This window comes from Arachis hypogaea, chromosome 18 (assembly GCF_003086295.3).
Source record: "Arachis hypogaea cultivar Tifrunner chromosome 18, arahy.Tifrunner.gnm2.J5K5, whole genome shotgun sequence".
Lineage (NCBI taxonomy): Eukaryota > Viridiplantae > Streptophyta > Magnoliopsida > Fabales > Fabaceae > Arachis > Arachis hypogaea.
The window spans coordinates 48,891,347-48,963,435 of NC_092053.1; the positions used below are offsets into that span (position 1 = coordinate 48,891,347).

At 34.8% G+C, this 72,089-nt stretch overlaps 3 protein-coding genes and 1 long non-coding RNA gene across 7 annotated transcripts; 3 read left to right on the plus strand and 1 right to left on the minus strand.

Annotated features, from left to right (window-relative positions):
• Positions 1 to 24,957: 24,957 nt before the first annotated feature.
• Positions 24,958 to 29,561, minus strand: LOC112770798 (ruBisCO large subunit-binding protein subunit beta, chloroplastic). The gene is made up of 14 exons (XM_025815206.2): positions 29,137 to 29,561; positions 28,633 to 28,758; positions 28,142 to 28,279; positions 27,934 to 28,029; positions 27,541 to 27,783; positions 27,222 to 27,456; positions 26,911 to 27,080; positions 26,631 to 26,708; positions 26,465 to 26,536; positions 26,276 to 26,380; positions 26,040 to 26,132; positions 25,863 to 25,955; positions 25,423 to 25,546; positions 24,958 to 25,159 (listed from the first exon to the last, which is right to left on the minus strand). The coding sequence occupies exons 1-14, from the start codon at positions 29,356 to 29,358 to the stop codon at positions 25,146 to 25,148; spliced, it is 1,809 nt and encodes a 602-aa protein (XP_025670991.1). The 5' UTR covers positions 29,359 to 29,561; the 3' UTR covers positions 24,958 to 25,145.
• A 3,880-nt stretch (positions 29,562 to 33,441) lies between these two features.
• LOC114925782 (uncharacterized) lies at positions 33,442 to 34,215 on the plus strand. The gene has a single exon (XM_029294912.1). The coding sequence runs from the start codon at positions 33,442 to 33,444 to the stop codon at positions 34,213 to 34,215; it is 774 nt and encodes a 257-aa protein (XP_029150745.1).
• Positions 34,216 to 47,935: 13,720 nt separating this feature from the next.
• LOC112771381 (la-related protein 1A) lies at positions 47,936 to 49,540 on the plus strand. Of its 4 annotated transcripts, none has more exons than XR_003187048.2 (6): positions 47,936 to 48,048; positions 48,164 to 48,199; positions 48,321 to 48,461; positions 48,565 to 48,628; positions 49,180 to 49,298; positions 49,473 to 49,539. XR_003187048.2 is itself a non-coding variant. In XM_025816109.3 (6 exons), the coding sequence occupies exons 1-5, from the start codon at positions 48,041 to 48,043 to the stop codon at positions 49,262 to 49,264; spliced, it is 276 nt and encodes a 91-aa protein (XP_025671894.1). In that variant the 5' UTR covers positions 47,936 to 48,040; the 3' UTR covers positions 49,265 to 49,298; positions 49,473 to 49,539. The 4 variants fall into 4 exon arrangements, 1 of the variants encoding a protein (XP_025671894.1); XM_025816109.3 differs by having other exon boundaries at positions 49,238 to 49,298; XR_003187046.2 differs by having other exon boundaries at positions 47,937 to 48,048; positions 49,180 to 49,315; positions 49,473 to 49,540.
• Positions 49,541 to 50,019: 479 nt separating this feature from the next.
• Positions 50,020 to 50,597, plus strand: LOC112771837 (uncharacterized). The gene is made up of 2 exons (XR_003187240.3): positions 50,020 to 50,185; positions 50,323 to 50,597. It is a non-coding gene; the product is annotated as an uncharacterized lncRNA (long non-coding RNA).
• Positions 50,598 to 72,089: the final 21,492 nt, after the last annotated feature.

The following is a 72,089-nucleotide window of genomic DNA, read 5'->3' on the forward strand; positions in this document are numbered from 1 at the left end:
TGACACTTTACACGTTTCATATTGTATCTTCTATGGCATGAGTCTCTAAACCCCATTGTTGGGGGTGAGGAGCTCTGCTGTGTTTCGATAAATTAATGCAATTACTACTGTTTTCCATTCTATCATGCTTGCTTCTATTCTAAGATATTCATTCGCACTTCAACCTGATGAATGTGATGATCCGTGACACTCATCATCATTCTCACCTATGAACGCGTGCCTGACAACCACTTTCATTCTACATGCAATCAAGCTTGAATGTTTATCTCTTGGGTTTCTAATCTAAGATTGAAACCTTCGTGGTATAGGATAGAATTATTGGCGGTCATTCTTGAGATCCGAAAAGTCTAAACCTTGTCTGTGGTATTCCGAGTAGGATCTGGGAAGGGATGACTGTGATGAGCTTCAAACTCGTAATTGTTGGGCGTGTGACAGACGCAAAAGGATCAATGGATCCTATTCCAACATGATCGAGAACCGACAGATGATTAGCCGTGTGGTGACAGCGCATTTGGAACATTTTCACTGAGAGGATGGGATGTAGCCATTGACAACGGTGATGCCCAACATAAAGCTTGCCATGGAAGGAGCCTTGCATGTGTGAAGAAGAAGATAGTAGGAAAGCAGAGATTCAGGGGACGGAGCATCTCCAAAACCTCAACCTGTTCTCCATTACGGCAAAACAAGTATTTATTTCATGTTCTTTTATTTTTTACAATTAAATCTGAGAATTATTGATATCCTGACTAAGAGTTACAAGATAACCATAGCTTGCTTCAAGCCGACAATCTCCGTGGGATCGATCCTTACTCACGTAAGGTATTACTTGGACGACCCAATGCACTTGCTGGTTAGTTGTGCGGAATTGCAAAAGTGTGATTGTGATTTCGTACACCAGAGTCCACATATCGCCATCGGCGCACGCGCACAGTGCGCTTGCACGTCGATGGGCGAATTGCAAAGGTGCGCGCAGGCGGCAAGTACGCGGACGCATGAGTGCTTGGTGCGAGATGGGCATGAAGTGGGCATGACTCTCGGGTGTTTGGCCCAAGAGTTGGAAGTGCACCACCGGCGCGCGCACGCACAGTGCGCTGGCGCGTCGGTGCCCATTTTTCCTTTTTCTCTTCTTCTCTTTTTTTTTTTTATAACAAGATCTATTCTAACACATTCTTGGTAAGTGTCTAAGCTAGTAGTCAAAGAGAACAATTCACAATTTCATGCATTATCCAAAACATGGCATTCTCCCTACTTCAACAATTCATCCATACCAAAATGATGAAAACTATATGAACATCTTATCTATTCAATAAGAAGAATAAAACTAGCATTCCCATGCAATTAATCAATCATCAAGAAATCACAAAATTCACAAGAATTTAAGGTTACAAACAAGATGGTATATACAAGAAAGATCTTACCACGGTGGGGTGCCTCCCACCAAGCACTTTTTTTTAACGTCCTTAAGTTGGATGGTCCTTTTCTTAAGCTTCCTCTCTCCTTGGTGCATCCTCCAATAGGAACACCTCTAGCTCTTTTGGGGGCTTGTAGCCATGATACTTCTTCACTCTATGCCCATTCACTTTGAAAGTTGCTTCACTTTTAGGATCAAATAGCTCCACCACTCCATAAGGCTTTATCTCCTTCACCTTGAAAGGTCCTTCCCATCTAGAACGGAGCTTGCCAGGCATGAATCGAAGCCTCGAGTTGTAGAGGAGAACCTCATCACCTTCTTGAAAGTCCTTCTTCCGGATGTGATGGTCATGAAATTCTTTAGTCTTTTCTTTGTAGATCCGGGCATTCTCATATGATTCGTTCCTCAAACACTCAAGCTCCTCTAGTTGTAACTTCCTGGCTTCACCCGCCTTGACTAAATTCATGTTGCACTGCTTTACCACCCAATAGGGTCGATGCTCAATCTCCACCAGAAGGTGGCATGCCTTACCATAGACGATCCAGAAGGGACTCATCCCTATCGGAGTCTTGTAGGCCGTTCTATACGCCCATAGTGCATCTCCTAACCGGAGGCTCCAATCCTTTCTTTGTGGATTGACCACTTTCTCCAAAATCCTCTTAATTTCCTGGTTGGACACTTCTGCTTATCTATTTGTTTGCGGATGATAAATAGTAGCAACCTTATGCAACACTCCATAGCACTTAAGCAATGCCTCTACCTTCCTGTTACAAAAGTGAGATCCTTGGTCACTCACGATTGCTCGTGGCAACCCATAACGGCATACAATATTATTCCTAATAAAAGAAACAACGGTATTGGCATCGTCAAGGCGGGTAGGTATGGCCTCTACCCACTTTGACACGTAGTCAACCACTAACAGAATATACAGATATCCACTAGAGTTGGGAAATGGTCCCATAAAGTCAATGCCCCATACATCAAATATTCACAGAACAATATAGGTTGCTGAGGCATTTCATCCCTTTGGGATGTGTTTCCCGACTTCTGACACTGATGCCAAGACACACATAACTGGTTAGCATCCTTGAACAAGGTTGGCCACCAGAATCCACAATCCAACACTTTTTTAGCGGTCCTTTGTGGGCCAAAGTGGCCACCACATTCGAACAAATGGCAAACTTCAAGAATGGGTTGGATTTCAGACTCTGGGACACATCTTCGAATTATTTGGTCTACTCCTCTCTTCCATAAGTGAGGGTCATCCCAAATGTAGTATTTGGAATCACTCCTCAACTTATACCTTTGGTTTTTCAAAAAGTTAGGAGGGAAGATTTTCGCAACTAAGTAATTCGCCATTGGGGAAAACCAAGGAAAGCTATCCGTCACAGCTTGCAAACTATCCAATGAGAATGAGTCATTGATCAGAAATGGATCAAATTTTAAATTCTCAATGCGGCTTAAATGATCCGCAACCAGGTTTTGAGATCCACTCCGGTCCCTAATCTCAATGTCGAATTCTTGCAAAAGCAAGATCCAACGTATGAGTCTAGGCTTTGACTCATTCTTTGTCAATAAGTACTTTAAAGCTGCATGATCCGTGTATACCACTATCTTTGATCCTAGCAAATAAGATCTGAATTCATCTAAAGCATGAACAATAGCTAGGAGTTCTTTTTTAGTAGTGGTATAGTTAGATTGTGCTGCATCCAGTGTTTTAGAAGAGTAAGCAATGACATAAGGGAGTTTACCATCGCGTTGTGCAAGCGTGGCGCCTACAGCATGGTTTGACGCATCGCACATTATCTCAAACGGAAACGTCCAGTTGGGGCCTCGCACAATCGATGCCATGGTAAGAACTCTCCTTAGCTCTTCAAAAGCTTTCACACATTCACTGTCAAACTCAAAATCCATATATTTTTGGAGTAGGCGCGACAATGGCAAAGCAATCTTGCTGAAATATTTGATAAAGCGCCAATAAAATCCTGCATGTCCCAAAAACGAGCGGACCTCCCTCACAGATGAGGGGTGAGGTAAAGTTGTGATAACATCGACCTTGGTCGGGTCTACAGAAATGCCTTCATGAGAGATTACATGTCCTAACACTATACCTTGTCTTACCATAAAGTGACATTTTTCAAAATTTAAGACAAGATTAGTATCAACACATCTAGCTAAGACCTTGGCCAAGTTCCCTAGGCAACAATCAAATGAGGTACCATAAACGCTGAAGTCATCCATAAAGACTTCCAGACAATTCTCCATTAGATCGGAAAAGACACTCGTCATGCACCGCTGAAAAGTGGCAGGTGCATTACATAGTCCAAATGGCATCCTTTTATAGGCAAAGGTGCCAAACGGACAAGTAAATGTAGTCTTTTCCTGATCTTCAGGAGCAATATGAATCTGGAAGTAGCCAGTAAATCCATCAAGAAAGCAGTAGTGAGATTTACCCGCCAAACGGTCCAACATCTAATACATGAAGGGCAAGGGGTAGTGGTCCTTCCGTGTAGCGGTGTTCAATCTTCTGTAATCAATACACACTCGCCACGCATTTTGTACTTTTTTAGTGACCATTTCACCGTCGTTCTTTTTTACCGTCGTGATGTCCGATTTCTTGGGAACAACCTGGACCGGACTCACCCACTCACTGTCAGAGATTGGGTATATGATACCCGCATCCAGTAATCTGATGACCTCTTTCTTTACCACATCTAGGATGGTTGGGTTGAGCCTCATTTGCAGTTGTCTAACCGGCCTAGCTCCCTCTTGGAGAAATATCCTATGCATGCACTTGCGGGGTCAATTCCCACAATATCCACTAGGCTCCATCCTATTGCTTTCTTGTACTTTCTTAGAACATCTAGGAGCTTTTCTTCTTCTTCACTTGAAAGCTCACTAGCAATAATGACCGAAAACCTTTGGTTGTCCTCTAAGAAAGCATACTTCAAATGAGATGGAAGGGGCTTCAGTTCACTCTTTGCCTCAAACTGAGGTAACGTTTCATCAAGCTCATGGAGTTCATTCTTGATAACTTTCTCATGTTCATCCTCTTGGTCATCCGTCTCCTCAACAATAGGGTAGCACAACTTGTTATGGTCTTCTTCTTGCACTTCTGCTACCACTTCATCAATTACATCACATCAAAGCACGGAATATTCTTTTGGAGGATGTTTCATGGCTTCTTCTAAATTAAACTTGATAGTCTTGTCTCCAACCTCAAAGGAATATGTGCCGGTAAAGGCATCTAACTTGAATTTAGAGGTCTTGAGGAAGGGTCTACCAAGTAGAACGGAAGATGAGCTTCTATTTTCTATTGGAGGCATTTCAAGGATGTAAAAGTCAACCGGAAAAACCAAATCCTTGATCTCCACAAGTACATCTTCCGCTATTCCCATCACTGTGATCACACTTTTATCGGCTAAGGCAAACCTCGCCGCCGACTTCTTTAATGGAGCTAAATTCAACCGCACATAGATAGAAAGTGGCATGATGCTTACACGAGCTCCCAAGTCAATCATACAATCATGAAACGTGCGTCTGCCAATATAACAAGACACCAAACAAGGTCCAGGGTCACCACATTTCTTTGGAATAGGTTCCATCAAGGAAGAAATTGAACTACCCAAGGATAATGTCTCCAATTATCCTATCCTATCTTTCTGTGTATACAAATCTTTCAAAAATTTTGCATACTTTGGAATTTGTTGAATAGCATCAAGAAGTGGTATGGTTACCTCAACCTTCTTGAACACTTGAAGTATGTTCAAATCAAATTCCGGTGTTTTCTTTGCCTTCTTCACCATGGAAGGGAATGGAATAGGAATGGACTCATCCACTATAGCTTTCCTCTTGGGTTCCTTGAGGTTTATTCCTTCTTCCTCATGCCTTTTGTCTACCACCTCTTCTTCATGTGGAGCTTCAACAACCACTTCTTCCTCATGAATGTCTCCTATGACCCTTGGAGGTATCTCATCCAATGTAGTCTCCAACGGTAGAGTGATGGCGTTGAGACCGCCCTTTGGGTTTGGTTGGGGTTGGGATGGAAGGTTAGAAGAGCTTGAGGGTTAGTTGGTATTGTTGTTGGGAGTTGATGGTTGGTTTGACATGGCCATCTTTGAAATCATGTTGGTGAGGTTAGCCAATTGAGCGCCCAAGGCATCGAATTGAGCCTTGTTGCTCTCGTCCCGTTTCTTCATGGCGGCTCTAAGCTCATCAACTTGATTGTTGGAAGATGGAGGAGTTTGGTTAGATTGTTGTCTATGGTGTGGTGCTTGGTACTTGGTGTAGTTGTTTTGGTTTTAGTTGGAGTGGCCTTGGTTGGCTTGGTAGTTGGTGTTGTTATGGTGGTATTGGGATGAAGATTGGTTATTGTTGTGATGAGAAGAAGAGTTGTTCCATCTTTGGTTTTGATTGCTTCCTTGTACATTATCCCTCCACCCTTGATGTTGATTACCACCTTGAGGGTAATTATTTTGGCCTTGAAAAGGATAGGGTGGACGGTTGTTGTAATTCATATTGGCTACTACAAGAGCATGTTCCTCTTGAATTTGATGGCATTGATTAGTGTAATGTGTGGTGCTAGAGCACAAACCACAAATCCTAGGAGGGCCTTCAAGTTGAGCAATCGCAGGTGGGGCTTGGACGGCTTGGATGGAGTAGTATTCCTTTTGATCCTTTTGTATTTGTGTAAGGATGGTGGTCATATCCCCAAGTGCTTTGGTTAGGCTTGATTCGGAAGGGGATGGTTCTACCACACCCTTGAGAGGATTACTTCTCACCCTTGTATGTTGTGTAGCTTCGGCAACATCCTTTATCAAATTCCAAGCTTTTCCCTCCGTCTTGTTTTTCGAAAGGGAACCACCACTAGAAGCGGTGAGCAATCTTCTATCTTCCACACAAAGACCTCTGGTGAAGTAGCTAATGAGCAAGTGAGTGTTCATTCTATGGTGTGGACAATATTCCAATAGCCTCTTGAACCGAGACCAATACTAATACAAACTCTCTTGGTCTCTTTGCATTATGCCCGAAATCTCCTTCCGGATGTAGTCGGTCTTTTCCGGTGGGAAAAACTTATCTAGAAACTCTCTTCTCAAGAAATCCCAATTAGTCACAATCTCATCCGGTAGCGAATAAAACCATGTCTTTGCTTGCCCTTCAAGAGAGAAAGGGAAGGAAAAAATCATGATAGCCACCTCATCGGCTCCATGCCTTCGAGCCGTAGAACAAGCAACTTGAAAATCTCTTAGATGTCAGATGGGGTCTTGACCCGGCAACCCATGATATTTAGGAAGTAGATGTATCAAGCTACTCTTCAATTCAAAGTATGGATCAAGGTTAGGATACCTTGCTTGTAACGGTTGAAGTATGATATCCGGAGCTCCTTGCTCATGCAAAGTGATCCGTCATGGCTCCGCCATGTGTGGCTTACCTGTAAGATGCAAAGATGTATTATTAGTACCAACAGAAGAATAGGAAGTAGTGAACTCCAAGTCACTCTCGGTACCGCCTAGTGATTCGGTATGTTCCTCAAGAGAGGACGAAGTACTAGCCGTATAATCCAACCGCCGTCTAGCTTGCCGAGTATGTAACAAAGTTCTTTCAATCTCGGGATCAAAATCGGCTAAGCTAGAATTTGGTTGAGACCGAGTCATCAAACTTGAGAGTCATAGCACAAGTGTAAAAGAAATCTAAACTATAGCTAAGTATTAAAAGCAATTAAACTATCTACAATATTCACATAACCAATATCGAGGCATATGTTGCAACCATTCCCCGGCAACAGCGCCAAAAATTTGATGTTGACTCGGGGTTACGTTGGAGTAGAATTTCTCAATGAAATCCGCGTTGGTAGTATAGCTTCTACCCAACAACAATCTCCGAGTATCAAATTTAGAAGGGATTTGATTGTCACAAGTTCAACCCCAACAGAAATAACCGAAGTATTCAAACCTCGGGTCGTCTCACAAGGAATGGGCAAACATGTGCTTCAACATTGGTTAGAAATCCGGGGTTGTGAGTCATGAGCAAGAATTTAAACTAGGAATCTTAACAAGCAAGAAATCTTAAATTGCAAGAAACTAATCCAAATAACTAAGCAAGATATGAGCAATTCCAAATTAACAAGGTAACATCTAATATAATTCTATTCTGAACTAAACAAGTAACTATAACTAAGACAAGTAATTAAAAATTTTGGGTTTTAAAATATGAATGATAAAAGCAACTCTTGGCTAGGCATAGGAATTGGGGTCACCATCCTTGTCTAATAACTATATCTTGACAATTATGAGGAACCAAACTCATTAAGTCTACTTCTATACTTAAAGTATGTCAAATGGTTTGGTCAACATCAACCCATAAGTTCTAACCTCACTACTAATTGGCTTAATAGAAGGTTAGCGCCAATGGCTATCAAATTGACCACTAAGGGCTCCCAAATCATCAAATCTATTAGACCCAATGACTCAAGTTTACCCAATTTCCTTAGTCTAGGCCAAGAGTAAAGAGAACTACTCCATAATCAAAGTAAACAATTCATCGAACACATGGTAAGCATTAATAAAAGACATGTTCAAATTACAATTAAATTGAAATTAACAAGTACCTACTAACAATTATCAACATACAATCATTCAAACAACACAATTAATCATAGAAATCATCAATGTAACATCAACAAGTTAAGATTCACAACGTTCATGAAATGGGTATAAAATGACAATTGACAAGAATTCATGAAACTAACACAAGATCTAAGCAAAATCATACTAAAGAATTCAAATTAAACTATCAAAACTAGTAATTAACAAGATCCAATTCAGAATTCAACAAGGGGAGATCAAATTAAAACTAGATCTAGAGAGGAACAAGGATTTCTCTCTCTATAAGAACAAAGAACCAAAAACTAGCTAAATTTTGTGTCTAAGTGTAAAATGATTGATCCCCCTTTTCCTCCTAGCATCCTTGGGTATTTTCCATGCAGAAACAGCTTGAATTTGGGCCTGATGAGCCTCAGAAATCGCCAGGCACGATTTCATTTAATGAGGTTACGTGCAGCTTCCCGCGCGTGCGCGCCATGCGTGCGTGCGTGCCGATTGCTTTTGCGATCCACGCGTGCGCGCCAGGTGTGCGCACGCGTTGATAGGAATCCTCTGATCTGTGCGGATGCGTCCATCCTTGCGCGCCGCTTCCAGCCATCCTCATCCACGCGTGCGCGTGGAGTGCGCGTGCGCGCCAACGCTGATTTTCCCAAAATTCAAATCTTCATGTTCCTTCTTTTTGTGCATGCTTTCTTTATCTCTTCTAGGCCATTCTTGCCCTATTAATTCTGAAATCACTCAACAAATACATCACGGCATCGAATGGCAATAAAAGAGGATCAAAATATGGCAATTTTAAGGCAAAATACGCATGTTTTTCATCATGGAGTAATATTAGGAAGTGAACACAAAACCATGCATTTCTTGTGAATAAGTGTGAGAAATATTGACAAAACTCCCCAAATTCTACACAATATAAACCACAAAATTGGGGTTTATCACTGACACATTAAGGAATCTCTATACTGTGACATAGAGGATTCCATACTTTCTTTGTCTTCTTCTCTATCATATAAGCAGGAACAAAAATAAGGGCATTCTTGTTGAAGCTGATCCTTAACCTGAAAGGACTCTGAAGAGGAAGCTAAGAGCAGCTAAAGCACAAAACTCTGAAGAGGACCTGATAGAAATTTTCGAAAAGAAAGCAGACAAAAGAAACATGGCCGAACCTAATAACAATGGTGGAGATGTAAGGAAGATGCTTGGTGACTTCATTGCACCCTCTTCTGACTTCTGTGGAAGGAGCATCTCAATTCCTGCAATTGGAGCAAACAACTTTGAGCTTAAGCCTCAATTAGTTTCTCTAATGCAGCAGAATTGCAAGTATCATGGACTTCCACTAGAAGATCCTCATCAGTTTTTAGCTGAATTCTTGCAAATCTGTGACCCTGTTAAGACCCAGGGGGTTGACCCTGAGGTCTACAGACTTATGCTCTTCCCTTTTGCTGTAAGAGACAGAGCTAGGACATGGTTGGACTCACAACCTAAAGAAAGCCTGAACTCTTGGGAAAAGCTGGTCAATGCCTTCTTGGCAAAGTTCTTTTCACCTCAAAAATTGAGTAAGCTTAGAGTGGAAGTCCAAATCTTCAGACAGAAAGAAGGCAAATCCCTCTATGAAGCTTGGGAAAGATACAAGCAGTTGATCAGAAGGTGTCCTTCTGGCATGCTTTCAGAATGGAGCATCATATGCATATTCTATGATGGTCTGTCTGAACTGTCCAAGATGTCATTGGACAACTCTACTGGTGGATCTCTTCATCTGAAGAAGACGCCTGAAGAAGCCCAGGAACTCATTGAAATGGTTGCAAATAACTAGTTCATGTACACTTCTGAAAGGAATCTTGTGAATAATGGGATAACTCAGAAGAAAGGAGATCTTGAGATTGATACTCTGAATGCCATATTGGCTCAGAACAAAATATTGACTCAGCAAGTCAATATGATTTCTCAGAGTCTGTTTAGAATGCAAGCTGCAACAGGCAGTACTAAGGAAGCCTCTTCTGAAGAAGAAGCTTATGATCCTGAGAACCCTGCAATGGAAGAGGTGAATTACATGGGAGAACCCTATGGAAATACCTATAACCCTTCATGGAGAAATCATCCTAATCTCTCATGGAAGGACCAAAAGAAGCCTCAACAAGGCTTCAACAACAATAATGGTGGAAGAAATTGGTTTAGCAATAGCAAACCTTTTCCATCATCTTCTCAGCAACAAACAGAGAACTCTGAGCAGAGTCGTTCTGACTTAGCAAACATAGTCTCTAATCTATCTAAGGCCACTCTCAGTTTCATGACTGAAACAAGGTTCTCCATTAGAAATTTGGAGGCACAAGTGGGTTAGCTGAGTAAGAGAATTACTGAAACTCCTCCTAGCACTCTCCCAAGCAATACAGAAGAAAATCCCAAGAGAGAGTGCAAGGCCATAACCATGACCAACATGGCCGAACCTAGAGAGAGTAAGGATGACGTGAGTCCCAGTGAGAAAACCCTCATGGGACGTCCTCTGGGCACAAGGGAATTCCCCTTTGAGGAACCAAAGGAAGTTGAGGCTCATACAGAGACCATAGAGATCCCATTAAACTTCCTTCTGCCATTCATGAGCTCTGATGAATATTCTTCCTCTGAAGAGGATGAAGATATTGCTGAAGAGCAAGTTGCTAAGTACCTTGGAGCAATCATGAAGCTAAATGCCAAGTTATTTGGTAATGAGACTTGGGAGGATGAACCTCCATTGCTCATCAATGAACTGAATGATCCAGTTCGACTGAAATTACCTCAGAAGAGACAGGATCCTGGAAAGTTCTCAATACCTTGTACCATAGGCACCATGACCTTTGACAAGGCTCTGTGTGACCTAGGGTCAAGTATAAACCTCATGCCCCTCTCTGTAATGGAGAAACTAGGGATCCTTGAGGTGCAAGCTGCAAGAATCTTACTAGATATGGCAGACAATTCAAGGAAACAGACTTATGGATTTGTAGAGGATGTCTTGGTGAAGGTTGAAGGCCAGTACATCCCTGCTGATTTCATAATCCTGGAAACTAGGAAGAATATGGATGAATCCATCATCCTTGGCAGACCCTTCCTAGCCACAGCAAAAGCTGTGATTGATGTTGACAGGGGAGAGTTGGTTCTTCAAGTGAATGAGGACTACCTTGTGTTTAAGGCTCAAGGATCTCCCTCTGTAACCATGGAGAGGAAGCATGAAAAGCTTCTCTCAATACAGAGTCAAATAGAGCCCCCACATTCAAACTCTAAGTTTGGTGTTGGGAGGCCATCATCATGCTCTGAGTATCTGTGAGGCTCCATGAGAGCCCACTGTCAAGCTATTGACATTAAAGAAGCGCTTGTTAGGAGGCAACCCAATTTTTACTTACCTATGTTAAATTTCTATTGTTATTTTATGTTTTCCTTAGGTTGATGATCATGTGGAGTCACAAAAATAATTGCAAAAATCAAAGCAAAATCAAAAACAGCATTAAAAATAGCACACCCTGGAGGAGGAGCTTACTGGCATTTAAACGCTAGTAAGGGTTGCAGAATCGGTGTTAAACGCCCAATCTGGCACCATTCTGGGCGTTTAATACCAGAAAATGGCACCAGGCTGGCGTTTAACGCCAGAAAAGGGCATCAAGCTAGCGTTAAACGCCAGAAAGGGAAGAAAAGCTGGCGTTAAACGCCAGAAATAGGCAGCAACCTGATGTTTAACGCCACGATTGGCACTCCAAGGGGCGTTTACACGCCAACATGGTGTAAGGATGAGAAAACCTTGACACCTCAGGATCTGTGGACCCCACAAGATCCCCACCTACCTCAACTCTCTCTCTCTCTCTCTCTTCTTCACACCTTCCCATAACACCCTTCCACAAATATCCCTCACCAATCACCTCCTCACAATTCAAATTCAAAAACCTTTCCCTCCCACACCCTACCCCTCTCTCCACTCCTATATAAACCCCTCATCCCTCCTTCATTTTCACACATCATAAACAATTCCCCCCTCCCCTCTTGGCCGAAACACTCACAACTCTCCATCTCCTCTATTTTCTTCTTCTTCTACTCCCTTCTTTCTTCTTTTGCTCGAGGACGAGCAAACCTTCTAAGTTTGGTGTGGTAAAAGCGTTGCTTTTTGTTTTTCCATAACCATTTATGGCACCTAAGGCTGGAGAAACCTCTAGAAAGAGGAAAGGAAAGGCAAAATATTTCACCTCCGAGTCATGGGAGATGGAGAGATTCATCTCAAAGGTCCATCAAGACCACTTCTATGAAGTTGTGGCCAAGAAGAAGGTGATCCCTGAGGTCCCTTTCATGCTCAAAAGGAATGAGTATCCAAAGATCCGACATGAGATTTGAAAAAGAGGTTGGGAAGTTCTCACCAACCCTATTCAACAAGTCGGAATCTTAATGGTTCAAGAATTCTATGCTAATGCATGGGTCACAAAAAACCATGATCAAAGTGTGAACCCGAACCCAAAGAATTGGCTTACAATGGTTCGGGGAAAATACTTAGATTTTAGTCCGAAAAATGTAAGGTTGGCATTCAACTTGCCAATGATGCAAGGAGATGCACGCCCCTACACTAGAAGGGTCAACTTTGATCAAAGGTTGGACCAAGTCCTCATGGACATATGTGTGGAAGGAGCTCAGTGGAAAAGAGACTCCAAAGGCAAGCCGGTTCAACTAAGAAGGCTTGACCTCAAACCCGTGGCTAGAGGATGGTTGGAATTCATCCAACGCTCTATCATTCCTACTAGCAACCGGTCTGAAGTTACAATAGACCGGGCTATCATGATCCACAGCATCATGATTGGAGAGGAAGTAGAAGTTCATGAGGTCATATCTCTAGAACTCTACAAAGTGGCTGACAAAACCTCCACTTTGGTAAGGTTAGCCTTCCCTCATCTCATTTATCACCTCTGCAATTCAGCTGGAATTGTCATAGAGGAAGACACCCTCATTGAAGAGGAAAAGCCCATCACTAAAAAAAGGATGGAGCAAATAAGAGAGCCCACTCATGGACCTCAACAAGAGCATGAGGAGACTCCTCATCATGAAATCCCTGAGATGCCTCAAGGGATGCACTTTCCTCCACACAAATATTGGGAGCAAATCAACACCTCCTTAAGAGATTTGAGTTCCAATATGGAGCAACTAAAAATGGAGCACCAAGAGCACTCCATTACTCTCCATGAAATTAGAGAGGATCAAATAGCCATGAGGGAAGAGCAACAAAGTCAAGGAAGATACATTGAGGAGCTCAAGCACTCCATAAGATCTTCAAGAGGAAGAACTAGCCGACATCACTAAGGTGGACCCATTCTTTAATTTCCTTGCTCTTTATTTTCTTTTTTTCGTTTACTATGCTTTATGTTTTATTTATGTTTGTGTCTTATTAGATGATCATTAGTGTCTTAGTGTATATGCCTTAAAGCTATGAATGTCCTATGAATCCTTCAGCCCCCTTAAATGAAAAATGTTTTCTGAAAAAGAATAAGAAGTACATGAATTTCGAATTTTAAAATAGTTTAATTATTTTGATGTGGTGGCAATACTTTTTGTTTTCTGAATGAATGATTGAACAGTGCATATTTTTTAATTTGTTGTTTATGAATGTTAAAATTGTTGGCTCTTGAAAAAATGATGGAAAAGGAGAAATGTTATTGATAATCTGAAAAATCATAAAATTGATTCTTGAAGCAAGAAAAAGCAGTGAAAAGCTTGCAAAAAAAAAGAGAGAAAAAGAAAGAAAAAGAAAAAGCAAGCAGAAAAAGCCAATAGCCCTTTAAACCAAAAGGCAAGGGTAAAATAAAAAGGATCCAAGGCTTTGAGCATCAGTTGATAGGAGGGCCCACAGGAATAAAATCCTGGCCTAAGTGGCTAAACCAAGCTGTCCCTAACCATGTGCTTGTGGCGTGAAGGTGTCAAGTGAAAAGCTTGAAACTGAGCGGTTAAAGTCGTGGTCCAAAGCAAAAAGAGTGTGCTTAAGAGCTCTGGACACCTCAAATTGGGGACTCTAGCAAAGCTGAGTCACAATCTGAAAAGGTTCACCCAGTTATGTGTCTGTGGCATTTCTGTATCCGGTGGTAATACTGGAAAACAAAATGCTTAGGGTCACGGCCAAGACTCATAAAGTAGTTGTGTTCAAGAATCAACATACTGAAATAGGAGAATCAATAACACTATCTGAATTTTGAGTTCCTATAGATGCCAATCATTCTGAACTTCAAAGGATAAAGTGAGATGTCAAAACTGTTCAGAAGCGAAAAGCTACTAGCCCCGCTCATCTAATTAAAACTGATCTTCATAGATGTTTTTGGAATTTATTGTATATTCTCTTCTTTTTATCCTATTTTGTTTTTAGTTGCTTGGGGACAAGCAACAATTTAAGTTTGGTGTTGTGATGAGCGGATAATTTATATGCTTTTTGGCATTGTTTTTAGGAAGTTTTTAGTATGTTTTAGTTACTTTTTATTATATTTTTATTAGTTTTTAAATAAAAATCACATTTCTGGACTTTACTATGAGTTTGTGGGTTTTTCTGTGATTTCAGGTATTTTCTGGCTGAAATTGAGGGACCTGAGCAAAAATCTGATTCAGAGGCTGAAAAAGGACTGCAGATGCTGTTGGATTCTGACCTCCCTGCACTCAAAGTGAATTTTCTGGAGCTACAGAAGCCCAATTGGCGCGCTCTCAATTGCGTTGGAAAGTAGACATCCAGTTTTCATTTTTTGAAGCTGAGACCATTGTACATGTTTGGAGGCTGGCCTCACGGCCATGCCTAGACCTCTTTCACTTATGTATTTTCTACGGTGGAGTTTCTACACCCATAGATTAAGGTGTGGAGCTCTGTTGTTCTTCATGAATTAATGAAATTACTACTGTTTTTCTATTCAATTCACGCCTACTTCTTCTCCAAAATATACTCTCGTACTTAATTTAGTTAAGTCAGAATGAAGGGGTGATCCGTGACAATCACCCAATCTTCGTTACTCGCTTAGCCAAGGTCGGGTGCCTGACAACCACAAAGCGATCTACATGATGTTCAACGTAGTCATTGGACGACAGGTGGAGTATATTCTCTTGGGTTTCTAATCTAAGATTAGAACCTTCATGGTATAGGCTAGAATTATTGGCAGCCATTCCTGGGATCCGGAAAGTCTAAACCTTGTCTGTGGTATTCTGAGTATGATCTGGGAAGGGATGACTGTGACGAGCTTCAAACCTGCGAATGTGGGGCATAAGTGACAGTGTGCAAAAGGACAATGGTCCTATTCCAACGCTAGCGGGAACCAACAGATGATTAGCCGTGCGGTGACAGCGCATATGGATTTTTTTTCATCCGAGAGGATCATACAGCTTCCCATGGAAGGAGGTAACGCATGGTTGGAAGAAGGCAGTAGGAAAGTAGAAGTTCAGAAGCAACAAAGCATCTCCAGACACTTATCTGAAATTCCCACCAATGAATTACATAAGTATCTCTATCTTATTTTATATTTATTTATATTTTAATTATCAAAACCTCATAACCATTTAAATCTTCCTGATTGAGATTTACAAGGATGACCATAGCTTGCTTCAAGCCGACAATCTCCGTGGGATCGACCCTTACTCACGTAAGGTTTATTACTTAGACGACCCAGTGCACTTGCTGGTTAGTTGTGCGGAGTTGTGAAAAAGAGTTGAGATTACAATTGTGCGTACTAAGTTGTTGGCGCCATTGAGATCACAATTTTGTGCACCAATAGCCTGTATTTCTCACAAGGTTAGTATCATGTCATATCATCGTATAACCATTTACGATTTCACCATCACTTTTATTATCTTGCAGGGAGAATAACTTGTATCTTTCGCAGGGTGAGTGCCCTATACACCTCGCTGGCATAAAATATGTGTCTCTTTTTTATAACCACAATAACTAAGGGGGAATCTTCAACCCCAACTCGTCCATCAACCTCAAATCATCGTCAGTCATCACCATTTTTTCATCTCAATCCATTCTCACTCTCAAGTCTCAACATTCTTGGGATATAGTGCCCGACACACTATCGTTCCATGGATATAGTGCCTGTCACACTTTCTTTCAATAACCATTAAGATCATCATCATTCTCATTATCGATTTCATAATCATCATCATTCTCATGATCAATCTCATAATCATCATTCTCCTTGTTCATATCTCTCAATTTTACTAACTCAATTCATTTGGCCTTATCCCTAACTCTTCCATCCTCAATTCCACCGGCTCTAGCCTCGTATTGAAGTTTATATTGGTTTAGAAGACCAAAAGAATGGTTGAAAGTCATAAAAACATATTTTTCCAAATTCTGGGAGGTGTGCGTACGCATACATGTGGTGTGCGTACGCACAGGTTGAAACTTGGGTGTCTGCATATGCATGCAAAGGCCCGCATACAAATACACCCAATTTTCGACTATACCACGTACGCATGTCAAAGACCGCGTATGCATCCATATCAAAAAACAAAAAATCTGATATGTTGCAGAAGTCAGTTTTTCAGTCCAATTTTCAAAACCTCATAACTTTCTTCACAAAATTCTTTTTTCAACCATTCTTAAACCGTTGGAAAGATCAATAAATGCATTTTTATAAAAATCCAATTTTGAAAGTTTTCCAACTCCAATGACCAAGTTATGACCTGCCAAAGTTGGCCAAAAATCTGTTTTTACCAAAAAGTAGAATTTATAAATTTTCCAAAGATTCACAAGCCAAATCACATACTCACACTCAATCAAATTCAAATCTACATCATTTACTTATTTCAACCCAACTTTGATCCATTTCACATCTCGAACCTCAATTCCCAATATCCTATCAAATCATGCCAACTTTGCACACAATCATTATCAAATTTCATTCAATTTCAAACATCATTCAAACAATACATTCATCCACTTACCGTCTTTACCTTTTTCGGCCTCTAGCCAAAAATACATGGCCTCTGACCTAATATTCATCAATTCATTACATATATAACTCATAATTACATAATTCACTACTCAACACCAATTCCAGCAACATATCAACTATGCATCATCATATTATTCTCATCCAAATCATCAATGATCACAACATATCATCTACACATATTAAATCCATCCAAAAACACAATTTAAACTTCATTCAATTTCAAACATCATTCAAACAATACATTCATCCACTTACCGTTCTTACCTTTTTCGGCCTCCAGCCCAAAATACACGCCCTCCGGCCCAATATTCATCAATTCATTACATATATAACTCATAATTACATAATTCACTACTCAACACCAATTCCAACAACATATTAACTATGCAACATCATACTATTCTCATCCAAATCATCAATTATCATAACATATCATCTACACATATCAAATCCATCCAAAAACATAATTCAAACTAAATCCTAGGGGCATCTTGTAACACCCTACCACACAGAGCTTTACGCTTAAGTCGTAAAACAGAGGTGGTGTGGTATTACGACCTTATATATATATATATATATATATACAGAAAACAAGAGTAGAAGGTCAAGATACAAAATATCAAGCTCCAAACTCAGCCTGCAAAGCTAAGGCTGGCCAGAGAATAGTCATATATACATATAAGGAACCATAACTCAAAATACATAAAAGTAACCCTAGTTCTCCATAAACTTCTATGAGGTTCAATAGTAAAGCATATATACATAGGGAGAGTCTATACATATAGACATAACAAAATAGAACAAAATTAGAATCCCAAATAGCCCACTTCACTGCGGAGAACTCCAGATGCCTAGCGAGGTGCATCTCGACCTGCATCTGAAAAAAAACAATATCGTATGGGATGAGAACCGGGGGTTCTCAGCATGGTAAAGGTGCCACGTACATAAGATATAAGGCCCTGAAAATTCCAGAGGCAATCTTATAACACTAACACTTAGATTATAAAACATAAAGCGCTAAAAAAAACTATAAATAGGTGGTCCTCTACGGTTCTAACTTAACCAAATCCAAACTAAAACCCTCAATCTCTCTGCCTTTCCTCCGTTCCTCCAACTCCAATGAAATTGCACAGACAAACAAGCAGACAATGGTAAACACAGGTAGAATACAAGTAATACAGATAGCAAATATAACAAATACGTATTATAATCACTTAGGCAATCCCAATTAATGCATAAGCAATCAATTCAAATAATGTGCATATGATGCATGCTTATCCTATGGCTGATGAGTCTTATCTATCAGTTATCATGCCAACCCGACAAGTCCGGCTGCTAAACCCTGGACTGTCCCCCGACGCATATCCCCAAGAGTCTATACATAGTTTTTTCTCATACATATAAAATTTCTCAATGGGGGTTAACCTTCTCGAGAATTTATAAGTGCCCGATCACCTCTTACATCGTAGGGTCAACAGAGTATCGAGTCTCAACCTGGAACACGTGGTGGCAAGTCACGGTAGTTTACCCAAGGAAACTCGTATCTCAGATAAAATAAGTGCATAAGCCATTTAAGCATTCATATTCATTCATAAACATTTCATTATCATTCATTATAGCCATAACATCACTTATACATCATGACTTTGCACTTTTCATACATCATTTATCATAACCCGGAGCAAGTGGGGTGAATCACACCATTGCATCTACCCGGAAAGCCTCTATACTAACCAACCTAGAGCAAAGGAGGGAATCCAAACCTCCCACCATCTCGTTGGGGGCGATTTTACAATACCAAAAGGAACAAAGAAGGGGATCCTCACCTTCCACCATCTCCTGGGGGTCGCACTTTCAAGAAAGAGTGCTCAGATGAAATATTCATTCTTTTCTCTAATCAGTTTTATAATTTAAGAAATATATATACATCTATTTATGCCTCCTATCCTCCTATACCTAATTCATCACTTTTCCAACCTTACTTCATCCCCAAGGTACCTTCTTTTTGCTAGCTTCATCTCACTACTAGGCCTATTACTAAGATCTAAGGTTAAAAGAGTGAAAATAGAGGTTTAGAGTTTTAAAATCATGTTTAAAACACTGAAATCCCATTTGCTAAAAACAGGGGTCACGCGTACGCATGGGCCACGCGTATGCATGGGCGTGCAATTTCTCCATCACACGTACACATTACCTTGTCCGCGTACGCATGCATGCCAAACAGAAATTCCCATCTGCGTACGCATACATTGCAGATTATTCAAAAAATGGCTAAGTTTGCAGAAATTCAATTTTACATACCGAACTTTTGACGCACATAACTTTCTCGTTTTAAAACATTTTTCATCCATTCTTCGAATGGCGTAAACTTCACGGATCCAATTTTTATATGAAATAAGTTTGAAACAATTTGGGGGTCCGGAAGCCGAGTTATGGCTCACCGAAATTTGGCCAAAAATAAGATTTTTACAAAATCTTCCAAACCTTTATTTTTATCAAAACACAACTCAAAGCCAACTCTCTATGCCCATAATCAGTTCCAAAACATGCCATATCACAAAACCACATCCCCACATCCTACCACAACCAAATCATACCTCAATTTTAAACCAATCTCTTACGTAAATTACTTACCGAAACCAACAAAATCATCAATAATTCATCATATATACATACCCATTCTCATCACCTTATCAACTATCATTAAGTCATCATTTAACTTTCCATTTCATCTCCAACATCAACCATCAAAACAATTACCCAATCTATAACAACAATTATCATCAGAGGTACTAAGCATTCAACATACTCATGCATTCACACCTGTCCTAAGGTCATCTAGCCTAAGTTTTAACAAGACATTATATGTTAAATACGAGAAACCTAAACCATACCTTGTCCGATTTTCTCGTATAACCCAAAGGCACCACCAAAAGGTTCAAAACTCAGCCCCAAGGATCCAAATCAATGACATCCAAAGTTCCACCAAGACTCCAATGTTCACAATCAAGCTCAAATTTACATATATACACACCTAATACACATTTCCACATATGTATACCCAAAACTTAATACCCAAAATACAAAATCAATGAGTTAACTAGAGTTTAGGATTTTCACCTTACTCAAGAACCAATGAAGTAAGATTAAACATTTTCCTCAAGCTAATTCGAGCCTAAACACCGGAATTAAACAATTTTCAACATAATTGTTCATAAATTTCAAAATTAGAAAGAAAAAAATTGGAACATAGAAGTGATTTTCTTACCTAATTATTGACTAGGCTTTGTAGAGCTCGATGCTGCGGTCGCGTGGCCGCAAACGGTGCGACGATCGAAACTCGGAGCGAGAAGTTGTGTGGAATCAAAGATTGAGTGAGGGTTTTGAAATGGAAGAGTGTTCTTCCTCCCCTTGCTGAAATGTTTCGGCATTCCTTGCATGTCTAGGGAAAGAGAATGGGCTGTGCTCACTTAATTAAGTGGAGTTGAGTTGGGCTTGGGCGGAATACGGGCCCAGTTCGTCCGGTTTAGCCTGTTTAGCACAATCTTGAGCCAAATTATTTAAAATTAGTGTCAAAATTCTTGTTTTAAGTAGCTCTACCTCATTAAACTATAAAATTTATATTTCTGATTAATTTTATTAAAAATTAATTTATTGATTAATTATTCGTCAATTTTATGGGGTTTACACATCTAGCCTCAGAATTCTCATCACACCACACGGTACTTAATTGAAACTTAAACCGTCCCTTTAGTGACAGCGGTTCACACACAATGCTTGATCTCTTTACTCCAAGGCTCACCCCAAAAGTTTAACAAGCCAATTCAAGTCCTCAAAGTGTGCCAAATTCACCCAACAACACTAACATAACCAATTTTACATATACATTACTCTAGGGTTTATAAAATCTCATAAATCACAAGAGTTGGAGGATTCTTATCTTAACCCATAAAAATAGTTGATGAAATTCATCAAAAGCTCATACTAGAGCACCCATAAACAACCAAAATCACAAGATTTTCTCAAAACCAAAGCCAAACTCAAAATTAAGAGGAAAAACGAAAATTTCATAGAGAAGAATGAAATACTCATCACAATACCTATATATATTTGAAGAGGATGAGAAGAGCGACGCATGGCTGCAAACAGCTCATCAATCAGAGCTCCAGATTAAAAGTTATGGTGATTTGAAGTTTTGGAAGTTAGGGTTTCTCTCTTCTCACCTCTCTTCTCCCATTTCAGCAACTCTCTCTCATTTGTCTAGGTTAATGAGCTAAAATGCTCATAACTAATGTTTATATATGTTGGGTCTTGGGCCCAACTTGTTCCGGTTCACATATATGGTCCGTTTGACCCAACTTTGGGCCAAAACTTTTTAGATTAGCGTTTTAACTCACATTTTACATACTTTTATCTTCTCAATTCATAAATTCTAATTTATTAACTTTTTTACTCATAATTAATTTTCTCAGTTGCAGTACCAAATAGATCTCAGTCGGCACTACCGGTCAAATTTCCAATGTGCATTTTTACGCAGAAATCTATGTTTTCTGACTCAGAAAAATCCACTGAGTCTAAATATCATATTTAAATTGTCAAATTTTGATTACTAAATTTTCTAACCATTTTTATCCATATTTAATTAATTACTTAATTAATTATGGTTTGGCTGGGTTTTATAGAATGCATCATCGTTAATGCATCTAAACCCACGATCAAGACAATATGAACTAGAAGTTTAAAATATTATGGTTAAAAAATTATGATTATCTTTATAGAATTTTGATAACAATGCATTATTTGATCAGTTTATCTGCATACCATAAATTACATATACATCTAATGTATGTGGTGACAGCTTATTTATACAGATCATTAGATCGTGATATTTATATAAAAATTTCTGAAGGACTAAAGATATCTAAACCATCCAATGAACATTATTAAGGGTCATAATCAAATTACAAAGATCTTGTATGGTCTAAAGCAATCTGGACGAAAGTGTTATAATCGTCTTACTAAGTATCTGGCCAAAAACGGATTCAAGAATGATGATATCTACCCATGTCTTTTCATAAAGAAATATACATTTCGATTCATTATAATTACTGTGTATGTTGATGATTTAAATATCATTGGAACCCCTGAAAAGATTCCAACAATTATAAAAGCTCTAAAAAAAGAGTTTGAAATTAAAGATCTTGAAAAGACTAAATTTTGTCTCAACCTGCAGATCGAGCATATGAATAATGGGATCTTTATTCATCAAATAACTTACACAGAAAAGATCTTGGAGAGTTTTTATATGGATAAGTACATCCATTAAGTATCTCAATGATCATAAAGTCTTTGGATGTGGAAAATTATCAATTCCGTCCTAAAAAAAATAAAGATATCCTTGATTCTGAAGTACCGTATCTTAGTGCCATTAGAGCACTAATGTATCTTGCTAATGATACACGACCTGACATATAATTTGTTGTAAATTTGCTAACAATGTGTCGTTCCTCTCCAACCAGAAGATAATAGAATGGAGTCAAACAAATTTTTCGATATCTTCATGGAACAGTTGATATGGGACTGTTTTATCCATATAAATCCAAGTCACAATTAGTTGGCTATGCAGATGCAGGATACTTGTCTGATCCACACAAAGGAAGATCAAAAACAGGATACCTATTCACATATAGCGATAGAGTTATATCATAGAGGTCCACGAAACAGACGATAGCAGCAACATCCTCTAATCATGCTGAAATACTAGTGATACATGAAGTAAGTCGCGAGTGTTTTTGACTCAGGAGTTTAATCCAATATATTCTGTCATCATGTGGATTGACTGATCATAAAATAGCTCCAACTATTTTGTTTGAAAATAATACAACATGCATTGTTCAACTTAAGGATGGATACATCAAAGATGATAGAATAAAGCATATTTCTCCCAAATTCTTCTTCACTCATGACCTTTGAAAGATTAATATATCAAATTGGGATACGCCGATTTTGAGATATTAAATAATGTCGACATAAGGGAGATGTTGTACTCTTTTTTTTCTTTGGTCAAGTTTTTATTCCTATTAAGTTTTTCTTGACAAGGTTTTTAATGGGACAGTTCTCATGCAAAGAATATTGTACTTTTTTTCTTTCACTAAAATTTTTTTATTGGATTTTTCTTTAATAAGATTTTAATGAGGCATAATCCTAAATGGATAATGAATATCCAAGAGGAAGTGTTGTGATATAAATGCCCATTAATATCTATGACTTTCTTTATCATATGGGCAGCTCAACTTTTCAATAGTAAAGGATTCAACTTCTCAAGTCAAACTGAAAATAAAATTTAAAAATTTAAATTTTATACGTATATAAATAAAAAAACATGGTTTAAGACAAAACACACACACAACAGTATATAAAATACTTTTCTCTATGTATGCTTATCATATGAAAGAGTTATATATATATATATATATATATATATATATATATATATCATCTCAGTTATATTAAGATAATAATATTAATAAATATTAATACTATTTATATTTTTTATTTTATACTTATTTTCTCTTTTTTATTTATTTATTTTACAACATATGCATATTATTTTTAATAAGCATGATGAAAATGATATATAGTGCAGTACACAAACTGAAGGAGAATTTCTTAAAGTGGAGATCTAGGTGTCTAACCAACCCAATGGATATGCACATTATATGGGGACAAAGGAATCTCCATTCAACATACTCCGTTATTAAATGCAATGAATATGTTGAAAGATTACACCCTTCTCACCTTGATTTCTTCATTCTACTCGTGCTAAATTATAATCAATCTCAAGTCACACATGTCTAGTCCAATAATGATAAGGCACACAATTAAATGTATCCTATTATCTTGTTGGACGTTTTCTACTCGTTAACTTTTTTATTAGTTTAAAAAAAAAAAATTGATTAGTATGGACTTAAATATATAATATAAATACAAAACAAAAAATATTAGTCACTTAATATTTATCTATTTTTTACAATTGATAACCCAAAATGGCTTTAATTTAGCGGTTAAAAAAAATGTCTTTGACATTTATAAGTGAAAGGTTTTGAATTTAACTCCTCCCAAACCATTTTAAAATTAGTTCTAAAGACATTCACATATGTGAACTGTTTGACCCAAATTTAACTAAACTTTTTTAAGTAAATTATTAGATCCACTCAATTTTAATATATATATATATATATATATATATATATATATATATATATATATATATATATATATATATATATATATATATATATATATTAATTTTTAAAAATTAAATTGATATTAAATAACTTTTAAAGACTAAACTAAAGATTTTACTCTTAAAATTATGATCTACTTCATGTTATTAGCATATCAATTCTAATTCGTGATTAATCTACGAATAATTATACGCTACCCATAATTTTTAGAGGAAAAAAAATTAATTACTCTGTTAATCTCTAAAAATTTTTATAATTTAAAAATTTATAATAAATTCTTAGATAAAAAATAGTAATTATATATTTATTACTTGTTATTTTTCAGAAAAAAATACAATAATCTTAAAATATTTCCGTTTAAAATATTTAATAGTATATCTTATATCAAATACAAAAACATATTTCAACACAAAAATAAACATTTTGCAAAGGTATGTATATTTAAAAAAAAATAGTTAAAAAGCCTAATTGAAAGTTTTAATTTAATATAAAAAATCTAACTAAATTTTTAAACTATAAACATCTAATTAAAAATTTGATCAAATTATAAAAACCAAACAGAATAATTAAGCCAACAAAATAATACTAAGGATTTTAAAAGGTAATATTAAAATACAAGGTAAGAATATTCTTTTTGAAAAGTAATAATAAAATACCAGGTATGAATAATCAAAAAGTAAAAACTGCACACAATCCAACTTGGGAGTTGCGAGTAGTAACGATCGTATTAGGACTGAAATACTCTATAACAATAATGGGGCTGGAAATGAACAGCAAAATTTTTATATTTTTATTAAACTTCAAAATAAAAGACATCGTTGGATCTAATTAACCACACTATCCGCACATATTTAGGACTTGTTGCTACAAACAAAATAACCTCCAGATTATGTATTTCATCTAAAAGGAGAAAAAAAATACTGCTCCATGATTAAAGTAGCCGCTCTCTAGTGCTCTACATACCATATCCTGAAAGAAAAAAAGGGTAAGCACAATCAACCAACCAGACTTAATTGGTATAACCTATCTTCTTTACACCAATATATGAATGAGATGCCTGATACATAGTTTTTTAGCAAAACACCATTGAATCTAAAGTATTTATTTCGTAAAATAATTACCAGATAAAAAAGAATGAGGAGGACAATTTTTTGTTCTCAATTGATAGGGAATATCTGACCTTCAAATTATCATACAATAGCAACCTTACATGTATTATGCGATCCACATACCTGAATTGTCCATAGGGTTACCGGCAGGTACAGGCTCGGGCTCCTTGATCTCAACAACCACACAGTCTGACATCAGGAAAGTTTTAGCAACAGAGGCTGCATGCTCCAGGCAACATCTCACCACCTACACAAAAAGAATAAGATTCTTAATAACAAGTTTCATATCAAGTAGATCAGGGAAAGAAGCATAATTGGAAACCTTTCATGGAAATCTCAGGTTCCCTACAGCCAGTTGTGAAACTTAATAATAATAGTAATCATGATGATGATGATGATGAACTCTCTTTATAATTAAAACGAATTCGGAGTGCCATTTGTCTAGTTAACCCAGTTATAGTGCACCATCGTAAAGAAACCAGCATACTAAAAATAAAAATTGCTAGAGGATCATATGCAAATAAAACAAAAACTAATGCAATAATAGTCAAACAGAAATTCACCTTTGTTGGATCAATGATTCCAGCAGCCATTAAATCTTCATATTTCCCAGTGGCAGCATTATATCCATATCTATGATTATCGCTGGAAAGAACCTAATCAAAAGATGCAAGAGTCGTAAGCACTCAAGTGAAATGATAGAGTAAGGAGGTATGCACAAGATATCAAAATCTGAGTACCTTCTCACTGACAACACTGCCATTTACACCAGCATTCTTGGCAATTAATTTCAGAGGGTAACTAAGAGCTCTTTTCACAATATCTGCTCCAACCTGCAACACAACGAAATACAATAATTTTGAAACTAGAGACAGTGAGAAAGCCAATAAGTAGTATTTGTCATTGCACAAAAGTGGGGATCGTTTCAAAGCACCCAAACAAATATATCATATGCCTAATCAAACAAATGACTCACTTTCTCTTCATCATTGTCAAGGCTATCCTTGATAGCATCCACCTTTGAAGCAAGTCTCAACAGAGTGCACCCACCACCAACTACAATACCTTCCTCAACAGCTGCCTGAAGAATCAACAAACAAATCAGACCACTAATAAAACAGAGTACAAAAATGCCTAGTGAATCTTACAGGAAAGAGAATCATACCTTTGTAGCATTAAGAGCATCTTCAACTCTCAACTTCTTTTCTTTGAGCTCTGTCTCAGTTTGTGCTCCAACCTGCACACGTTATAAAACAAACTTGGACGAGTCAATATTGCTCATACAAAGTTCATAGTTAGATTTTTATTAAATAATTCAACGTGTCAGTTACCTGTATAACAGCAACACCACCAGACAATTTCGCTATTCTTTCATTAAGCTTCTCCTTTTCATACTCTTGCTCTGCAGCCTGAAATAAACATAAAATTGTTAGAACCAGAAAGAATAATGAGCATATCTACCAGCACTACAAAACTACTGAATTCAGGAGTCTCAACAAATATTCATTCTTTACAATTTCCCAATGAACCCCAGACAGAGATATTTGCATCTGTAAAATGTCTGAAAAAGAGAGATATTAAGATGGAGTTAGGGACAGGCAAAAGACAGACCTCAATTTGGTTCTTAATTTGTGCAACTCTCTTGGTCACTGCTTCCTGGGTACTTCCATCACCAACAACTGTGGTTGTGTCCTTGGTGAGTACCACCTTGGAGGCCTGCCCCAAAACCTCTTTCCCCGCTTTGTCTAGAGTAAGGCCAACCTCCTCCCTGATTACAGTACCTATAATCCCATTGGTTAGATAAATAATATTATCAACAGTTACAAAATGGCTGCCAAAACTAAAATGGAGAAATATTTGTGGTTCCAACTTAAACCAAACAAATATTTACATGAAGACAAAAAAGCACTAAATTTACAAACCTCCAGTCAAGATGGCAATATCATCAAGGTACTGACTCTTGCGTTCTCCGAATCCTGGGGCCTTCAGTGCCGCAATCTTCAGTGATCCTCTAAGTTTGTTCACCACAAGAGTTGCTAGAGGTTCTTGTTCAATATCCTCTGCAATAATCAAAATAGGAAATCCACTTCTAATTGCATCCTCTAGAATGTTAATTAGATCCCTTGCATTGGTTATCTTCTTATCAACCAACAGCAACTGCACAAAATACATAGAACATAAGTTATGATGAAATGCAAGGAATGTGAAGAAATGACTTGCCGGACAAAACAAATGTCAAACCTTGCAATTCTCATATTCAACAGCCATTTTCTCACTATCAGTAACAAAGTATGGTGAGATGTAGCCACGATCAAATTGCATCCCCTCAACAACATAGAGGTTGTTATCTGCACTCTTTCCCTCCTCAAGTGTCACAACACCCTTTCTACCAACCTTGCTCATTGCTTCAGCTATCATATTTCCGACTTCATAGTTGTTTCCTGCACTGACAGCAGCAACATCTGCCAACTCACCATCTTCAACCTGCATTCCATGCAAACTCAACCTTATACACATGAAATAGATTTTGCAATAAATGCTTAGTGATGAAACGCCAGAATACATTAAGGACTTGAAAACCCAACATAATGAACATGCTCAAAAGTGAAGGAAAAAGAAATATGAATGCATCACCTCCTTTGACATCTTTTTAAGTTCAGATACAAGTGCTTTTGTTGTCTTCTCAATGCCACGGGTGATGAGCACAGGATTTGCACCAGCTGCAACAACCTGTCAAAATTTACAGCAATGAGACCTAAGCAACTGTGACAATAAGCAAAAGAACAAATCAAGTGAAATAAAGCAATTGTTAATATACAATTCTGCAAAAGGAATAACTTACCTTGACTCCTTCAGTAATGAGACCCTGAGCAAGAACAACAGATGTGGTTGTTCCATCACCAGCTAAATCGTTTGTCTTGGAAGCTGCCTGTCTCACCAATTTAGCTCCAATATTCTCAACTGGGTCCTCCAACTCAACCTTTTACAAGTCAAATAAAATTTAAAAATCAATTAGAATACATTTTGATTTAACAAATAATAATAATAAAGAAAAAAATTCTAGAAAAAGAAATTCTAATTTATTTTGTTTTTTGACACAAAAAGCATACAACACCATATCAATAAATTACTCAGTAACATATATAATCTTCAGAGCATCAAGTGTTCAATAAACATAAAACTATTCTAACATATACAAGCACCAAAGCTATAACAAAATTCAGAAGCAGCACCAGTTTTTTTTTTTTTTCAGAATTCATAAAACAATAACTCGGATTCAAACTAAAGATAGAGAGTGACAAATAAATAGGTAGAACACTGCACAGTGCACACCTCTTTGGCAACAGTGACACCATCATTGACAATCTTAGGCGAGCCATACTTGCTTTCCAAAACAACATTCCTTCCTTTAGGACCAAGCGTAACCCCCACCAAATCCGCCAGCTTGTTCACACCACTCTGCAATAGAAGTAAAGATAACCCACATAGGCATTAAAAAAATGAAATTTCTTATCAATGAACAACAAACCGGATAATATAGCATATCGGCATTCCTCACTAATACATTAACCTAGTCTCTAAAATTATGAGTACTGAAAAGAAAAATCACTAAATTTTGAAAATACTATTTTAACTCCTCATATTGCTCTCTAACCATATAATTATCAATGTACCAATACTAGTTCCACTCATCCAGAAATAATTATCAACACTGAGTTTTAAAATACTATAACTAGAAGCATAATGTATAAAAAACTAATCTCATTTCAAAAATATCGAAACTACTTGAATCAAAGCCTGCAATTTCGCTGGTTAATAATAAAACTAAAACTATACCTGGAGCTTCTTGATAGCTGAGCCATCCTTGTTGAAATGTAACTCCTTGGCCATAGCAGAGACCTTGGGACACCGATTCCTCCTACTGATAGCAACGCCGCTCCGTCGCGCTTTGCCGGCGGCAAAGGGAAGGGAAGAAATGGCGGCAGAGGAAGAGAATTTGTGCGGCGGTGCGACAAGGGAACCGGTAGAGGAGACTGCTGAGAATGTTGACGACGCCATTGCCTCCCCAAAAATTGGACAATAACTCAAATTAGGTTTAAGAAGGACTGAGTGGGGTATATGGATAACGCTGAGAGCTACACTGCTTTCTCTTTTTGGCGAAGTGGCTGAGCTGAAAGAGAATGAGCAACTGAGCGAGTGAGGGATTAGGTTTTTTATTTAGTTTTATTTATCTATCTATTTATTTATTTATTTATTTATTTTGTCGTTGTTTGCAATGGAACAGGAGATAAATTAGTGGTGAGAGATTACATCCTAAAGGTTCTGTGTAATTTTAGCCGTTGGATTCCACATCAGAATTATTGTTTTGTCTTGGATTTGGAATGGTCTAGAACTTGTGGTAATATTCTCTTCTTTTAATATTCGATGTTCTGACTTTGGACAACAAAAAGGGAAATTCCTATTTTCATTGGTTAATTCCGTTATTTGGCACTTTTTAATTTAGATATGCAAGCAAAAATAGTGTAGGATGCAATAATGGGAGTTTAGAATGCTTTACACATTTTTGGTATCAGGATTAAAGTAATCCGATGGTCCGATTTAAAGTACACAAATCGAACCATTCCATTGATGTTCTTCGAACTACTTGGTGTGCATACGTTATTTTTTTGCACAGTAATTTTATTATATAAAGTACCTTTTTTTTTCTCTCTCAACTTCATATTGTCATTCTGATTTTGTAAATTTGTATTTTAAATTTTTTTATTTAATAAAAATATTATAAATAATGTTAAAAATTAAGATTGATAATGATAGTTAGTGTAATAGTTAAAAATATATATTTAAATTTAGTTAGTGAACATTTTAATCAATAATAATATTTAAATTAGACTAATGTAATAAATTCATAAAAAATATATGTTTAGAATTTTTTGTAATAATTATAAAAATTATAATTAATTATTATTAGAGTTATGTTATTATTGTATAATTTTTGTAAAGTATATTTTATAGAATATGATATTTTTACTTCGGTAATAATTATTTATTTATTCTTAGATATTTATTTAATTAACATAAATATATTGTAGTTGAGGTTTTAAAGTTTTTAACATTGTTAGTTAAATTAGGTTTGTCATATGGTTTAGGGTTAATTAATTAGTTATTATTATTAGTAAGTTAGTATTTTTTTTTTGTGTGTGTCTAGTAAGTTAGTATTTATTATTAGTAAAACAAAAATGATTAGTTGGTAAATTATTTATGAATAAATAAATAATTATGTAAGGAATAATTTAACAAAAATTTAGGAAACAGTTTATTAAAATATTTAATATGAATAATAATATCATAATTTTTTAAAATTAAAAACTATTCGAAATAATTTTTAGTTTTATTAATTAAATTTTGAAGTTAAATTATTATAGTGGAGTTTAGTAAAATAGATTTGTAAAATCAATTTATTTTTTGTATTTTTAATAATTAATGATTATTGTTAGATATTTAATTAATATGTTTTGTGTAGTTAAATTTTCAAATTTTTTAATAATGATAGTTAAATAATTGGTAGGTTAGTTGTATTTATGCATATATGCTAGTTACAAAATTATCTAATTTTTTTTGTGACTTACTAAATTACCTAATTAATAGTAAATTTAGTATTAGTTTAATAAATTAGTTACTATTATTAGAAAATTATTAATTTTTAGTAGTAAATTAGTAATCTACTTAATATACTAAAACTGGATTTTTCCCCAACTAATGAAGGTGAGGTGTCGATCTCTCGTGACTCCGTTTTTCCTCTAAAATGAACTTTTCTATTCTCTATTCTAAATTATTTTATAAAAATATCTTTATTATAATTATATTATAATTAATATTTAATAAAAAATACATAATTATACTAATTTAGAAACATATCTTTATTATAATTATATCAAATCAATAGGGTAAAAAACGTAAACAAGCCAAAGGGAGAACAATTTGACACAAATAAGCCAAAGCAAAATCGGATTCATCAATCAACCAAAGCACATTTCTATGTAGTTCGAACCAATATGGTTCGAACTCACTTTCCAAGTAATTCGAACCAAATAGGTTCGAATTACACATATAACCCATAGCCACATAATTCGAACCAAATTGGTTCGAATTACACTCCTCAAGTAATTCGAACCAGCTTGGTTCGAATTACACAGACCATATTTCGTTCTAGGCTGGTTCGAATTAATGAGGACCAGAGCTGTATATATATGGTGCGAACGTGAGTTGCTATCATTAGAGGGGGGTAACATAGCTAGTGAGGAGAGTTTCGCAGTGTTGGTTTACCACAGAGGATCCATTAAGAGGAAAACCCGTTCCGGTGTGAAGTTAACTGATAAGGATCCTCTCTGTATTATCGTCAGGCCTACGACAAGGTATGAGGACCTTGTTAGCTCTGTACTGCTGAAACTTGGTCTAGAAAGTGTGAAACGGGTTAAGAAGTTTTTTTATCGATTTCCAATCACGGTGCTCTAGGAAACCATAAAGTACGATTGTTTCACGATCGGGAGTGATGAGGACTTGCAGGTCATGTTTCATTGTCGCCGGCAGTTTCCAGAGGTGAGGACACCAGAACTGTTGGCAAAGTTGGTTGACGCGGTGTCCAGCTCGGGGGGTTCGAACCGGAATACCACCACTTTAGCCACGGTAGCCGGTTCTAGCTCCAGACCTGCCGTTACATCTTCTTTCGTCCCTGCGTACGAGCCATCCGTCCAACCTGTCGCCTCCCCTTCGTTCGCTGTTGATCTCAACGGCAGTGTAGGCGATGAGGTCGGAAAAGGGGAATATCTGCGGACCTCTTTACAGTGTGCTGCACCGGCTGGGGTTGGAGATGGATTCTTGGATGATCTAGAGGACGATGATGTCGAGCCGGATATGATTGCTAATGACAGTGGCGATGATGTTGGAGCAAGTGAGCCTGTTGGGGCGGGCGATGGTTCTAGCTCTGGTACGCAGCAGTACCCTCCACATTTTTCCTCTTTGGACTTGGATGCCATGAGGCAGGAGGGGGTTCCTGGGCAGCCAGCTGGATTTGGCGCTAGAGATGCTGAAGGGTCTGCAGGTCTGACAGAGTTCCAGGTTGGTCAACAATTTCCGGATAAAGAAGAGGCCTTGTTAAGTGTCAAGACTTACAGCATCCGACGAGGGGTAAAGTACAAGGTCGTGGAGTCTGACTATCGCCGGTATGTGGGCAAGTGTTCTGAGTTCGGCAATGGGTGCACATGATTGATTCGGCTTAGTCTCCGACAGCGCAAGGGGATTTAGGAGGTCAAACGTTACAACGGACCGCATACTTGTCTCGCCACCTCCATTTCCAGCGACCACAGGAGTTTGGATTACCATGTGATATCGGCATTCATTATGCCAATGGTTAGGGATGATGCATCCGTCAGCATCAAGGTGCTCCTAAATGCCACTGCCGCACACTTTGGGTTTAGGCCGACTTATAGGAGGGTCTGATTGGCGAAGCAGAAGGCTGTTGCCCTCATCTATGGTGACTGGGATGAGTCGTACAACGAGCTCCCAAGGTGGGTGTTAGGAGTCCAGTTGACGATGCCTGGTACTGTTGCAGTGCTAAGGACGAGCCCTGTTCGTGTCGGTGGATAGTTGGACGAGTCTCGAGATTATTTTCACAGACTATTCTGGACGTTTCCACCATGTATCGAGGCATTCCGTCATTGCAAGCCCCTAGTCAGTATTGACGGCACCCATCTGTATGGCAAGTATGGGGGAACGTTGCTTGTCGCGATTGCACAGGACGGGAACTCCAACATACTCCCTGTTGCATTCGCATTAGTCGAGGGTGAGAATGCTGAGTCGTGATCCTTCTTTCTCTCCCACCTGCGTGAGCATGTGACACCGTAGCCGGGTCTGCTGGTTATCTCGGACAGGCATAACGGCATCAAAGCCGCGCTTGAGGCTCCTGACGGAGGCTGGTTACCTCCGTCTGCATACCGGACATTCTGCATTCGACATGTTGCGGAAAATTTTGCCCTCACCTTCAAGGGCAAAGATGCAAGGAGGCTACTTGTGAATGCGGCGTACGCTAAGACCGAGGTCGAGTTCTATTACTGGTTTGATATTCTTAGGTCCAAAGACCCGGCGATGTGTGATTGGGCGAACCGGATTGAGTATTCGTTGTGGACACAGTATTGTGATGAGGGGCGTAGATTCGGACACATGACGACGAATATATCTGAGTGTGTGAACTCGATCCTCAAGGGTGTCAGAAACCTTCCTGTGTGCTCGCTAGTGAAGGCAACATACGGAAGATTGGCCGAATTATTTGTTCGCAAAGGGAGAGAGGCTGAGGCGCAGATGGGAACCGGACAACAATTTAGTCAGCACTTGGTGAAGTGTATAGAGGCCAACTTGAAGACGGCTAGGTGCTTCACGGTTACTGTGTACGATAGGGATAACTCCGAGTTCACCATCGCAGAGACAACTCCGACTGGTTCTTTCTCACTGGGTAGCTACAGAGTCTCGCTTGCATCTCACACATGTGACTGCGGATACTTCCAGGCACTTCATTTCCCGTGTCCCCACGCACTGGCATGCTGTGCCTACTCACGACTTACATGGGAGCCTTACGTCTACCAGGTGTATCGTCTTAGTTCGATCTTCAGTGTGTATCAGATGGGTTTCACACCTCCCATTCTGGAGGGTTTCTGGCCACCATATGACGGGCCGACTGTCATCCCTGACCCCAATAAGATGCGTGCGAGAGAGGGTCGTCCCAGGTCCACTCGGATACGGACCAATATGGACGAGGCAGATCCGAACCGGCCAAAGAGATGTGGGCTTTATCAGCAGCCCGGCCACACACGTCGGAATTGCCCACAGCTCGGAGGAGCAGAGCACACACGGGGACATGATTAGGTGTATTGGTGGCTTTGGTACTTTTGTTATTTCAATTTCGCGTTTAGATTTCACTATTATCGGTTTTCTTACTTGTAGTTGGTGACTGATAGAATTTGTTAACGTTAGTGCGATGTACTTTGAATGGGATTTTAGTTAATGAATATGTTCTGTCTCCGCAGTTTTAAACAAAATGTATGTCTAATGCACACGGGAATAAATAACTGTACGAGTTTTATTAAGACATGATGCGGAAACTATGTTTGTAACTTAAATTGCTGTGTGGAACGAATTCTGAGTAATTCGAACCATGTTAGTTCGAATTACTTGGTGACTATTTTTTCAGTGTAATTCGAACCTATTTGGTTCGAATTATGAAGTTAGAGTTCGAACCAAATTGGTTCGAATTATGTGGCTATGGGTTATATGTGTAATTCGAACCTATTTGGTTCGAATTACTTGGAAAGTGAGTTCGAACCATATTGGTTCGAACTACATAGAAATGTGCTTTGGTTAATTGATGAATCAGATTTTGCTTTGGCTTATTCGTGTCAAATTGTTCTCCCTTTGGCTTGTTTACGTTTTTTACCCAAATCAATATTTAATGCATTATTAAACTACTTATCAATTATTAATTGAAAATACTTTTAATCATTTTAATAATAATAATAATATATAATAATGATATGATAATTGTATCGGTCGTAGTAATCATAATAAGAATATTTGAATCTAATCATAAAATGATCAAATTTTATGATATTAATAACGCACATTAATTTTAAATATTTTTAGTCATTTTAATTATATTAATTTTTAAAATATTAATATAATTCTAATTCTTATTTATTATCCAATAATAATAATAATAATAATAATAATAATAATAATAATAATAATAATAATAATAATAATAATAATAACTTGAAAAATTCGTATATAAACTATTTTAATTATCCGGGTATTATTATTAAAATTCTATATGTTCTTAAATATAAGTCTTGAAAAACACAACATGGCACGGGCTATTAGTGTAGAGTTGTTTAGGTTTGTTTAGGAAGATATAATAGAATTTATATTTCTAAATTTCAAGACATATATTTCTATTTCAATCTGTATATATTAGGTATAATATTCTTATTCATTGTTCGGGATTTCTCTGATTATGATAGAAGATAATGATTCTAATCATATTATGAAAAATTATATAATTTTAACAAAATTAATATATGATGTGTAATTATTGTATATAATAAAAAATTACCTTAATAATAAATAATTTACATATTATTTTTGTTTTACTAAAGTCTATATATAGTGTTTTTCTGTGGTACATGAATCTAAATTTGAGAGTCAACTTATAATTTTATATTTATTTTTTGTTTTTACTACTTTATAGAATAAAAATGTATTCTTCGTTTTTCATCGAAGTTGATCCTTTTAAGGTACAATTTATAATTTTGATACACTATTAGTGTAAAGTAGTTTTACACAAATATTCAATAACGTAATATCATATCATAAAAAATAACTATCTTTTATATTGATTGCATTCACCTAAATGATAATTAAAAAAATAGACATAATTAAACAATTATATAAAATATTTTATGCTATCAATAATTAAAATTAGACTCTAATTTGTATCTAAAAATATAAGATAAAATTATATATTAAATTAACTTAATAAAAATAAAATATTATTGTAACATTATTTAATTAATAAATTTATTTAGTTAAAGGTTCTCTACTTTTTTTTAATTTCACTTTAATATTTACCAGTAAATTGAATAATTTTGTATCGGATATCTATTTCGATAATTAGTTATTAAACATAAATTAAAATAAAAATCAATTAAAATATTAATGCATTTTGTACTTTTATCTATCTAACTAACTAATTCTATTATTATTATTATTATTATTATTATTATTATTATTTGAAATTAATTTTTTGTCTTTCTTTTATTAAATAATTAAATAATAATTAAATAATCTATAAAATATATAATGAGGATATGAGAAATTTAGTATAGATTTTTTTTCTAAAATCTCATTTATTGTATATAATTCATAAAAAAATATATTTCACTTTTATTATTGATTAGAAGATAACCTATTTATATTTTGATTAATTTCATTTATTATTATTATATTTAATTTATAGAAAGATAAATTAATTATCATATTATTATTTACCAATATATTAATATTGATAATGATTACATAAAAATTATTTAATATTTAATATTTTTATATTATTTATTTTTTATATATTTTGATATATTTATAAATATTTTTATTATTTTTATATGCTATATGTTTATCCCCACTATTTAAAATTTTTGGATCCGTCACTACTTTTGAGCGTATTTCTTAATTTATTTTTTATAATTCATTAAATACAATTTATTACAGTAAATTAATTATATCAACTAATTGATTTGATTAGACATTTAAATATATATCACACGATTTATTATAATTCATATCAATCAGATAATTGTAATTTATTATATTAATTATTTTAATTCATTAATTTATAAGGTACATAATAGCATAGATGATTTGTTACTTATAATGATTAAATACAGCAAATACAGATTAATTTAGTTAAAAAAATCATTGTCTCATATGTTTTTTTTATTTATTTTTTTAATTTATTAAATCCAATCAATTATAATAAATTAATTATATCAACTAATTAATTCAATCAATTATTTCCTAATTTATTTTTTTTAATTCAATAAATCAAATAAAATCAATTATACTAATTATTTGTATCAACTAACTGATTTGATTAATTCTTAAAAATATTTTTATTTAATTTATTTTTATTTATTTAAATACATGAATTATAACTTATTATTTATTTAATTTTATTACGATAAATATCAAATTCTATTCCGAATATAAAAATATAAAATTTTATTCCTTCTATTTTTATTTTACCACTATAAAAGACCATATATGCTAGAAGAAAATATCATTCATTTACCAATTTCTCTTTCATTAGGTAGCTTTTACAATAATTCTTTTTCTTCCTATAAGGCGTCGTTGCAAGAAGGCAACTATCGTAGACACAAACTACCACACACTCTTCAACTCCCGTGCTCATCGTTCAGAGCAATATATGATATGTTATCCATGAAGCATTTATAGACCATGGCGTTATCATGTGTGCATAAATAAAAAAAATTTCATAATTAAGCTTAAGTCATTTACCTGTTTGTGTGGTATATTATAGTGTGAAATTACTTTCAATTTGTGTTGTGCAATGATATTATGGTTTAATTTAAGCTTTTATTTTAGAACTGTGTTATGATTTTATCTCATCATTTTCTCTTAGATATCAAGTTGATGTATTTTTGTTTATTATTATTGAAACGGATGTGATATAAAATTTGTAAAAAAAAAAATAAAATAAAACTCTCACACTCAATTTATTTTATTGTAGTCTTTTATCTCTTTTATCTCTTTTTATTTTCTTCTTATTCATTTTATTTTCTTTTTAAATATCATATAATTTATTATAACTTATACCAATTAATTAATTATAATTCATTATATCAGTTACTTTAATTTATTAATTTATAATATGCATGATAAAATAGATTATTTGTTACCTATATATTTATTCTTTTAAAATATAAATCTGAATAATTATATTTTTAGTTTTAGTTATGAATAAAATATTATTAATAATAAATAATAATAATTAACCACTCATACTTTTAATCAAAGTGTTGGATGATTTTTATATTTATTAATATTAATTATTGATTATTTTTCGTCAATAAATTGTATTATAATTTTATGTTAGTTCATAAATGATTAATGATTAATATTCATGAATCTATGTTATTCTAAATTTTATATTTTACAAATATTTTATTTAAATATATTTTAAACATAAAATGTATTATTTTTAATAATATCATACTTTTACTTTTTTTAATTATTCTAAATGAATATTTTATCAAATACTAACTAAAACCATCCTTCCATTTATTTTTACTAATTTATTATCTAACTATTATATAAAATTAAAATTCTATTAATGAATTTAATATTAAAGTTAATTTGACTTTTTATTTAGAGTGTTTTTCGATTTTTTTAGTCTAATCAACTAAAACTATTTAATTATAAATAGTCACTTCTATCTTATTTTATATTATTAACTAATTAAAATTATTAAAATTTAATAATACAATTCTGTTTTATATTTTTATATTTAATTCAATCCATCTAAGCTATATAATAATCATTTTAATTTTTATATTTTATAATGTAATACTACATACATTAATAATAAAATAACATAGTAAATTTTTATATTTTAATATTAAATATAAAATTAATACGTACAAAATTTTTTAAGCTTTTAAATCAATATGAATCATTGTAAATAATACTTATTTATGACATAAACAAAGAAATACAGAATCTTAAGTTTTGCATATAAAAATTTAGGAACATGTTATATGTACAAATGTAATTGCATCGTATTATTTTTTTTAATGGTGTAGACTAACAACTCTAATTTTATTTCACGATCAAATTTAAAAAAAAAGTCGTAATTTTAAAGATAGTCAGAAAAAATAACAAAATTAATCAAAAAAATAGTTAACTTATATTATTCTATTAATTTATTTAATATATTAAATTATTTTTATTTATATTAAGATTAATTTTAAATATTTTAAAATAAAAAGTATAATTAATTATAATTTGTATCTTAAATTATGTTGAGTACATGATATTTTATTGTGCTGCTAAAAGTAAAAATGGGATAACAAATATAATTTTATCTCTTAATTCAGTATATTTATTTATATTTTATACTTTTTTATGATTAATTTTATACGGTGTTGGTATATTAAATAAAAATACATGTTATAATAACAAAAAATAAAATAAAATTTTAATCAATAATTTTATATTCTTAACAAACAATACATAATATGTTACATTTTTATTAATCAAATTATTATAATTCAAATTAATCTTAACAAAAAAATTTAAAATTATAATTTCAATTTTATTACGTGCATGGCACGGGCTATTACACTTGTTATTAATTATTTAACTAATATTTTGCTATATTTTTGTAGAATTTACGGATGTTGACATGTAATTACCTACTGTCTCCGGATTCGTACAATTTGAACGTGGAGGAGTATTTACGGTTTCCTGGTTTTTTATCGTGTTTTCCAAATTTGAATAGTTCAATGTCAATCAGCAATGGTAAATGCTTTAATCGAGAGGTGGCACCCAGACACACATACATTTCACCTTCTGGTTGGTGAGTGTGTTGTGACACTGGAAGATGTGATTGTTATTCTTGGTCTTTCGACAAAAAATTAAACTATAGAGGAAGCTTTATAAAATTGACGTGACTTCGAAATTTAAAAGATAGTTTATAATTGATTGACGAAAATAGTATTCAAAGGTACGTGAAGTGCCGCATTATGTTATTATCCCAAGAGAAAAATGAAAAAAAAAAAGCAGCATGAAGACTTTAATTTTTCTTCTCCACTTTGTTATACTTCAAAAAATTAACACTAAAATTGAAGGATTACCATGTGTTCATAACACACGCAGCGGAAGAAAATAAAGTAATCCTTAAAGATCTATTTTGTGCTTAAACTTTATTCCAATAATATATAGATAGTAGATCAGATCTAAATACCTTTAGACGCTTTTAGTAAAAATCACTTTCTCCTTCGATGGTACGAAGGCGCTATGCGTATCCACACCGAGACCAACCTTTGCTGTCAACTCCTTGACTAATGGACATCTGATCTAAATTGAGAAACCTCTTGCAACTCTTTGCATGCCATAAAATTCTTCTCAAAGAATCAGGCTCACATACATTTATGTGTATAGAGGTAAAGGAATAAAACCCTTGTGTTTTATTCTCGTCTCTTTCACATTCCTCTACTCTTGGCATACATATATATAGTATGAGATTTGTTACTGATTTTAAATTTTGATTCTCAATTCAAATTTAAATCATATCTTGTTATTTTAAACTTGAATCTTTCAAATTTATGAATCATATCATAACTCAATTTGAAACAGAATCAGTTAGGATCTCATCCAAATTTAGAATTCAAGTTTAGAAATAGAATAACTAATTATTCTCAAATCTCATATAATATTCTCAATTATCATACTATTATTATATTCTTGGTGCTAGCAAAAAATATAATAATATTCCATTTGAATTAATATAATTATTTATTTGATCAAATCAAATTAATAATTAAATAATTCTACAGCAAAGATTAGAACACTCGTTAGTGTGTGACCCCATAGGTTCAATACTAAGCGGGTAGTAAATTAGTCATACTAAATTTACTAATCAAGGTTGGCGTCTAGCAACACTCCTCAACGACCCGATAGTATGAAGTAATATATTTTTACTAAGAACCTTAGAAGAACAAAGTATAATTCCTTCCATCTTTCCAGCTCTTGGTTAACTCTTAGAGTATGGTTTAATTGTCAAACTCTAACTTGTTACCATTATTATAATGAACTGTGAATGACCTAAGAAACTCATTTCTTCATTCATTCAATCCCCTTGGCCAAGGTTTTATTCATCTCAGTCATTATAATCATAGAGCTCAAACTCTTTACCGAGAGTTGACAGATTCCTTATTGACTACTCATTAATTCTACAAGTATTTAAATCATACCCAATATCCATTCAACTAGCACCCTAGGGTATTAGGTGTCCAGAATCAAAGTATAATAAATACATTGTTAATTACTATAACAGTCGCAGGTCAAAGGAAACTCTATTACTGTGTTCATCTTTAGAATATCCTATTGACAAATATACGGTAATTATAACCATTAGGAATTCTCAAAGTGAGTCAGTTCAATGGTCATATCTCTATATGCACCATCTATATATATAATTTAATAAATGAGATCTATTAATCTTCATCCAATGAAGACCATTATATATATATTGATCTTTTCGGATTATTAATGTCCTTTTTAATAATCCTATGACCAAGAACAATTTAGATTAAATTATAAAAGATTTATCTCTCAATATTATGATCACTATCACAATGATAAATCTCTAAATTTAATCAAGGACATTATTATATTAACATTTTAATATAATAACAATAACAAATTATTTGACACATGATTGATTGGATTGTGGTCATACTACTTATTCCCAACAATCTCCCACTTGCACGAGAGCCAATCATGATAGATTGGATCTTGGGCATACTATTATCACAATAATCTCCCACTTGCACTAGAGCCAATCAATCATGTATATAATTTTTCAATGCACATTTGTGTTTATCAAAACTCTTTTGACCTTAAACACCTTTACTCTTGAGCATGTTTGCTTGACCTTTTGTAAAATACACCTAGTGCATAATAAATATCACGTTTTCTCAAAACATCAAATCTCTCACTACAATAGTGCATAATTGTATTTTAAGGACAATCCGTATTGAATATGATTATAAAAAATCTAAGTAACCATTAGATCTATCTTTATAGAATTGTATCATTATACAAATAGGCTACTTTTTCAAAAGGTTAGTTTGACGATCAAACCTTTTATACTTTCAAGAGAAAGTATATCCTCTATTGAGTGGTATACAATTCTAATAAAAGTAATTGTACTTCCACTCTTTCTTTAAGATGGAATCCCTTTTCTAAAAAGGAGTTTAACTTCTTATCACAGACACTTTGTCATAAGAAGAGTGATAAAAATAATCTCATTATTTCTTTAGGGTAACCAATAAATCTCATTTATTGGACCTAATATCAATTCTATTGTTGTGCAATCTCTTAACACATATAAAACATCTCCAAACTCTAATGTTCTTGACTTTCAGCTTATGCCTTTTCCATATCTCATATGGGTAAAAAATTGATTTAATGAGAAATTTGTTAATTTAGCAATATTTCTAAAATGTTGTCCAAATATTTAACAAACAGTGATCCTCAACTAAATTAAATTCCATGTTTCTTTAAACATGATGAAGTACATAGAGTACTAATATTTGTGCGTTGAGAGAATCTCATTCTCTATTCAATAGAATATCAATTAGATGTTAGAGATTTTACTTTAAACTCTTATAATAAAAATACTCGATATCTTTATTATTGGTCAAACCAACCCTTAAGAGTAATTTTGATACGCATCCTCAATACTCATATTAAGCTTTTCTAAAAAGATCACAAACCTTAATCATATTAAGGAAAATTTTGTTTGTAACAAAATAAATCTCCAAAAATGGTTGCAAGAACAATTCTCGCTAAAGCCATTTTCCAACTTCTAAAGTTGTTTAATTCAAAATATATTACCCAATACTCCCACTAGTTTAAATAAAATCTTTGATAGTCATACTATCTTACTTTGGGCACCATACATCTTCTCAAGATGTTCAGTAATAAATAGTGGGGAGGTGCCTTTAAAATTAGAACTTATAGTTGTCAAAACAACCCATGTAAAATAATATTATAAATACATCAAAAGTTCTAACCATTTCAAAGTCAATTTTATTGAAGAATATTATCATCTCAATAATAACCCTTTTAAAATACAATTCTCAAATTGTATTTAATATATTACTTTCAAGTATGCCACACAAAAGGTAGACATATTTAAAAATTTAAAATATGAAAGTAAATAAGAAATCTATATTTCTGACAAAATTATTTAGAATCGTGAATGAGTACCTTGGTTGTCAAGTTGTTACTCATACCTATTCCAAATAAATATGATTAAATTATATCCCATATAATTATAATCCCAAATAATTATCTGGTTGTCGAACAATTATTTAACTGAATTATATTTTATACCCCTAGGTTGTCTAGGTTCAAGTATAAAATTAATTCTCCTTATACATCATCATATGCATAAATAAATTCTATCTTTGAGTACAAGTCTCCTGGTTGTCAGGTTGTTCCTTGTAAACAAGAGATAAATTTATTTATTTATTTATTTTTTTTTTGGCAAACTCCTAACTTTTAAGATTTATCTCAATTGTTAGAGAATTTCTACCAGTATTCATAGATTAAATTTTATACTCCTAGGTTGTCTAGGTAAATATAAAATTAAATCCCTAATACATCAAATGTATATACTGATTAGTATCTTGAAAATAAAACTCCTGGTTGTCAGGCCGCTCTTCACTACTAGAAAACTAGTTATTACAGACGGATATTTCCGACGGATTTTATCCCACTGAAATACAGAGGGAATTTCAGAGGGATTTTTTGTCGAAAAACAAAAAAAATGGATTAGCATAAATTACAGACGGAAAAGAGAATCCGTCGATAATTCCGTCGAAAAAATTAATTTTTTTCCATGAAAAATAATTACAGACAGATTTAAAATGATTACAGACGAAAAATCCATCTGTAATTAAATAGATAAAATACTGCGTTTTATTTAATTATTACAGACGAAAAATCCGTCTGTAATTTAAATTTTCCGTCGAAAATATTGAAAACCCTAATTTTATAACCACCCATTTCACACTCCATTCGAACACCATTCACACTCCATTCACGCTCCTCTTCGCCTCATCCCTCAAACTCTTTGCCCCGCAGTCTCTGCCGCCCGCAGCCACCGCAGTCTCTGCCGCCACTGCAGCCACGCAGCCCCCGCATCAGCCCTCGCAGCTCCCCGCAACCCCCACAGCCTCGCATCCCCGCAGCGGCGCAGCCACCGCAGCCCCTACACAGACACAGCCTCCACCGCCACCGTAGAAGATCCGTCGCCGTCGTAGGAAGCTGCGTCGCCGTGATTGGAAGCTCCCTCGCCGTCGTTTGGAAGCTCGTTGGCCGTCTCCTCTGTTCGAGCGGTCTCCTTCTCTCTCTGTGTCGCCGTTGTGTTCGAGTGCTCTCCTTCGCTCTCCAACAACGCCCTTCCTCCTCGCAGCCGGTGAGTACTGTGATAAATTGAGAACATTGAATGCTCATTTTGCTCATAATTTTGCTCATAGTTTGTTAAACAGTCACTTTGCTGTTCATAATTTTGTTCATAAGCACTGATAATATTGAATGCTGTGTACTTTGTGAATTTTGTTCATAAAATGTCTGTTTGCTGTTCATAATTTTGTTCATATTTGTTCATATAAGTATATTCTAAAATTCTAGTGCACTATGCTGATCTATAATCCGTAAAGGCCAAGTAAGAAAGCGTAGTTAAACCCCATTGGCATCATTTTCAAATTACAAAGTTTTGTTTGTGTATCCTTAGTTGAGCTTCTTAATTTAAGATACAAAGCTTACTAATAAATTGGTATGTTGAGCTACTTTCTAGATTAAACCAAAAGGCAAAAGCTTCTTTAAAAGCTACTTTTTTTGGTGTGTGAAGAATTGTCAATTGTCAGTGAAGCAGGTTAATCCTAGGCAATATGTTGCTGAAATTCCTCAGGTTTGTTGTTTTCTTTCTCCTATCGTTTTTCCACTATGGCATTGTTTGAGCTTCATAACTCTATCTTACTTTAAGAATAGGTTACTCAAGTTATGACTAGTTTCTTACTAAACATTGCTTATGCTTTTGATGGGACTATCTTCCATGCTTCACTATATGTGTTTTGGTCTCATTCTAATTGATTTAAAGCTATTTGGCTGTAATATATATGTAATCTTCTTTTTCAGAGGAATTAATCAAGAATGTAATTAATGCCTGTTTATGAGGATGTTGTAGCATATGCAGATGGCTGGAATTAATTGCAATGAGAACACCCGGTTTTAGTGGATTCTGATCATGACCAGGGGTCAAAGTTTTGCAAGAAAGTAGAAATGCATCTTTCAGAACAACATCTGAGAATAGTTTGCTAAAACTGCTTCTAAGATTTGTGTTCATGTGTCACAGAAGATGAATTCACGAAGAGATTGCTGTCTTTAGATGAGATTGCTGTCTTTCCCCGACGACCAGCCAATATAGCAGCTTCATTCAATAGATTTGCAAGATCAGCTCCACTAAGTTATCAGGTTTGAATTTTAATCCAAGCTCTAAGTTATTTGTTATTTGTTATTTGATATTTAAATAACTACACTTTTGGTTTAAACTAGCATGTGATTAAGTTATTTCTGACTTATGATATCTTATCAAAATGATTATGTTTACATCTTTAATGGAAAAATGAATATTTTACACACTATAGGCCTGCAAAAAAAAATCTGTCTAACTTGATAAGCAGCAGATTGATAGATTGCTGATCAATTATGAAGTGGGTTTGGACCACCTGGTACATCTCTTAGAGAGACTCCATAAATAGGGTGGACCTTCTCTTTGCTTGGTTCTTGTTGTATCCTTGTATAGGAATGCCATGTGAATTGCTGAAAATTGATTCTCTATTCAATTAAGTTACTCAACTTCCCTTGAAATTTGATTATGCAGGGTCCATATATGTATTTGTTGCTTTAGGAATTGAGAGTTAGTGATGGCGTGGGTGTAAAGTCTTTAATGCAACTTGTGTTAGTGATTAGATAAATAAAATAAAATAGAATAGAAGTCCATATATGTATTTGTTGCTGCAATAAGCAATAAGCTACTTCGGACCTATCTCAGCTGCCAATAAGGTTAGAAATCAGTATCGTTTGTCCATATATGTATTTGTTGCTGCAAATCAATGGCTTATTGAATTCTGTTTTTGGCTGCAGTTTTTCTCATCAAATGGTTTTCCTTGCCCAAGTCTCTAATTTACAATGTTCTCTTTGCCTCGTGCTCTCTCCTACCAGGGAGCTAGCTCAACAAGTATGCTTCTTATCTTTTAATGCATAGGTTGTTTTTTCATTGATTTTAGGCTCTTTATCTTTCAAAACCAGTGTCGCACTTTGCCTATTGCTTAGTTCATTGAGATCCAGCATTACATTCAAATCTGTTTTGACAATAATAGATATTTCAATGTGTGTGGTAGCTTTGATTAAGTGTCTGCCTAAATGGAGTTATTCCTACTTAGTCAAAGGACTAAAATGAACATTACCTCCTTGTTATTCACATATAATTTTATATATTTGATGCAGCTTAATATTGATTAGTAATTTAGAATAGAAGCTTCTCTATTCAATTAAGTTACTCAACTTCCCTTGAAATTTGAATGTGAATATGATCTTTTCAGTGGGTTTGGTATGAATGTGAATATGATCTTTGCTTCTTTTTTTTTCTCTCTTGGTTCTTCAGGAATCCGACAATATCAGAGGGTGAAAACCAACAAGAGGTACTCTGCAGTTCTAATCTGATCAAGGCACTCATTTTATGTGAACTGTTTCAAACACTTCTAACTCTGCAGATTTGTGTTAGTTCCATTTTTCTTGAAGGTAAGGATATAAATATGAGCATTTCACATGCTGCTGATTCTATTGGTTTGAAAGAGATACCAAGATATGAAGTTAAAATTATTGAGGAGGATGACTGGATGAAAGGAGCTCAGGTCAGTTTGCTTCTTTTCTAGATCATTTATATCTTTGTTCTGTTATAGATAATTTATCTGCAATCATCTTGTTTCCTTTTTTTTCCTGATCTGTTTTTCTATTTCAGGCTCTAGAACCTGCTACTCTTGTTCCTCTTCAGCTTTTAAAGTCAAGTGGAACCAAATGCATAATGGTAAGTGTACTTAAAAGGTTTCTGTTAAACTTATCATGTTTGAACACAATGAAAACCTGGAAACACGAGCTGATAACTTGGTCTACAAGGTAAAAATGGGAAATTAAAAAGTTCCGTGTGCCTTACTTTCCTTAGTACTACTGGACATGGGACTTAAGGGATTACTCTCCTCTGCAGGTGTTTGGTCTGTACTTTATGTAGACATACATTGGAATCTGTTATCATATAAAAAAAGAGTAATAATATTTTTTCAATATTTTATTCTTTTATGTTATCTTTTGAGTGGCCTTCTCAAATATGAACCATACAAATATCTAATTTGCTCCCAAACAGATTGTCCTGCCCTTCAATTACTCCTTTTGTTCTTAGAAGAAAATAAAGATAACTCTACATAAACTAATCATGGCTTTACCTTATTCGTTTGCTACTACTACTAAATCTTCAGTTTTTTCAAAGCTTCACAACACTTCTTTCTTCCAACACAATCAACTACAAAGAGCAAATGTTGTTACTGTTGTAAAGTGTGAATCAAAAGACTCATCAGAAGATAACATAGGACTGCAAGCAAAGGGTCCAAAGCTACAGATAGGTTCACCTATTATTTTTACAGAGGCTCCTAAAATGATTAAGACTGTTGCTTCTGTTCCATGTCTTAGGGTTAATTCTGGTTTGGTCAAGCCTGGTGATGTTGGAAGGTACTTCAAACTCTTTCATTCATCTCTGCTTCTTTTAACTATTAATTTTCTCTTTTTATTTTTTATTTCTATGAATTATCCATACAAACTTTAGTTAATGATATTAGTTGGATAAAACTCTTTCTAGTGATACTGAATAATTTGAAACATACATTGAAAATAAAGCTTGTCAACTTACTGATCTTTCTTCTATTTTAGAATGACAATTACTGTCAACTTCTGTTTTGATTCTCATGCATTTCTTCAGGAGAAGGTTACGAATCCGTACAAATCCAGAGGAAGAAGAGGATCCTGAAGCAGAGGCTGAGTACCTTTGTGGCTCCCCTTCCCCAAATTTATACTATAGCATTTTATGTAACAACTGAGTTTTGAAATCCAGGGTTCTTATGTTGTTTTCTCTTTTCAGCAAAGGATCCCAAGCGAGAAACTTTGTCTAAGGAACTAGAGCAGCAAGAAAATATTTTGAAACAGTGTGTTGAAAGTCTTAAATTAATTGAAGCAAGTAGAGCGGCAGTTGTATCTCAGTTGAAAGAAGCTTTGCATGAGCAGGCAAGTTATCACTTCATATTCTCAATAGTTTGTGCTCAAATTCTGCTGTTACTAGGTTTCACATTGATATTTTCAGTTCCTGATACATCTTGCAATCCTCTGTATACATTTTCAGGAATCTGAACTGGAGAATGTTCGAACTCAAATTCAGGTATATATCATGATTGTTTAACTCAGAAAACTGTCCTATTTGGACTAGCTTTGTATTGGTAGTTTGATTCTTTAGTTTGATCACTGAAAAGCTCTTTCCAATTATTCTCTTAATTTTGCAGTCTCAAACCCTCCAAATTGAGTAGTTCGCCACATGGTGGTCTTTCGAGTAGTCCTCCTGTGGGCTCCATGCCAAAATCTTTCCCACCTTTTCAGCATCCAAGTAACCAACTTTTAGAAGAAAACGGTTTCCAACAGCAGAAGTACGTTATGATACTTGGCTATGATATACGTGTAATAAGGTCTAGGACTATATTGAACATGTTGTAATTTCAGGATTTCTCATGAGGTTATTCTTCCCTTCAGGTACGTGAAATATCATAAACGATGCTTGAATGATCGAAAGAAACTTGGAATCGGTTGCAGTGAGGTGGATTTCTGTCAACTTCCTATGAACAACCATATTTTTGTTACTATTATTTTTATTCAGTTTATAGTGAATTTGCTGCAATTGTGCAATTTTCTTTTTGTTAGATCTCTATAGAATCAAGGGTATGAGTTCCTATAAATAATGGTAGAAATGTCTGGCTAATATAATGGATGTCCTCTATCTGTTTGTATTTTTGCCTGCATAACTAGGTGGGATTCTTCTTCTTCTTCTTCTTCAGCCAAGCTAATTCTTCTTCTTCAGCCAAATCTGTCGCTTCTTCTTCGTTTTCTGCATAAATAGACAAAAATGAATGCTGAATTATTGCTCGATCTGCCAGCTCTGTTGATTTTGTTTGTTGTTGAGGTTAAAATGTAAAATTGAAATCTGATGAGTCTCCTTCTTCTCCTTTGATGTGAACTTCTTCTGTAAGTTTTAGATTTCTTGCTGAATTCTGAAGCTTTTGCTGTTGTAGACTCTAATTCTGCAATTTTATGTTCTGAATCTGAATTTTAAAATTGGAGATATGTGATTATTGAATTTTCTGCCGCTAGCTTTGCTGAATTGTTGCTGAGTAGTGAAAATTCTGCGTTTGATTTGGCCTGAATCTAGAAAATTGGAGGCTCCTGGAGTCGTTGATGATCATTGATTTGGCTGTGGTTACTGTTCTAAGGTCGTATAATGAGACTGGTCAGTTTTGGTTAGTTTTGGTACTTTTTCGAAAATTGATTTTATCTTAGTATCAAATTAAACACTGGTCAGTTTCACAATCACATTACTGAACTCAATTATCTTGTTTGTTTTTGTTTTGTTTTGTGTTTTTAATAAGAAATTATCACAATTGCAGGTGATGATGTTATTGTTAAATAAGCATTGGATGCAGCTGATGAGTTTCAACAGGGACGAATTCTATTACCGGTGAGTGCTTGTGTTGGTTCCTTTTTTTGTAACAAACGTGATTGATTTTAACTTGGGTGACTAACGAAAACCATTTGTTTATTGTTGACAGGCCCACAGAGCCGTTAGGATGGTGGGCCGGCGGCATTATATTGGGCGGAAGGGATGAGCTCAGCGGTGGTACATGGTTGGGCTCCACCAGAGATGGAAGGGTGGCTTTCCTCACCAATTTCAGGGAAGTTGAAAGGCTTTCCAAAATCCTTTTTATATATACAAAAAAGGTGTTTATTGCAATTGTTTCCTTGGTTGCAAACTAATAGTGCTATATGATCAATGAATAAACAAATGATTTGATTATACATACAGTGATAATTACGTAGAATCCACTTTCTAGAGACAGCTTTCTGATGAATGGTTATGCTCTAAATACTGGCCGTGCAGCTCAAGGAATGCCTATAAACAGCTGGATTTGTGAGTTTTAGTTACTTATGATAATGGGGCATTAAAGTATACAACCACTATTTGATAATGGTTCAATTGAGAGTTTTTGTTTAGCTCTTCGTATATTTTGGTATTAAAGTATATGATTGTACTTTGTTATGGCAGGTATACTTTATTTTGGATAATGCTACTACTTAGCAATCATTCAGCTACTATGTGGAGGTATTATGTCTCCAAATTTTACTACAGTACCTCCTTTACCCTCCCATAAGAAGCTCCAATTCTAAATAATATGCTTTATTTTTATTCAAGCATTCCAATTCACTCCAATTCTAATTTGGGTTTTAATTCTATTTCAGTCAGGAGATGTCAAAATTAACTTTCAATATGGAGCTTGATGCTGCCAATGCAACTTAGTTATCTATTAATATTTTAGATTATTCTATCTTTAAGTGCTAAGTGTAATTTGTGACATTCATGTAATATTGGGATGGTCATCTTATTTATTTTTGGTATTTTTTTATTAAGACAATGAGATATTGGCCAATGATGTTGAAAAATAACATCCAATTTTATAGGTATCATGTAATGAATATTATGTTTATTTATGTGATTTTTGGCTTTCTTTTTTCAATTTACAGTGTTTGATGGAGTAAATTTAGAAAACAAATTTAAAGTATTCATTTTGCAATGAAAAAATCTAAAAAAAATTCTATTTTATTTTACTGACGGAATTACAGACGGATTTTCTGTCTGTAATCAGAACGGGATGATTTTCCAAAGTTCAAATTACAGACGGAAAATTCGTCTGAAAATTCGTCTGTAATTACAGACAGAAAATCCGTCTAAAAATCCGTCTGTAATTACAGACGGAAAATCCGTCGGAAAGTTTGTCGCCTTTGGAAAATGGATAGAAAATTTACAGAGGGAAAATCCGTCGGTAATTGCTAAAAATCCGTCTGTAATTTTCCGACGGAAAAAAAATCCGTCGGTAAATAATTTCCGACGGGGCTTTTACAGAGGGACAAAATCCGTCGGTAATTTCGTCGGTAACCAAAAATCCGTCTGTAATAAAGACTAAATCCGTCTGTAAATCTGTCTGTATTAATCAATTTTCTAGTTGTGATCTTTATAATCAAGAATATTAGAAAAACTAATTTCTAAAATTATAGTGTTCAAAACACATCAATCAAATCAAAATTCGATTGTTTATGTACTAACGTTTAGCCTTAAAAAATTATCAAATCAAATTTGACCTTTATATATACACTTATATATAAGAAACAAACAAAAGATATTTTGCATCTTATTCCTTTTATTGTAATCAAAATCTCAATAATATTTAATAAATAAATAAAATCAAACAAAATATTTGATTATAAATATAACTTTTATATTAAAAAATGATAATTTAATCACAATTAAATAATTAACATTGAAATAAATTAACTATTAATTTATTAGAAAACCATCTCAATAGAAATAACTGCATCGCATGCTTAAAAAAATTTGAATTAATCCTATTAATTCACAAATTTAAGAAAATAGGAATAAAATTTAAACACAAAAAGCCAAAGCTCTGATACCACTGAAGGATTACCATGTGTTCATAATACACGCAGCGAAAGAAAATAAAGTAATCCTTAAAGATCTATTTTGTGCTTAAACTTTATTCCAATAATATATAGATAGTAGATCAGATCTAAATACCTTTAGACGCTTTTAGTAAAAATCACTTTCTCCTTCGATGGTACGAAGGCGCTATGCGTATCCACACCGAGACCAACCTTTGCTGTCAACTCCTTGACTAATGGACATCTGATCTAAATTGAGAAACCTCTTGCAACTCTTTGCATGCCATAAAATTCTTCTCAAAGAATCAGGCTCACATACATTTATGTGTATAGAGGTAAAGGAATAAAACCCTTGTGTTTTATTCTCGTCTCTTTCACATTCCTCTACTCTTGGCATACATATATATAGTATGAGATTTGTTACTGATTTTAAATTTTGATTCTCAATTTAAATTTAAATCATATCTTGTTATTTTAAACTTGAATCTTTCAAATTTATGAATCATATCATAACTCAATTTGAAACAGAATCAGTTAGGATCTCATCCAAATTTAGAATTCAAGTTTAGAAATAGAATAACTAATTATTCTCAAATCTCATATAATATTCTCAATTATCATACTATTATTATATTCTTGGTGCTAGCAAAAAATATAATAATATTCCATTTGAATTAATATAATTATTTATTTGATCAAATCAAATTAATAATTAAATAATTCTACAGCAAAGATTAGAACACTCGTTAGTGTGTGACCCCATAGGTTCAATACTAAGCGGGTAGTAAATTAGTCATACTAAATTTACTAATCAAGGTTGGCGTCTAGCAACACTCCTCAACGACCCGATAGTATGAAGTAATATATTTTTACTAAGAACCTTAGAAGAACAAAGTATAATTCCTTCCATCTTTCCAGCTCTTGGTTAACTCTTAGAGTATGGTTTAATTGTCAAACTCTAACTTGTTACCATTATTATAATGAACTGTGAATGACCTAAGAAACTCATTTCTTCATTCATTCAATCCCCTTGGCCAAGGTTTTATTCATCTCAGTCATTATAATCATAGAGCTCAAACTCTTTACCGAGAGTTGACAGATTTCTTATTGACTAATCATTAATTCTACAAGTATTTAAATCATACCCAATATCCATTCAACTAGCACCCTAGGGTATTAGGTGTCCGGAATCAAAGTATAATAAATACATTGTTAATTACTATGACAGTCGCAGGTCAAAGGAAACTCTATTACTGTGTTCATCTTGAGAATATCCTATTGACAAATATACGGTAATTATAACCATTAGGAATTCTCAAAGTGAGTCAGTTCAATGGTCATATCTCTATATGCACCATATATATATATAATTTAATAAATGAGATCTATTAATCTTCATCCAATGAAGACCATTATATATATATTGATCTTTTCGGATTATTAATGTCCTTTTTAATAATCCTATGACCAAGAACAATTTAGATTAAATTACAAAAGATTTATCTCTCAATATTATGATCACTATCACAATGATAAATCTCTAAATTTAATCAAGGACATTATTATATTAACATTTTAATATAATAACAATAACAAATTATTTGACACATGATTGATTGGATTGTGGTCATACTACTTATTCCCAACAAAAATAAAACCAAATTCCATATATCAGTCCTTGTTGTTTAATATGATTTCACTGTTGAAAGTAAAAAAGTTTAATTAATCAAACTCCAGGATATGCATATGTGATAAGACCTTGCTATGTGGTGAATTACGATAGATAATCATAACATAAAATAAATACATTGTTATTTGTCTATATTCTAATAGTATTAGTATTTAATAAAATCTAATAATCCGATAATGATAACTTTGTGTTGAACTATATATTAATTATTCAATTTAATTCTAAAAAAATATAATATTAATTTTTATCTATTTGAACACTCATAAATTACTAACAATAACTTAGAGCAATTTCAGTTATACATAAAAATTGAGCTAAAACCAGAATCTAAACCTTACTTATTTTTATTTTCTCCCATATTAGTCATGCTCTGATCTTCATTATTGGAATGAATTTCCTTTTCCCTCTTACTCCATTGAAAAAGACTATCTATCTTTACAAGAGAGAGAACTGAGAAGGGTGAGTGTGAAGGGAATCCACCTCCACATTTATAGATTTAACTTATTTCTTGAAAAATAGGAGTAGAGGTATTGTTTCTTTTTAATAATTACTCAAAAGTGACACATGTTGGAAAGAAAAGATTGATATATCTAATGGTGTAGGGTTTCCTTCATAAGACATGCATCAGGCACCATAATTAATTATTAAAAAAATAGATAAAAAGGGCACCCAAATAAATAAGACAGTAAACATTAATATTAATAACAATGATGAAAGAAAATAGAAAATAGAAGATGCTAGCTATAAACAATGGTGCAAAGCAAAGAGCCAAAGGATTAGAAGAAAGAAACAGACAGTATTGGTGCTACATTACTACAATTTCATAAAAGACCTAAATTAAAACTAATTAAACTAGTAACAACAAACACACGCATATGCTATTCATCTTAACTAATAACCTACTAATTTAAATTTGATTAAAGAAAGAAATAAAAGAAGGTTTGATTTTCATGACAAAATTATGACGAATGACGATAGGATAGTGCTAAATCAGATATTGCAAGTTGAACTGCATTCAAGTTGGAATATAAAACTGGCACACTGCTACACTTTCATGCTAATCATATAATGTCCACAAGAATAATTAAGGCTAGTGCATTGGCCTGATGCTACACTGCCACACTTTCAGTCGATAATCAAAACTTAAATAAGAAAAAATAGTTTTAAGAGTTTCGATTAAAAAAAATTATTGTTTTTACTAGCTATATTAAAAAATCAAGCTAAACTAATGCAGTCTTAATAATCCATTTTATAAGTTGATGAGATGTTATAATGTCCCACCGACCTTTATGAGAACTGCAATAATGACGATGTCATCTTCATGCCATCTTGAAGAGGAGACGACGTCAGAGGAGAGACCGAAGAGGAAATGATAACAAAGGAGAGCCCGAAGACATGGCGACACCACGAGCTCCAAAAGACCTTCGTCGGATGGAGACCTTTGGCGGTGGCCATGGCCGTTCGTTGGTGACAACGTCAGTGTTAGCGAAGATTGGTTGCGCTGGTGAGGAAGAGGGATGACGGTTGGGTCAAGGTCTTTAAGGTGGAGGGACTTGACATTGAGAGTGGACAGTACGGCGACGATTGTTTCTGGTGGTGGTGGGGCAGAGTTCTTCGTGGATGGGGGCTTTGGGAGGGATGGATTAGATAGGGTTCATCATTTTCTTTTCTGAAGAGACAATGGGATTTAAGGGGAATTGGGGATCAAATTAGGGAGTTGGGGAAATTGAAAATGGAAGAAATGATACTGCTTGGGAAGGGCAGGGTTTACAAAAATTTTTGAAAAAACCGTGACTATAGACCACTTTAGGCCAGGGTAAAAAACCGTGACCATATATACTTTAGGTTACTCTTTTTCGAAAAATTGTGACTATAGACCCTTTTAGGTCACCCTTTCATAAAACCGTGATCATAGACCTTTTAGGTCATCCCCCAAAACCGTGACCATACATACCTTAGGTCACCCTAAAAAATCGTGACCATAAACCCTTTTAGGACACTCTCAAAAATTGTGACCATAGACCCCTTTTTAAGTTATCCCCTAAAATCGTGACCATAGACCCTTTTAGGTCACCCTTTTTTGAAAATGTGACTATAGACCCTTTTAGGTCACCCACAAAAATCATGACCATAGACCCCTTTAGGTCACCTTCTAAAACCGTAACTACAGGCCCTTTTAGGTTACCATTTTTCGAAAAATCATGACCATAAACCCATTTTGGTCACGGTAAAAAACCGTGACCATAGACCCCTTTAGGTCACCTCTCAAAACCGTGACCATAGACCCTTTTAGGCCACCATTTTTTAAAAAACCGTGACCATAGCCTTTTTTTGTCACGGTTTTTTACTGTGACCAAAAAAACCGTGACCTTAGACCCAAAATGTTGTAGTGTTAGGCGACAATTTGGTTTCGTGTTCCTCATCAAGAACGAAGTCTAGACAAAGCACACGGGGAAGTCCTGACTAGTCCTAAGAATCTTGACTGGTCCACATCCACGACTCATTCATTTTGGTGATGTAGTGGACGAACAGGTATAATCACGTTCTTATTGAGCTCCCCATGCCTCCACAACATCCCTAAGATATTTACATGTATTGGTACCGTGCAAAATATGGCAACCACTTGAAATTGTCAGATCTTGTAGTGCAAGAGAATAATGAGGGTAATCCCGTTAGTGATGATGATAATCAAGAGCAGGAGCCATAGTCACCACCACTGCCACCACCACCACTACCTCCACAACAACAGTCCTCGATCCCATATGTACCTCAAACATAGTTTACCCCGTCATACTGATAAACCACTATTTTATGGTTTATCTTGTGCTCAATTGAGTGATTTTTATCAACTCTTTACCCACTTATTCATACTATTTGTATGGTTTTATATTTGCCTTCCTAATTATGTGCTTTGATTGAAAACATGCTTCTTTGGCCTTAAGTTCCCTATGTTTAATCCTCTCTTATTACCATTAGATGTCTTGATATATGTGTTAAGTGATTTCAGAGTTTATAGGGCAGGAATGGCTCAGAGGATGGAAAAGAAGCATGCAAAAGTGGAAGGAATACAAGAAGTTGGAGAAATTGCTAAGCTGTCTGGCCTGACATCTTTGCACTCAAATGGCTATAACTTTAGCTACAGAGGTCCAAATGATGCGGTTCTAGTTGCGTTGGAAAGCTAACGTCCGGGGCTTCGATTTGATATATAATATGCCATAGTTGCCCTAACTCTAGGTGACACGAACGCGTGCTTCACGCGGACGCGTCGCAGTGACGAAAATCAGCGTGGCAGATTTCCTCTCCAGCGATTTCTGGGCTGTTTTCGACCCAGTTTTCGGCCCAGAAAGTACAGATTAGAGGCTATAAAGTTGGGAAGCCATTCATTCATAAGGAGAAGCTCACAATACACAATTTTAGAATTTAGATGTAGTTTTTAGAGAGAGAGGTTCTCTCCTCTCTCTTAGGATTTAGGATTAGGATTTTTCTTACTTTCAGGATTGTTTCTTTTTATCAGGTTCAATTTTCCTTTTATTTTTCCAATTTAATTTATGAACTTTTCCATGTTACATTTGATATCTTTATTAGTACAAATTGAGGTATTTCAGCTTATGAATGTTTTATTCTATTTATGAATGCTTTTAATTTAATTTAGATATTTTCTTCCTTTTGGCTTTGGTTAAGTAATTGATAACGCTTGAGCTGTCAAATAAAGTAGTGGTTGAAATTGGGAGTTGCTCCAATAACTCTAGTCTTTCCATAGGAATTGACTAGGACCTGAGGATTAAGCTAATTAATCCACTTGATTTACCTTCGTAGTTAGAGGTTAACAAAGTGGGATTAAAATCCAATTCTCATCACAATTGATAAGGATAGGACTTCCAATTCTATTGCCTTGCTAAGAGTTTATTTTATTATTACTATTTTATTTTTCTTATCATTTAACATACTGCTTCCTTACTTTCAAAACCCCCAATTTACAAGACTCATAACCAATAATAAGAACATACTTCCCTGCCATTCCTTTAGAAGATGACCCGATGTTTAAATACTTCGGTTATCAATTTTTAAGGGGTTTGTTACTTGTGACAACCAAAACGTTTGTAAGAAAGGTTGACTGCTTGGTTTAGTAACTATACTTGCAACGAGAGTTTACTATAACTTCTAAACCATCAATCTTCAGTTCTTTCAAAATGGTGCCGTTGCCGGGGAATTGCAAACGTGTGCCTTATTATTGGTTATTATAAATATTTATTTTTTGCTTGTTTATTTGTTTTTATTTTTATTTTTATTTTTGCTTTTTCGTAAATTAAGAGGTTATTGATTTTTATTCAGTTATAAAAAAAATTTTTAGATTTTTATTTTAAAATTTTTATCTTATCTTATCTTATTTCAAAAATCAAATTTCAAAACTCAAATTTAAAAATTTTCAAATTTCAAATTTCAAATTTCAAAAAATTTAAAATTCAAATTTCAAAATTCAAATTTCAAAATTTCAAAATTCAAAATTTAAATAACTTTTAATTTAAAATTTGTTTCTATTTTCGTTTTTAATTTTTATTTACTATTATGAGTTCTCACCCCTCTCGCTTTGAGTTTGGTTCTAAATCTGTTGGAAGGAGTGGAAGCTATAACAGGAATATGCATCAAGGTCTAAGCAATCAAAGATGGATGGAGCCAAGAGGATCTGATCAACCCTTTAGGCAACAACACCCTCCAAGATATCATGGGCAAGGACCACTCTACAATGCATACCAAGCTGATAGATATGGTGGACCCCCTTGTAATTACCAACAAGTCCCACCCTGTGCTTATGAACCACCTCCCCAACACAACTTTGAACCACCACACTCACAAGCCAAATACCACCATTCACCTTCATATGATCCTAACCCTCATCCACCATACCAACCACCTTATGAACCATATGAACCATATATAGAACCACCCCAATTCCAACCCAATTACTCCCAAGAACCACCACCTCCCTATGCATCATGTCCATATCCATCACCCCAAGAATCAACGGAGAAACTCAAGGAAACATTTGAAAAATTTAATGCCACACTTCATCAATTGAATCAAGCAATAAATCAATTAGCTTCCCGATGTTCAGACACTCAAGGAACCCCCATGGCTTCATGTGGACAATCTAATGAAGGACGTAGCATGAAGGAGACATTAGAAACTCCGGTGGACAGTAAAGAGCATAAATTTGTACTGGAACAAGTGGAGGAAGCCGGAATTATTGAAGAAGAAGAAGTAGTTGCAGACTTAGGAGATGCAGAACCTCCATGGGAAAGTCCAGCCATAGAACCTCCTTCAAAGATGTTTGAAATTGATGTTGAGGAGGGTGTACAACCTCCAAGGCATATCATGGCTAAAGACTTTGAAGAGGTTGATCAAGAGATGGAAATTAAAGAAGAAAAAGCACTACCTCCCATGCCCTTGGTAAGTAATGAAGAAGAGATTGAATTGGAAGAAAGCTACCAAGAGGAAGAGGTTGAAATTAAAGAAGTTTGCAAAGAGGTGGAAGTGGTCAAAGAAGAACACAAAGGAGTGGAGCTTGCAAGATCATTAGAAACCCCTCCCCTAAGTTGCCATCATCCTTCACAACATTCAAGTGGGTAAAATTCATATCCCTTAGCTTTCTAATTCCACTTGAATATGGGCTACTGGAGACGGATGGTCAACTTAGAGCTCTTTGTGGCATTAAGAGTAAGAGGAAGATGGTCAGTGGTAAGAATTATCCTGCAAGGTTCATTATAGTTGGAAGCTTTAATTTTAAACGCAAAGGTTGGTGTAGAGCTCAATTGAATGGGTCTGGGAAGTTGTTTGGACGCTTCAATGAGAATTCTAAGGCTGAACCACCCGGATGGAATCATGATAATCAACTTGAAGACGGGTGTAGAAACAAGATTTGGGATCCCAGAGGCCATTGGAATTACAAACATTGGTGGGGATTCAAGGATCAGTACAAGCACAAGCCACCATAACAAAGGACTCCCCAAATGTCCAACTTAAGGACTTTAACTAAAAGTGCTAGGTGGGAGACAACCCACCATGGAATGATCGTTCCTTTTTCATTTTTTATTTAGTTTTATTTGTTTTCGAATTTTATTTTATTTTATTATATTGAACCTGGAGTTTTGCATAACATTCATATTAGCATTACATTATGCATACCACAAAAAAAAAAAAAATACGCACGCGACGCGGTAGCGTCGATGACGCGTCCGCGTCACCAGTGCGTTTGAAAGAAAAGAAAAGTGAACAGAGAGTCACACGAAAAGCGTGGCTGGAGGCGTGCCTTTGGCACAAATCACCCCACGCGACCGCGTGGCCCTGTAAATCGACGTAAAAAAGGTGTATGGTCGAAAGTTGAGCTGGAATTGGGCTGGACTCGTGCTAGAAGCACAAGCCCAATAACGTGATCGCGTGCCCCATGCGATCGCGTCATTTTTAAAAGAAAGGCCATTCATGCGATCGCGTCAACCACGCGACCGCGTCACCCAAAAATTTGGCAAAAAGAGTTTCGAACAGAGAGTTGTGCGAGTGCGAGGCTGCCCTCGCGCCAGTAGCACAAAACAAGTCATGCGTCCGCGTGACCGACGCAACCGCGTCGATTCATATAAGCGCAGTTCGCGCGAACGCGTACCCCACGCGTCTGCGTCGCCCGCGTCGCACAACTTATCCAGATCAGCGCCAATTATCTTATCTTTTCTTTTCTAATCCTAATTTCTTCTATCTTTTCTTCTTTCTTTCTTACTTTATTTCTTTCACTTCTCATTTTTCTTATCTTTATTTTTATTTTACTTAATTTATTTGCATATTTCATTCATTGCATTTTAATTTTGTGCATATTTTTTTTCTTTTCTAAATTTATTATTTTACCATTGGTGTTAATTTTCTTATTTAACTGTTGCATCTTCTCTTGAATTATTTTGGGTGCTTAGTGACTTGTTTTATTCTGGTTAGGTAATATTATTTAAATCAATGCCAATCTTTTATATCTGTATTACTTTTGCATTGACATGAATTTATATTATCTCTCCTTCCCCACTCTCTTCCCCATTAGATTTTATAAAGTATTAGAACTATGATTCATACTTAATATTTCGACCTTGCAACCGGACTTTAATAAATTTTTATTAGAAGATACGTAAGTTAGAATAAATAAAAAAATTTTGATTCTTTCAAATAAAATTGCCATTGTTTGTCTTTTTTTTTATCAAAGCAAAAAAATATCTTTTGATTTCTTTTTTCATTCTTTATTCCCTTTTTCTATTCGAAATCTTATTGTTGGGTCAACCCCCCTTCTTTTGTTTGTCCACTACATAATGTGGTATTCTTATTTGATGCAATTCGAACAGATCTGAAGGATAAAACAATTAAAAAAAAAAGTTCATCATCACGATTTCTAAATCGTTCATTCCAATCGCCAATCTATAATTCCAAAAAAAGTAGGATATTTCGGGGAGTGGTTGGTTTGCTAGAAAAATTACAAATTTTGCATCATTGGTATGCCATGTGCTTCTATTATTTTCTCACGAACATGTTGAAGCTTCCATGTAAATGAGACCCTTATTATTTGGCATTAACACCCATATTTTATTTATGTTTTTATCTTTATTTCTGGGTTACTTTCCTTCTTTTTCTCTTCTTTCATGATGGCCACCGAGGAAGGGAAAGGGAAAGCTTCTAACTGGGGAGACAGGCAAGTCAATCTGCACAATCTATAGAGAAAGACATCAGTTGGAGCAGCCCGTCCACTTGTACATCTTAGCATGCACCGAGGACGGTGCAATCTTTAAGTGTGGGGAGGTCGATACCGATCTCCATGGGTTAGCTATTTTCCTCTTTTCAACACCATTGTTTTATTTTCCTTGTTAGTTGTTGCATTTACATATTTAATTGCATGTTTGTTTAATTTTATGCATTTAGTTACTACTTGGTTGAAGTAATATTTTCTTTTTCAAGAAATTTTTATAGTATTTCACTAATTTAAATTGAAAAAATTTTTGTGTTAAACTTATCAGAAGTTGTATTTGGAACATAGTTTAAAAAGCTAAGAACACACAACCTGTGAGATTTTGAGCTTATTTACATGGTTACATTATTTAACCATAAATTTTTATTCTTGTGTGTTTTCTTCTCTATAATTGCAATCTTTGCTTTGTTCCATTCTATATGTCCATTATTTAGTGTATTTACATGCTTGCATATGATTGAGGCCATTATTTGATTTTAGCTCACTTATCCCAAATAAGCCTACCTTTTACATCACCCTTGTTAGCCACTTTGAACTTTTTAACCCCCTTCTATTTCATAACCACATTACTAGCCTTAAGCAGAAAAAAAAAATAAAAAAAAAAATCCCAAGTTGAATCCTTGGTTAGCTTAAGATAGATATTGTGTATAATTTAAGTGTGGGGAATTTTATGGGAACATGGGATGATATGAAAAAGTAGGGAATTAAATTAAATAAGTTATTTGAAAATTTGGGAAGCATGCTCATATGAAATCAAAATAATTAAATTACCATGTGCATTGAAAAAAAATATTAAATAATTAAATAAGGGGATACAAAAAAAAGGAAAAGAAAAGAAAAGAGAAGAAAAATAATATTATCCCAAATGCAAAATAAAAAGAATCAATGCACATGGGACAAAATTCAAAAATAAGTTTGATACTTGAGCATGTAATACAAAAGTAGGAAAAATTTGGGTAGCTAGGTAAAGTATTTTAAAATTGTATAAAGTATGTATATGTTAGGTGAGATCTTAGATTAATCAAGGATTCACTTTATAAAGCTCACTTGGCCATACATATATCCTTACCTTTACCTCAGCCCCATTACAACCCTAAAAAGACCTCATGATGTTTGCATTGGCACATTAAATATTTGTTGATTGATTAGATGAAGAACAAAGTTTAGAAAGCATGATTAGAGAAGAGTAGAGTGAATTACCCTATACACTTGAGAGACTAGAGTGATATACACTACCAGTAAGGGTTCAATGCTTGATTATATGTTCCCTGCTTTCATGAGCTATCTTCTTACAAGTTTACTTGTCTTTTATTATATAATTTGAATTAGTAGAATTTGATTTTTATTTGTCTTGGAGAACTTATTTACTTTTAACCAAGTAGGTAGAAACATCTTAGCATATAGTTGCATTCATATAGATAGGTTGCATTTTATACATTTTACCATTCCTCTTCACTCCTTTATAGTTTCTCTTGAGCTTAGCATGAGGACATGCTATTGTTTAAGTGTGGGGAGGTTGATAAACCATTATTTTATGGTTTATATTGTGCTCAATTGAGTGGTTTTTATCAACTCTTTACCCACTTATTCATACTATTTGCATGGTTTTACATTTGCCTTCCTAATTATGTGCTTTGATTGAAAACATGCTTCTTTGGCCTTAAGTTCCCTATGTTTAATCCTCTCTTATTACCATTAGATGTCTTGATATGTGTGTTAAGTGATTTCAGAGTTTATAGGATAGGAATGGCTCAGAGAATGGAAAAGAAGCATGCAAAAGTGGAAGGAATACAAAAAGTTGGAGAAATTGCTAAGTTGTCCGGTCTGACCTCTTCGCACTCAAACGGCTATAACTTTAGCTACAGAGGTCCAAATGATGCGATTTCAGTTGCGTTGGAAAGCTAATGTCCGGGGCTTCAATTTAATATATAATATGCCATAGTTTCCTTGACGCTAGGCGACGCGAACGCGTGCTCCACACAGACGCATTGCAGTGACGACAATCAGCGTGGCAGATTTCCTCTCCAGCGATTTCTGGGCTCTTTTCGACCCAGTTTTCGGCCCAGAAAGTACAGATTAGAGGCTATAAAGTGGGGGAAGCCATTCATTCATAAGGAGAAGCTCACAATACACAATTTTAGGATTTAGATGTAGTTTTTAGAGAGAGAGGTTCTCTCCTCTCTCTTAGGATTTAGGATTAGGATTTTTCTTACTTTTAGGATTGTTTCTTTTTATCAGGTTTAATTTTTCTTTTATTTTCTCAATTTAATTTATGAACTTTTCCACGTTACATTTGATATCTTTATTAGTACAAATTGAGGTATTTCAGTTTATGGATGTTTTATTCTATTTATGAATGCTTTTAATTTAATTTAGATATTTTCTTCCTTTTGGCTTTGGTTAAGTAATTGGTAACGCTTGAGCTGTCAAATAAAATAGTGGTTGAAATTGAGAGTTGCTCCAATAACTCTAGTCTTTCCATAGGAATTGACTAGGACCTGAGGATTAAGCTAATTAATCCACTTGATTTACCTTCATTGTTAGAGGTTAACAAAGTGGGATTAAAATCCAATTCTCATCACAATTGATAAGGATAGGACTTCCAATTCTATTTCCTTGCCAAGAGTTTATTTTATTATTACTATTTTATTTTTCTTATCATTTAACATACTGCTTCCTTACTTTCAAAACCCCCAAATTACAAGACTCATAACCAATAATAAGAACATACTTCCCTGCAATTCCTTGAGAAGACGACCCGATGTTTAAATACTTTGGTTATCAATTTTTAAGGGGTTTGTTACTTGTGACAACCAAAACGTTTGTAAGAAAGGTTGATTGCTTGGTTTAGTAACTATACTTGCAACGAGAGTTTACTATAACTTCTAAACCATCAATCTTCAGTTCTTTCACATACCCATTACATCAGCAGTATTAGAGGTCGACGGCATACTCCAATCCATTTAGTATCTCTCGCACTTCCAAGGCCTCATTCTGCCTATCGAAGCAATTTAACTGGATGTTTTTTATGCAAGTTGATTTGCATGCAATTTTAATGTCACAAGCTCATCAAAAACATGTCCAGCATTAATTCGAGCCTCTGCCTCAACTCTTTTTTGGGTGAACAACTCATTAAACCTGTAGAATGTTCCTTTGACAAGTTCAGTGACATGGAGATTACGGGCACTCTTCAAGACTGAGATGATGCATTGCACTAGGTTCGTGGTCATGTGACCCCATCAATAACCACCATTGATTGCCAATGCAAACTATTCATGGAAGATTCGGTTTAACCAGTTAGTGTAAGCCTCGCTCCATTCTCGTAAATGCTGGTAATGCATGTCGTATTCGCGAACTATCCTCAAATATCATGCGCAATAAAAAAAACAAAGAGAAACACTATAAATGAGAAACAATATATAAAGGTAACTCTGTTAATAACAAATTTCAACATACTCAACGTTAACTATATTGACGACAAGCTTTTGCAGGTATGGTGCCTTGAACTTTATCAAAAAATTTGTCTCTGTATGCCTGATGCAAAACATGTGGAAAGCTCTAGGAGGCGACTAAACTCCGTTACTACGGGCAACAACTGCATTGATGGATCCGTGTCGGTTAGAGATCAGTCACACCATCCTGAGTCTCCACATGTTGTCGCAGGTTATTAAGAAAAAAGTGTCACGTATCAGAAGTCTCTCCCTCCAAAATGGCAAATGCAATTGGGACGATATTGTTGTTACTATCGTGTGAAACTGCAACCAACAAACAATCCTTATACTTTCCATACAAGTGAGTCTCATCCACCTGGACAACTGGTTTACAATGTCTAAATGCTCTAATGCAAGGGTGACGAACGGATTTCTGCTGGTAAAGAAATTTTATAAGAATAATCGTGTTGTAGATATAGTTTCTAAACCAACAGAAAATCCTTTCGTACAAAAGTTTGGTTATCACAAGTAACAAAACCCAATAAAATTTATAACCGAAGTATTTAAACATCGGGTCATCTCTCAAGAAATTGCAGGGAGGTATGATTTATTATTGGTTATGGAAAACAATATTTTTGGGTTTTGAATAATGAACAGGAAAGTAAATTGCAAGATTAAAATAACTAATAAAGTTCTTAGCAAGATATGAAAACTGGACGTCCTATCCTAGTTATCCTTATCAATTGTGATGAGAATTGGATTTTGCTCCCACTTTGTTAACCTCTAACTATGAAGAAAAGTCAAATGGATAAATTAATTCGATTCCTCAGGTCCTAGTCAATTCCTAAGAAAAGACTAGAGTTATTGGAATACAAATCAACTAGCAAGATAAAAATTATCAATCACAAGGAGTTTGATAACTTAAGTGTCTCCAATTAATCAATTCAAGCTAAGAATGTAAAAAGCTAAATTAAAATCATAAATCTGAAATACCTCAAATTGCATTAAATAGAAAATCAAATTAAACATGAGAATTCATGAACCAAATAGCAACATAAAGTAATCAACAAAGGGAATAAATAAACTAGAAAGCTAGAACAAATAGAAGTAGAGAGAAATTAAATTAAAAGAACATTGAACCTGGAAATTGAAAGAAGAAATCCTAAATCCTAAAACCTAAGAGAGAGGAGAGAGTCTCTCTCTCTCTCTCTCTCTCTCTCTCTCTCTAAAACTACATCTAAAACCTAAAAATTATGAATTATGAATGTTGTATGAGTTGTTGTTATGAATGGATGCGTTCCCCCACTTTATAGCCTCTAATCTGTGTTTTCTGGGCCGAAAACTAGGCCAGAAACAGTCCAGAAATCGCTGATTGCGAATTCTATCACGCTGATTTTCGTCACTGCGACATGTCCGCGTGGAGCATGCATTCGCGTCACCTATCTGTATGGCCACTATAGCAAATTATATATCATTTCGAAACTCCGGACGTTAGCTTTCCAACGCAACTAAAATCACATCATTTGGACCTCTGTAGCTCAAGTTATGACCGTTTGAGTGCGAGGAGGTCAGGCTGGACAGCTTAGCAATTTCTTCAACTTCTTGTATTCCTTCCATTTTTGCATGCTTCCTTTCCATCCTCTAAGCCATTCCTGCCCTATAAATCCTGAAATCACTTAGCAAACATATCACGGCATCAAATGGTAATAAGAGAGGTTTAAACATAGGAAATTTAAGACCAAAGAAACATGTTTTCAATCATAGCACAAGATTGGGAAGGAAAATGTAAAACTATGCAAATCATATGAATAAGTGAGTAAAGAGTTGATAAAAACTCCTCAAATTAGCACAAGATAAACCATGAAATAGTGGTTTATCAACTTTCCCACACTTAAACATTAGCATGTCCTCATGCTAAGCTCAAGAGAAACTATAAAGAATGAAGAGGAATGGTAAGATATATGAAATGCAACCTATCTATATGAATGCAACTATATGCAAAAAATGATTCTGCCAACTTGGTAAAAAGTAAATAAACCTCTCAAGAACAAATATGAACTGGATTTCACTAATTTAAATCATAAAAATGAAGTACAAATAGACTTGCAGAAGAAAATAGCTCATGAAAACCGGGAACAAAGAATCGAGCATCGAATCCTCACTGGAAGTGTATGCACTCTAATCGCTCAGGTGTTTAAGGTTCGATCTCTCAATTCTCTACTAACCTTGCTTTCTAACGCTTACTCTTCATCTAACAATCAACATAAATTTAATACACAGATACACATATCAAGAGGTCTTTTAAGGGTTGTAATGGGGTTAGGGTCAAGGTAGGATTGTATTTGGCCAAGTGGACTAAAATTTGAATCCTTAATTAACTTAAACTTTTCCCATCTAACTTAAGACAATCCATGTAATCATAATACAACATCTAACTATCCATTAACCATGTTTTCCACATATTCATGCATCCTAATTTCGAGTACCGTACATATGCATTGCTATCACCATTTACTTTGGGGCATTTTGTCCCCTTTTATTATTTGCTCTTTTTCTTTTCTTTTTCTCCTTTAATTTTTTCTTTTTCTCTCTTTTTTTTCTTTTGTTTTTCTTAATGCATATGATTAAATTATTGAATGCATGAATATGTCCTAAACATTTCTTTCACATTTTCATAAAGATATATAACACCCAATTCTTAAACCAATGTTTCCAAACCCACTTTCCCCACACTTAATTCATGAGCACTCTCACTAGTCTAAGCTAACCAAGGATTCAAATTAAGGACATTATTGTTTTCCGCTTAGAGTTAGTGATGAGCTAAAGTAAAGAACAAATGGGTATAATAGGCTTAAAATTGGTTTGCAAGGGATAATGAAAGGTAAGGCCATATGGGTATGTAAGCTCAGTGAAACAAAGCCCTCAATCATATAAGTGTATGCATACATCAAACCATGAAAATGTAGAATTAAGCAAGACAAAGATCACAATTTTTAGAGAGAAAAATACACACTAAAACAGAATATTGGTTGATAAAATACAACCAATTCAAATAAGCTCAAAATCTCACAGGTTTTATGTGTTCGAGCTCTAAACCATGTTCCAATATAATATTTCTTCAAACAAGTTTAATAAAAAGTTTTAATTTAAATTAGTGAAATATTATAAAATAATTTCTTGGTAAAGAAAATATTACTTCAACCAAGTAGTGGTAAAATATGCACAAAATCAAATAAATATGCAATCAAACATGCAAATGCAACAACTAACAAGAAAAATAAACCATTGGTGTTGAGATAGAAGAGTAACTAACCCATGGAGATCGGTATCGACTTATTCTTAATTTTATTTTATTCTAATTTTCTTAGTAATCATTTATAATATCTGCATCAGCATCTGCATTTTGCATTATGCATATTGCAAAAAAAAAAAAAAGCACGTGACGCGTTAGCGTTGTTGACGCATCCGCGTCAGCGTCGCTGACGCGTCCGCGTCAATAATGCTTTCGAAACAAGGAGAAAAGAAGCAGAGAGTCACGCGAAAGCATGGCTAGAGACGTGCCTTAGGCACAAATATACCCACGCGACCACGTCGCTGATGCGTTCGCGTCGTTTGCGAAATAGCCTCCCCACGCGTCCGCGTCACCGACGCAACCGCGTGGCCCTCCAAAATTGACGTAAAGAGGTGTATGGCAGCAAGTTATGGTGGAGTAGGGCTGGAATGATGCTGGAAGCACAAGCCCTACCACGCAACCGTGTGCTCCACGCGGCCGCGTCGTTTTCAAAATATGGCCATTCATGCGATCGCGTCAACCACGCGAACGCGTGACCCATATTTTTGGCACAATGCATTTAAAACAGAGAGTTGCGCGAATGCACGGCTGCACTTGCGCCAATAGCACAAATCAGGTCACGCGATCGCGTGACCCACGCGTTTGCGTCACTTCAAAAATCGCGCCAACCGCGCGAATGCGTGCCCCACGCGTCCGCGTCGCCTGCGCCGTACAGTTTATCCAGATCAGCGCCAGAATTCCTATCTTTTCTTCCCTAATCCTAATTTTTTCTTCTCCCTTCTTATTTCTTTCTTCTTCTCTCTTCCTCCTTTCTTACTTTCTTCTTCTTTATCCCTTTAACTTTTCATCCTTCTTCACTTTCATTCTATTTTACTTAATTTATTTGCATACTTTCATTCATTGCATTTTAATTTTGTGCATATTTTTATTTTCTTTTCTAAATTTATTATTTTTTCATTGGTGTTAAATTTTCTTTTTCAACTGTTGTATCTTTTCTGGTATTCTTCTGGTACTTCATGACTTGTTTATTCTGATTAGGTAATATTATTTAAATCAATGCTAATCTTTTATGATACTTGTACTCCTCTTGCATTGATATGAATTTATATTGTCTTTCATTATCTACTGTCTCTTCCCCTTTGTTGTAATTTTTGCACCACTGGTATGCCATGTGCTTCTATTGTTTTCTCACTTGCATGTTGTAGCTACCATGTAATTGAGACCCTTATTATTTGGCATTAACCCACCCATACTTTATTTGTTTCCTATCTTTATTTCTGGGTTACTCTTCTTCTTTTCCTCTTCTTTCAGGATGGCCACCAAAGAAGGGAAAGGAAAAGCTTCTAAATGGGGAGACAAATAAGTCCATCTGCACAATCCTTGGAGAAAAGCATCAGTTGTCGCAACCCGTCCACTTGCACATCTTAGCATGCACCGAGGACGGTGCAATCTTTAAGTGTGGGGAGATCGATACCGATCTCCATGGGTTAGTTACTCTTCTATCTCAACACCAATGGTTTATTTTCCTTGTTAGTTGTTGCATTTGCATGTTTGATTGCATATTTATTTGATTTTGTGCATATTTTACCACTACTTGGTTGAAGTAATATTTTCTTTACCAAGAAATTATTTTATAATATTTCACTAACTTGAATTAAAACTTTTTATTAAACTTGTTTGAAGAAATATTATATTGGAACATGGTTTAGAGCTCGAACACACAAAACCTGTGAGATTTTGAGCTTATTTGAATTGGTTGCATTTTATCAACCAATATTCTGTTTTAGTGTGTATTTCTCTCTCTAAAAATTGTGATCTTTGTCTTGCTTAATTCTATATTTCCATGGTTTGATGTATGCATACACTTATATGATTGAGGCCTTTGTTTCACTGAGCTTACATACCCATATGGCCTTACCTTTCATTATCCCTTACAAACCAATTTTGAGCCTATTATACTCCTTTGTTCTTTACTTTAGTTCATTACTAACTCTAAGAGGAAAACAATAATGTCCTTAATTTGAATCCTTGGTTAGCTTAGACTAGTGAGAGTGCTCATAAATTAAGTGTGGGCAAAGTGGGTTTGGAAACATTGGTTTAAGAATTGGGTGTTATATATCTTTATGAAAATGTGAAAGAAATGTTTAGGATATATTCATGCATTCAATAATTTAATCATATGCATTAAGAAAAACAAAAGAAAAAAAAAAGAGAGAAAAATAAAAAAAATAAAGGAGAAAAAGAAAAGAAAAAGAGCAAATAATAAAAGGGGACAAAATGCCCCAAAGTAAATGGTGATAGCAATGCATATGTACTGTACTCAAAATTAGGATGCATGAATATGTGGAAAACATGGTTAATGGATAGTTAGATGTTGTATTATGATTACCTGGATTGTCTTAAGTTAGGTGGGAAAAGTTTAATTTAATTAAGGATTCAGATTTTAGTCCACTTGGCCAAATACAATCCTACCTTGACCCTAACCCCATTACAACACTTAAAAGACCTCTTGATATATGTATCTGTGCATTAAATTTATGTTGATTGTTAGTTGAAGAGCAAGCCTTAGAAAGCAAGGTTAGTAGAGAATTGAGAAATCGAACCTTAAACACCTGAGCGATTAGAGTGCATACACTTCCAGTGAGGGTTCGATGCTCGATTCTTTGTTCCCGGATTTTATGAGCTATTTTCTTCTGCAAGTCTATTTGTACTTCATTTTTATGATTTGAATTAGTAAAATCCAGTTCATATTTGTTCTTGAAAGGTTTATTTACTTTTCACCAAGTTGGTAGAATCATTTTTTGCATATAGTTGCATTCATATAGATAGGTTACATTTCATACATCTTACCATTCCTCTTTATTCTTTATAATTTCTCTTGAGCTTAGCATGAGGACATGCTAATGTTTAAGTGTGGGGAGGTTGATAAACCACTATTTCATGGTTTATCTTGTGCTAATTTGAGTGGTTTTTATCAACTTTTTACTCACTTATTCATATGATTTGCATGGTTTTACATTTTCCTTCCTAATCTTGTGCTGTGATTGAAAACATGTTTTTTTGGTGTTAAATTTCCTATGTTTAAACCTCTCTTATTACTATTCGATGCCGTGATATATTTGTTAAGTGATTTCAGGATTTATAGGGCAGGAATGGCTTAGAGGATGGAAAGGAAGCATGCAAAAATGGAAGGAATACAAGAAGTTGAAGAAATTGCTAAGCTGTCCAGCCTGACCTCCTCGCACTCAAACGGTCGTAACTTGAGCTACAGAGGTCCAAATGATGCGGTTCTAGTTGTATTAGAAAGCTAACGTTCGGGGCTTTGAAATGATATATAATTTGCTATAGTGGCCATATAGCTAGGTGACACGAATGCATGCTCAATGCAGACGCGTCGCAGTGATGAAAATCAGCGTGACAGAATTCACAATCAGCGATTTTTGGACTGTTTCTGGCCTAGTTTTCGGCCCAAAAAACACAGATTAGAGGCTATAAAGTGGGGAAATACATCCATTCATAACAACAACTCATACAACATTCATAATTCATAATTTTTAGGTTTTAGATGTAGTTTTAAAGAGAGAGAGAGGCTCTCTCCTCTCTTTTAGGATTAGGATTTAGGATTTCTATTATGATTAAGCTACTTCTCTTCATTCCAGGTTCAATGTTCCTTTAATTTATTTTCTACTTTTATTTATTCTATTACTTTAATTGTTATTTATCTTTTCAATTTGTCTTATGAACCATTCATGTTAGGATTTTCTTAATTAATATAAATTGAGGTATTTCAGATACAAGATCGTTTTATTCTATTATTGTTATTGATGTTTTTGATTTATCCAAATTATTTTCATTCAAGTAGATTTTTTTCCCTTTTGGTTTTGGTTAAGTGATTGGTAACACTTGAGTTATCAAACTCAGCTGTTGATTGAAATTGGAATCGCTGATTGATTTGGATCGCTCTAAAAGCTAGTTTTCCCATAGGAGTTGACTAGGACCTGATGAATCAAGTTAATTAGTCCACTTAACTTACCTTTATTTAGTAAAGGTCAACTAAGTGGGATTAAAACCCAATTCTCATCACACCTGATAAGGATAACTAGGATAGAAATTCCAATTCTCATAACTTGCTAGGAGATTTTATTATTATTAATTTATTTTTCTTGTCATTTAAATTACTCGCTCCTTATTTCAAAAACCCAAAAATTCTACCTTTTTCATAACCAATAATAAATCACACTGCCCTGCAATTCCTTGAGAGACAACCCGAGGTTTAAATACTTTGGTTATAAATTTTATTGGGTTTTGTTACTTGTGACAACCAAACTTTTGTACGAAAGGATTCTTTGTTGGTTTAGAAACTATACCTAC

Bases quoted from the DNA above. Each gene is read 5' to 3' on its own strand.
- LOC112771381 (XM_025816109.3), top strand. The intron at 48,462-48,564 runs GTACGTTATGAT...TCTTCCCTTCAG, and splicing joins AACGGTTTCCAACAGCAGAA to GTACGTGAAATATCATAAAC. The intron at 48,629-49,237 runs GTGGATTTCTGT...GCCTGAATCTAG, and splicing joins TTGGAATCGGTTGCAGTGAG to AAAATTGGAGGCTCCTGGAG.
- LOC112770798 (XM_025815206.2), bottom strand. From the start codon at position 29,358: ATGGCGTCGTCAACATTCTCAGCAGTCTCCTCTACCGGTTCCCTTGTC. The intron at 25,956-26,039 runs GTACTCAGATTT...TCTTTTGATTAG, and splicing joins GCAGTGTTGTCAGTGAGAAG to GTTCTTTCCAGCGATAATCA. The intron at 25,547-25,862 runs GTGAATTTCTGT...CTTTTTGTGTAG, and splicing joins GAATCATTGATCCAACAAAG to GTGGTGAGATGTTGCCTGGA.
- LOC114925782 (XM_029294912.1), top strand. From the start codon at position 33,442: ATGTGTGATTGGGCGAACCGGATTGAGTATTCGTTGTGGACACAGTAT.